The sequence below is a fragment of the Geotrypetes seraphini genome, chromosome 18, assembly GCF_902459505.1.
Source record: "Geotrypetes seraphini chromosome 18, aGeoSer1.1, whole genome shotgun sequence".
NCBI lineage: Eukaryota > Metazoa > Chordata > Amphibia > Gymnophiona > Dermophiidae > Geotrypetes > Geotrypetes seraphini.
This window is the reverse complement of record NC_047101.1, coordinates 20,754,233-20,826,321: the sequence shown is the minus strand read 5'-3', so window position 1 is coordinate 20,826,321 and position 72,089 is coordinate 20,754,233.

Sequence of the window (72,089 nt, the reverse complement as noted above, 5' to 3'; positions counted from 1 at the left end):
CCGTGGCTTAGTAAAAAGGGGATATGTTTATGTGTATTAAAAGTTTTAACCGCACTTCTGTTTGCCAACAACATGGTGTACAAAATACAAGAGTGCCTAAAAGAGTGCCCAGTAACTAGTGATATTTTGGTTAAATGTGTCTACGATACTAGGCAAATATAATCAAATGTATGAATTTATCTCGCATTCATGCCGTACTTCATTCATCCAGAATTACAACTTGCAACCAGGCACTCAAACTTCTTTCATAGTGCTGGGCTTTATGCTCCCACTCGTCATCGGATCCAGCTTTATATATACTTTAAATGGTTATAATTTAATATACTTTAATGTTTATCTTGAATAAATATGTACTAAAAGTACTTAGCTGTGCAAAAGACGCTTTTCAACGGGGGTAGAATCACCAACATGTTTCGCCTGTGTAATTCAAAGGGCTTTCTCAAGGCTACCACTCCCTACTTACACCATTCAAACCGACCATTGCGTCTAAGTATATTAAATTATAACCATTTAAAGTATTTATAAAGCTGGATCCGATGATGAGTGGGAGCGTAAAGCCCAGCACTATGAAAGAAGTTTGAGTGCCTGGTGGCCCGCTGAGGACCAGTAAGACAAGTTGTAATTCTGGATGAATGAAGTACAGCATGAATGTGAGATAAATTCTTACATTTGATTATATTAGATATTGGAGTGTTCTTCATCTAAGTAAGTTTAAGTAGTGCCAATGGTTACATACTACATACGATACTAGGCAGCCATCAGGAAAAATCCCTGAAGTGGTCAAAGCTATGTGCTTAAAATGGGAAGAATGTTTTGTTCCTACAACCATAAAAAGCAACAACTTTCAGAAGACTAGCTAAACATGATGAACTTTTCAATTGGGTCAGTACTACCAGCTCAGATCAATTACCAGGAAAACTGCTTTAGAAAATGGTCTGCATTCAGGAGATCAATAAAAGGTTGAGAGATAGCAGAATGCTATCATGTAGGTAAGAAAGAAATACATTCTCATCGTGACAGTGACTAAAAGAACTTAAAGATAGCTCTAATGAAGGTCCAATTTAGTGAAGATCTATGGAAGTCTGCTGTGGGCTCCTGAGAAGTCAGAAGTATGTATTTATACTTGTTCAATTGTTCTATTAAACGCCTGAAGGTCCACATATACTCTTAAGGCCAGGAATAGCTGCTCCGTCAACACTAAGGCAGACGCACAAAGAGAGGCACCAGTAAATTCAACAATAATCAGTCTCCTGGAGATACAAGAATTCCTGTCAACTTCTTTCGGGAGAATGAGTGGGTAGACTTGCAGTGAGAAGCTTCCAAAAGATTTTGGGAAAAACTGAAAACAAGTCAGAAGCAAACCAACTTGCCCTAAACATGCTGCAAATACACAATAAGGCACCCCCAGGTCCCTTGTACCCAACGGCTTGACAAAAAGATCACTGCTTATGCTTTGATATTTTGAAGTGGTTGCTCCTTTTCATCTCCAAAATATTATTGTTGGTTGCATTCCATCCATGGTAAACACTTGCTGTAAGTGGCCCTTTTAAGAAGAGAAATTTTGCATCATATTTCTTACTACATGAGTTGGTGATTAGGAACATAAGAGTAGGTCTTACTGAATCAGACCAATGGTCCATCTAGCCCCTTCCATCCACTGTCTACCCTTTCTCTCTCTGCCCCTTCCATCCACTGTCTGCCCTCTCTCTCTCTTCGATATGGCATCTTCCCTCTTTCTATGTCCCCTCCATAAACTGTCTATCCTGTGCCCCTCCTCTCCTTTGTACATGATTCATTTCAGCTTCACCCCCTCTCCATTTTTCTCTCTCTGTCTCCACCCAATCCCCTATGCTCTGGCATCACTCTCTTCTCCTTTCCTTCCTTCCCATTCCATCCCCACGGACTGGCATCTCTATCTCCTTTCCTTCTGTTCCCTTCCCCTTGCCCTTTCATCTATCTCCTCTCCTCTCCTTCCATCTCTCCCTCCCCTCCATGATCTGGCATCTCCTCCCCTTCCCTCCCCCATGCCCTGGCATCTCCCCCCTCCCCCTCCATGGTCTGGTATAGTCTTTCTTTCCTTTCCCATCCTCCCTCCCTCCCTCCCTCCCTTCCCCATTGTCTGGTATCTCTTTTCTCCCTTCCCTCGTCTTCCTTCTTTCTCCTTCCTTCCCTCCCTCTCCCTAATTGTGTTCATTTTTCTTCCCCTCCCCTCTCTTTTTCTCTTTGTCACACCCCCTCTGTCAGCAGCACAGCCTTCACAATTTGGCTTTTGCTGGCTTTGGGCCTTTCTCTGTCAGATGGGACCCAGCAGGCAGAGATGCTGGCAGAGCAGTAAATTGTGAATGCTGTCACTGCCAGAAGAAGATCATGATGCTGGCCCTCGGAGCACCCCTTTATGGGCTGTATCTAGGGTGGACTGCTCCTCCCCTTGTCTGCCTTTTGGCACTCCATTGGCCCTAAGTCCAATATCAGGCACTGAGGGAGTGGCATCTTGCTGCTGGCCAACATACCTGCTGGTTATCTCTGTCTGTCACTCCCCTTCCCTGCATCTAATCTTTTCACCCTATCCCACCCCCCCACCCCCACCCACCCCCGTTCGGCATTTTTTTTTTCTATCCCTCCCCTTGGTCTACCTTTAGATTTCCTGGCAGCAGCAGTGATTCATAGACCGGCCCTACCAACCCTGGCACTTATCTCCACTGCGGCCCACCTCAGTGGAATCAGGAAGTTGTCAGAGAGGGTGGGCCACAGCGGAGAGAAGGCCCTCCTACTTCCACCCATCACAGCGGAGAGAAGGCCCACCCAGTACCACCCGTCTCCGCCCCATCACACTCCAGTCCTGTCTCCAATCCCGCCCTAGCCCTGTCCTAGCCCCCTGCTGCCTGCTCTGGTCGAGCAGGAAGGCATGCGCACATGCGATGCAATAATGTCACGCGCATGCGTATGCCTGTGACGGCATCGCGTATGCCTGTGACGGCATCACGTTGCCCTCGTGCCTGACGGCGACTTTGAGGGAGGCTTTTCAAAACCCGGACAAAGTGCTGGGTTTTGAAAAGCCATCTGGAACCCCCGGACATGTCCTCAAAAGGAAGACATGTCCGGGGAAATCCGGACGTCTGGTAACCCTACCCCTTTAGGCTATGGCCTGGGAGCACTGAGCCATAGCTTTGGCTAGAGCTAGTTTACTGTCATTTTATTGCCCATAATGTGACTTGAAGCATGTATCTGGAGCCGTAGGGCAAAATAAGCTATGTTACATACACAGGCATTTAAATTAACTCAAACGGCATATGCTATAATGCAATCTTAATGAAAGAGGCTATTATCTCACTGACTCTAAAGTAAACGGTGTATATACCATATACCTCCCCTCCTCAATCATTCAAATTTTTTCCTTCAACCCTCAGCGAGGCCACCTCCCCACTCAATGTATATTCATAGTGGGCGGCTTTAACATAGAAACATAGAAACATAGAAATAGATGGCAGATAAGGGCCCACGGCCCATCTAGTCTGCCCACCTTAATGTCCCTCCCCTACCTTTGCCCTGTGAATAGATCCCATGTGCCGATCCCATTTGGCCTTAAAATCAGGCACGCTGCTGGCCTCAATCACCTGTAGTGGAAGACTATTCCAGCGATCAACCACTCTTTCAGTGAAAAAGAATTTCCTGGTGTCACCTCGTAGTTTCCCGCCCCTGATTTTCAACGGATGCCCTCTTGTTGTCGTGGGACCCTTGAAAAAGAAGATATCTTCCTCCGCCTCGATGCGGCCCGTAAGATACTTGAACGTCTCGATCATGTCCCCCCCTCTCTCTGCGCTCCTCGAGCGAGTATAGCTGTAATTTGTCAAGCCGTTTTTCGTATGGTAGATCCTTGAGTCCCGAGACCATCCGGGTGGCCATTCTTTGCACCGACTCCAGTCTCAGCACATCCTTGCGATAATGCGGCCTCCAGAATTGCACACAGTATTCCAGGTAGGGCCTCACCATGGATCTATACAATGGCATAATGACTTCCGCCTTACGACTGACGAAACCCCTTCGTATGCAGCCCATGATTTGTCTTGCCTTGGACGAAGCCTGCTCCACTTGATTGGCAGACTTCATGTCCTCACTGACGATTACCCCCAAGTCTCGTTCTGCTACCGTTTTTGCTAGGATCTCGCCATTAAGGTTATAAGACTTGCATGGATTCTGGCTGCCCAGGTGCATAACTTTGCATTTTTTGGCATTGAAGTTGAGTTGCCATGTCCTAGACCATCGCTCCAGTAGGAGTAGGTCGTGCATCATGTTGTCGGGCACTGAATCTTCGTCTGTTTTGCATTTGCCCACTACATTACTCAGTTTGGCGTTATCGGCGAATAATGTTATTTTACCTCGAAGCCCTTCTGCCAAGTCTCTTATAAAGATGTTGAATAGGATTGGGCCCAAGACTGAGCCCTGTGGTACTCCACTAATCACCTCCGTCATTTCGGAGGGGGTGCCGTTCACCACCACCCTTTGGAGCCTACCTCCAAGCCAGCTCCCAACCCATTTCGTCAATGTGTTACCTAATCCTATAGAACTCATCTTGCTCAGTAACCTGCGGTGTGGTACGCTATCGAATGCTTTGCTAAGTCCAGGTACACGATGTCCAGGGACTCCCCAATATCCAGCTTCCCCGTTACCCAGTCAAAGAGGAAGCTGGATATTGGGGAGTCATTGGATCATTTAAACTCGTCATTGGATCATTTAAACTTGTATGTCTTTAATGTTCCGTTTACTAGTTTTCTTATATCCTTATGTTCTTAAATAATTTTAACTAAATAATTTACTTAACATAGTTTTACTTAGCTTAAATATGCTTCTGGTCTCAATTCACAGAAAGGGGGAGATAACCGACATGTTTCACCCATGTATTGCCAACGGTTTTCTCAAGGCTATCACTCCCTCGTAACTATCTCTCCATTCCGAACAGACCAGATCTCTTTCCAGAAAGACACAGGCGTTACATACATTACAAAAGTGAAAGTTAAGAACTGGTCAGGGTTTTTTTTTTCTCTCATATGAATGAATGTTCACCAAGGGCTTGATCAGTGACCCATGTAATGCTATGACCCAAGCCAAATCAGAATTTAGGCCTCACGCTGATGGGCTTTCATTTCATTCATTTCTTATATGCTGCACTCCCAGTTTCAAAACTGCCCAATGTGGTTCACGATCTTGAAAAGACACTAAGCTGTTATGAATCTTGTCTGATTATTTCTTTAGATCTGATTCTATGAAAATATCGTAAGAGCCTCAGGGTACTCTATGGAGGTCTTTTCCTAAACTGTGGTACGTTTCTGCACAAACTTTAATTGTAAAAGTAAAGGAGTAAATGCACATTGCAACATGCTTAGACAAGACATATCTCTCTCCCTTACCCACCCCCACCCCTTCCCCTGTGTGTCCTGCAACTCTGCTGCATTTAGGAAAATTCTATAAGCTAGACCAGTGGTCTTCTTTAATTTATAAGCTGGGGATACTAATGAGCTGAAGAACAGCCACCAAATATCTTCCCATAGGCAGCCATGTCTCTGCTGACCAGTGTGTGTCAATGACGTCCATCTAGGGTTACCTGATGTCTAGATTTCCTTGGATATGTCCTCCTTTTCGAGGACATGTCCAGACGGCTTTTCAAAACCTGGCACTTTGTCCAGCTTTTAAAAAGCTTCCAGCAATGAGCAATGTCGGGATGGCATCTGCGCATGGATGCAACACGGCGACATCATCGCGTCACAGCAGCACATGTGCAGATGCCGTCCCAATGAGCAAACGGGTTGAGGGGGCGGGACTGAGAGCAGAAAGGGAGCAGAATGGGGCATGACTAGGGCGGAACGGGGCATGGCCAGACGGAATGGGGCGGACCTGGGGGGCGGAGCCATGGGTCCAGATTTTCGTTCTAGCCCACCTTCAAACTTCATTGGGGTTATCTTTAGGGTTACCATATGCAGTGACATAGTAAGGGGGAAGCGGTTTGCCCCGAGCTCCAGCACCTGTCCTCCTCTCTGCCCTCCCACTACCGCACGTGCAACTTCCCTTACTCCATACCTCTTTAACATAAGAACATAAGAATTGCCACTGCTGAATCAGACCAGTGGTCCACCGTGCCCAGCAGTCCGCTCCCACAGCGGCCCTTAGGACAAAGACCAGTGGCCTGAGATTAGCCTTACCTGCGTACGTTCTGGTTCAGCAGGAACTTGTCTAACTTTGTCTTGAATCCCTGGAGGGTGTTTTCTCCTATAACAGAAGAGCGTTCCAGTTTTCTACCACTCTCTGGGTGAAGAAGGAACTTCCTTACATTTGTACGGAATCTATCCCCTTAACTTTAGAGTGTGCCCTCTCGTTCTCTCTACCTTGGAGAGGGTGAACAACCTGTCTTTATTTACTAAGTCTATTCCCTTCATTATCTTGAATGTTTTGATCATGCCCCCTCTCAGTCTCCTCTTTTCAAGGGAGAAGAGGCCCATTTTCTCTAATCTCTCACTGTATGGCAACTCCTCCAGCCCCTTAACCATTTTAGTTGCTCTTCTCTGGACCCTTTTGAGTAGTACTTCATGTACGGCAACCAGTGCTGAGCACAGTATTCCAGTTGAGGGCGTACTATGACCCGGTACAGCAGCATGATAACCTTCTCTGATCTGTTCGTGATACCCTTCTTAATCATTCCTAGCATTCTGTTCACCCTTTTCGCCGCCGCACATTACACGGACAGCTTTATTGACTTGTCGACCAGTACTCCCGAGTCTCTTTCCTGGGGGGGTTTCTCTGAGTACTGCACTTGACATCCTGTATTCGTGAATAAGATTTATGTTACCGACATGCATCACCTTACACTTATCCACGTTAAACCTCATTTGCCATGTTGCAGCTCATTTCTCGAGCATGTTTATGTCACGTTGCAGGTCTTTGCAATCCTCCTGCGTCTTCACTACTCTGAGTAACTTTGTCTCATCTGCAAATTTAATCACCTCGCTCATTGTACCAATTTCCAGGTTGTTTATAAATATGTTGAAGAGCACGGGTCCAAGGACTGAACCCTGCAGCATGAGCAGCAACCCCAACCTGCTACTCGTGCCAGCATCAGGTTTCTCTGACATCACTTCCTGGACCCACGCCTAGGAAATTACATCAGAGGAAGAGCCAACGCTGATGCAAACAGCAGGTTGAAGTTGCTGTTTGCGCTGGGAATGTTAAAGAGGTACGGGGGGAGAAGGGCAGGGGTGTATGTGCACAGCAGGAGGGAGTGGGGAAAGAGCGGATGGGGTGGGGGGGCAGGGGAGGGGAAGGGGTGCCATCTGTGTGCCCCTCACCCTAACTGCACCACTGACTATATAGTTCCAGAAAAAGGAGGACGGATTGAAACATTCAGGTTTTACTTCCATTGCTTTCAAAGGAAGTAAAACACAGATGTTTCAATCCGTCCTCCTTTTTCTGGAGCCATATGGTAACCCTAAGTATCCATAATGTTGTGAACATTTCAAATGCATTCTCTTTTGTCTATTGAGATATGTCTTGTCCAAGCATGTGGCACTTTCCCCCATCTATTTTGAGCTTGGGGAGAGAGGCAGAGTAGCAACCCCCCCCCCCCCCCAGAAAGACAACGGGGTCTGGCCCAGAAGGAAAATGGAAGAAATGCTGTTTATAGATAGATGGGAATAGGGAAGAAAAAAGAGGGTGAAGATGGTACACATGGATAGATAGGAAGTAAAGACATGGAAAAGTAGATAGATTTGCGGAGAAAGCAAAAAAATGGAAGAAAGTTGAATTTTAAAAGTTAATGCCAAAGATGGATATAATCCAAACAGACCGTGGATTTTGAATTACAGTCTACTCAAGGGGGCAAAACTTTCAAAATAGAACAAAACACAGAAGCCCCCCCCCCCTCTCATCAATACTGGGCAAGTATTGAGAGGAGGGGTCTTCTGTATTTTGTTCTATAAAGATGGATATAGGGCAGAAAATGAAGGAGAGAAAAACAGCAATTGGATAAGGCAGCCATGGAAAAAGTTAAGAGCATAGACAGAAGGAAGTGAAACCAGAGACTGGTAGAAAAATCAAATCACCAGACAACAAAGGTAGGAAAAGTGATTTTATTTTTAATTTAGAGATTGAAATGTATCAGTTTTCAGAATTTACATCTGTTGTCTATATTTTGCACTGTTCAGGAAGAAATGCATTTCTTTCTATTTCTCTGGTGTTGTACTGTGTGCAAAGCTTGGCATCTTAGGGTTTCATTTGTGTATATTAGGACTTTTAGTTTGTGGTCCTGCATTTGCGTAGGATTTATCTGTGTTCTGGTAGAAATGAATTTTTTGAAGTGTTGCTGGTGTCATGGCCCCAAGTAAGAAGATATTTGTCAGCAGTTTGTCCCAGGTTTTGGAAGCTGAGGTCCGCCATATGGAGGGCCTCTGCACATGTGCGGATATTGATGTAATGACATTGCATGCATGTGTGCATGAGCATGATGTCATTGCATCAATGTCCACGCATGTGCTGAGGCCCTCTAGACATGGCCCAGAGCTCAGGAAAGGAAGCACGAGGTTTGTGTGGGGGCAGGGCTAGGGGTGGAATGGGGTGGGGGCAGATGCAGAAAAGGGCAGGGACCCGTGTCCTCTTTTTTTTTAAAAGAGGAAATCTGGTAACCCTAAGTAACTTGGGCTTGTTACCATCACATCTTCCAGCTTAGAATCTTATCTAAGGGCACACTAGCCCTTTTAGAGAACTTGGTGCCCCAACATTCTAGGGCCACCAGCCAGGAGTCTAGGTTCCTGGAATTTCCCTGAAGTAATGTCTAAAGGATATTTCTGGAGATGTCCAAGTCAAGAGGTTGGAACAGGTGGTGTGGGCAGCATCATTTTCTCAGATGGTTACTGAGTCCAAAAGACTATAAAAATGAACTCACAAGAAGGCTCGTGGTTCCTAGCTATCACTCTCTAAGGAGGGACCTCCCCCCCCCCCACCCCCCAGCTAGTGGATCCTGACAAAGACTCTCTAAGAAGGAGGCATCCTGCTGGTTCCTGATCCTGAGGCCTGCTGGCTATGCTATGCCTGAGTAGAGTTACCAGAAGTCCGGGAAACCCCAGACATGACCTCTTTTTAGAGGACTATCCGGGCTCCCAGATGGACTTTCTAAAACCTGGCATTTATCCGGCTTTTGGAAAGCCCCAAGCTCCGGCTGCATTTAGAGGGCATCTGAGCATGTGCAGATCATGTCACGAACATCTGCGCATGACCCAGGTGCTCCAGGCATGGCTGGAGCTCATCTGGAAGAAGAGAGGAGGCATTGCGGGGGTGGGGCTGGGGGGCAGAATGGGTATAGGGTCATGTGTCTGGGGTTTCCCAGAGAAAACTATGGTAACCCAATGCCTGAGCTTCTATTCTTCGAGTATGTGACAGAGGCCTGAAGAGAGTACACTTCTCCCTCGTTATTCGCGGGGGATACGAGCAGAGCCGGACAACGAATGGCAAAACCCCCCGATTATCCGGCTCTGACCCACCCCCACATCCCTGCTGCCTTCCCGGCCTTACTTGGTGGTCTAGAGCAGTGGTTCCCAACCCTGTCCTGGAGGAACACCAGGCCAATTGGGTTTTCAGGCTAGCCCTAATGAATATACATGAAGCAAATTTGCATGCCTATCACTTCCATCATATGCAAATCTCTCTCGTGCATATTCATTAGGGCTAGCCTGAAAACCCGATTGGCCTGGTGTTCCTCCAGGACAGGGTTGGGAATCACTGGTCTAGAGGGCTTTCGGGGCAGGAGCAACCTTCCTACGCTCCTGCCCTGTGCAGATCGCCATAAGGAAATGGCTGCTGTGAATTCCCGTTGTCTCTCGAGGTAAGGCCGGGAAGGCGGCAGGGAGATAAAAAATATGGGGTTTTTAATTTTCCCCCTCCCCAGAAAAAAATCACGATTATGTGAAATCGCGAGTGCGGAAACCGCGAATGTGGAGGGGGAAGTGTAGCTGGATCCAGACTTCTGCCTTTCCAGTGTACAGGCCTCTTCATGTTGCTGAAAGGCATCTCTCCCACACAGACCAAAGTTGGGCAGCGTCCCTCCGTTCCTGCATCCTGACAGAGCTCCAGCTGTCTGAGAAAGACCTTCCCTGCGTGTACAGGTCATATCAGCTTTTCTGTTTAATTGTGGGAAGTAGGCAGGATTATTAGCCAGTAGGGAAAACACGTGTTTGCTTTCCAAATAATTCAAAACAATGTTATAGCCTGTCTAAGTACTAGACCTAATTATTATTATTTGCCACTTGCAAGATAAATAAATTCTCTGCTTTTCCTAACACTGAGCCTGGTCTATTTGCTTGTCAGTAATCCTATTGGCACAGGGGGTTAGAATTGAGATTTTGGATAGAAGCTCAGGCATGAATTTGGATTTTGGAAATATATATAATAAAACCCTAGCCGCGCATGCGCACTCCCACCTGCGTGTTCCATTTTCCCTGTTCCGTGAGATGTAGGTCCGTGGGGGCAGGAGTGCGCATGCGCAGGTCCCCAACCTTACCGCACCTAACTATACTTGCCGGCAGGACTGGCCGCCAGCGCTGGACTCCCTGCTCTGCTAAAAGTAAGTTCTTCACCTTGCCACCCCCCCCCTTCCCTTCCCGCGGTCCCGACTCCAGCAGCGTCTGCATCACTCTACACACACTGCTTCGGGGCCATAGAAGGACCCGAAGCAGCGTGTGTACAGTGCTGCAGACGCTGCTGGAGTTGGGACAGTGGGAAGGGAAGGGGGGGTGGGCGGTGACAAGGGACTACAAGAGCTGACCAGACTAACCGTTGCAACGGGCTAAAATACTAGTAAGAACATAAGAGCTAAAGAATAGCCCCAACAGCACTTCCCACTGGCAACAGTGTAAGTGAAGGACTCATGCTCAGCTTAGAGCAGTGCATCGCAAACTGTGTGCTGTGGCAGATTCCAAGTGTGACGCACGCCACCAGCAAGGAGAAGACGCGTCGGCCCCAGCTGACTGCTTACAGGATGTACGTCTCACAGTGAGAAGCATGTCCTGTAGGCAGTCAGCTGGTGCCGATTACTCTCATCCTTGCCAGTGTCTCACATCCTCTCCCTGCACCTCCCCTCCTTCAGGATCCCCCACTGGCAAATGACAGGTTCAGGGTTGCGATCGGAGGGCCTCCGCGCATGCACAGATGTTGATATGATGACATCACGCATGCTCATGATGTCATCGCGCTGATGTCTGCACCTTCCGCCTGCAGAACCGGGTTTAGCATTGCTGTCATGCCGCAAAGTTTGCGGGACACTGGCTTAGAGGGAACAGCGTTTTGTAATGTTGACTCTCAAATGGAAGTTAAAGGTAGTTAAGTACCAAAATGGGGGGAAACCAGCAGTTAGGACAGGGGTGTCAAGAGTCCCTCCTCGAGGGCCGTAATCCAGTCAGATTTTCAGGATTCCCCCAATGAATATGCATGAGATCTATTTGCATGCACTGCTTTCATCGTATGCTAATAGATCTCATGCATATTCATTGGGGAAATCCTGACAACCCGACTGGATTGCGGCCCTCGAGGAAGGACTTTGACACACCTGAGTTAGGAGAAGAATAGCTGGGGTGGAGCTGTACAATCAGTTGCAAGGGGTGGGCACCATGCAGTGACGTCACGAGGCTGAGAGGCGCCTGGGGTGGAGGCACCCCTCCCCAACCCTCATCTCCTCCCCTGATCCCCCCCTCCCCCGTACCTCTAGTTATTCACTGCCATGAGTAACAACATCAACGTGTGCTCCTCGCGACTCTGGTGACTCTCCCTCTGACATCACTTCCTATGCGCGCCACCTGGGAGCGGTCACGAGGAAAACACTGAAATTGTTGCTCGTGGAGGTGAACACCTAGAGGTACCGGGGATGGGAAGGGGCGACGGGAGTAGTGGGAAGAAGTGGAGGGAGAGGAGGAGGGGTGCTGGCGCTTCCTCCAACATGGCGCCCGGGGCAGACTGTCCCCATGGCCCCCCCGCCCCCGCTTTACTATGCCACTGGCACCATGGGGTTGTAGGGCATGATAGCCAGTCTGAATGCACCTCCTATTTCAAGGATGGCCCTGTATCTAATTCTGGGCATCCTTTCTTTTTTTTTTTTTTTTGACAAAAAAACACTGATGACAGACATAAGCCCATGTTTTCTGTAGGAAATTGGTCCAAAATGTTAATATAAAGCACATTCAATTGAATACCACTATCCACAATGCCCTAGAATTTTAAAGCCATTATAAAAATTCTAATATTAGTCTTATAAGTCATGTTAACCCAGTTATGTCTCTTAGAAGAATATTGTTCTTGTAGATCATCATAGATTTTTTTATAGAGTGAGACTGACCCATTAACCGGCCACTTGGCGTGTGTTCTATCTAATTTTAACACTGGCATTTTTTTTTGATGCTTCAACAATAAACTAGCTGGGTATCAATAAAAAACGTTCATATTTAGACAAAATTATAATCTTTGCCCAGTCCTCAAAACTGTGCTTTTTTTCCTAATAATATCCGAAGCACATAAAGTCTGAAGCATTCTGTTTATATACTTCAGACCATGAAATATACATTAATTAAAAATCTGAAGAACAGAAGCTAAAGAGTACGTCACAGTCTTAAAAATGTAATTGTAATCTTTGTTCTTTCTTTTAGCTTGGCATTTCTGGCAGCTGTGAAGTCACTAATAATGTGTCAAAAAGCCAAACTTTTCTAGCAGTTGATCAGTCATTCAAAAAACGACACCAGGCTCAATTTTCATTACTGTTAACAATCTTTTTGGAAAAACAAGTAGCACGAAATATGGAAAGGAAAAGAACTCAGAATTAATAAGCTCCTTCAATGTATCAGAAAGCCCTACCTACGTATATGTGCAAATCGATAGCATGCAGCTGATTTGCATACACAACTTAGAGGGGATATGATAGAGACCTGTAAGATCACGAAGGGCATAGAGAAAGTGGAGAGGGACAGATTCTTCAAACTTTCGACAACTACAAGAACGAGAGGGTATTCTGAAAAATTAAAAGAGGACAGATTCAGAACAATGCTAGGAAGTTCTTCTTCACCCAACGGGTGGTGGACACCTGGAACGCGCTTCCAGAGGAAGTGATAGGACAGGGTACGGTATTGGAGTTCAAGAAGGGATTGGACAATTTTCTGAAGGAAAAGGGGATAGAAGGGTATAGATAGAGGGCTACTATACAGGGCCTGGACCTGATGGGCCGCCGCGTGAGCAGACTGCTGGGCATGATGGACCTCAGGTCTGACCCAGCAGAGGCATGGCTTATGTTCTTATGTTTTTAATTGTTTAACATGTCCAATGAGCACTGATAATTGGCAATTACCACCTCATAACTGATGCTGATCAGCACCAATTAGAAGTTACATGGACAACTAGGTAGGCACATTCTATAAAATGGTGCACACCAGTTCTAATGTGTGAATCTCAAAAGGGGGTGTTGGGGAAGAGCGTTGGCAGATTGTGGGTAGGGATACCAGACACCTGGAAAAACCCGGACATGTCCTCTTTTTAGAGGACTGTCCAGGCTCCCGGATGGATTTTCCAAAATCCAGCGTTTGTCCGGGTTTTGGAAAGCCCCTACAAGATCTAGCCACATCTGGAGGGCCTCTGAGCACGCACGAATGATGCCACGCACATCCGCGCATGCTCCAGGCCCTCCGGACAGGGCCAGAGCTCGTCACAAAGAGAGGAGGCTTTCTGGGGGTGTGGCTGGAGGGTGGAATGGGGGCAGGGCAGAGCTGGAGGGCAGAACGGGGCAGGGTCATAAATCCAGGGTTTTCTTTTTTTAAATATGGTAACCCTAATCATGGGCATTCCTAAAAGTTAAGCAAACTAATATAGAATATGCCTGTTCCATGAGCAACTTAGGCATGGGTATTTAGGCCTGGCTTTTCTTGGCCTAATTGGGAGTGCTTGTATATGTGAAATGTATGGTGAAGCGATATGTATGGCCACTAAGCGTGATTTTATACATGTGTGTGTCTTTTATAGAATTGCACTAAGGTCTGAATTCTCTAAACGGTGCTGTTTTTTTAAGGCCCAAGCTCAGTAAAATAGGCTGTTGAGGAAACGTTTTTAACTGACTTTCAAGGTGCCTATTGACACCTAAAAAATCAGGGTTAGGCTTCAATGCTAAGAAATGTAAGGTCATGCACCTCGGAAGCGGAAATCCACGCAGGACGTACTTCTTGAACGGAGAAACTTTAACTAGGACTTCAGCAGAACGAGATTTAGGAGGAATCATCAGTGCAGACATGAAAACTGCCAATCAAGTGGAGAAGGCTTCATCTAAGGCAAGGCAGATATTGGGTTGTATCAATAGAAGTTTCGTCAGCTGAAAGCCTGAAGTCATAATGCCGTTGTACAGGGCCATGGTGAGACCTCATCTGGAGTACTGTGTGCAATTCTGTAGGCCACATTACAGTAAAGATGTGCGTAGAATTGAATCGGTTCAACGGACGGCCACCAGGATGATCTCGAGGCTCAAGGGTCTCTCGTACGAAGTGAGCAGCTCTACACTCTTGAGGAACGTAGGGAGAGGGGAGACATGATCGAAACATTTAAGTACCTCACGGGACGTGTCGAAGTGGAAGATGATATTTTCTTTCTCAAGGGACCCTCGGCCACAAGAGGGCACCCGCTCAAACTCAGGGGCGGAAAATTTCATGGCGACACCAGAAAGTATTTCTTCACAGAGAGAGTGGTTGATCATTGGAACAAGCTTCCAATGCAGGTGATCGAGGCAGACAGCGTGCCAGACTTTAAGAATAAATGGGATCCCCATGTGGGATCCCTACGAGGGTCAAGATAAGGAAATTGGGTCATTAGGGCATAGACAGGGGGTGGGTAAGCAGAGTGGGCAGACTTGATGGGCTGTAGCCTTTTTCTGCCGTCATCTTCTATGTTTCTATGTTTCTAATTATAATAATACTAATAACTTTATTTTGTGTACCGCCATACACAGAGAGTTCTAGCAATTAATTAAGATTACAAACGATGAGATCATTGGAATTAACATTTTAGGAATGTAGAGGTCATTGAAGTTGATAGGAATATACAAGAATGTACAGGAATTTACAAGAATGTACAATAGGAAGGTAATATTTTATTTTCAGGAATATACCGGTCATTGAAGTTAATAGGTTTGGAGGGTAAGATAAGAGAGAAGGAGGTGGTTCACCTGTATTGATGGGAGTTGAAGAGGTGTGAGGGTGTGTTAAGGGTTCTATCCGTGGAATAAGTGAGTTTTGAGTTTTTTTCTGAAGTCAAGGTAGGTGGGGGCGTCTAGTACAATTTGGGCTAACCATGAGTTTAGTTTAGCTGCCTGGAAGGAGAAGATTTTGTCAAGGAACTTTTTGAGACGACATAATTTTAGGGAGGGGAAGGCGAACAGATGAATTAGGCTGCCTAATGCTACTGTGGGCGTGGCTGTTCTAATCATGTCAATTTTGTTTGCATTTTGTTTGCATCCAGCTTCTTTGACTGGGTAATGGGGAAGCTGGATATTGGGGAGTCCCTGGACATCATGTACCTGGACTTTAGCAAAGCATTCGATAGCGTACCACACCGCAGGTTACTGAGCAAGATGAGTTCTATAGAATTAGGTAACACATTGACGAAATGGGTTGGGAGCTGGCTTGGAGGTAGGCTCCAAAGGGTGGTGGTGAACGGCACCCCCTCCGAAATGACGGAGGTGATTAGTGGAGTACCACAGGGCTCAGTCTTGGGCCCAATCCTATTCAACATCTTTATAAGAGACTTGGCAGAAGGGCTTCGAGGTAAAATAACATTATTTGCTGATGACGCCAAACTGAGTAATGTAGTGGGCAAATGCACAACAGACGAAGATTCAGTGCCCGACAACATGATGCACGACCTACTCCTACTGGAGCGATGGTCTAGGACATGGCAACTCAACTTCAATGCCAAAAAATGCAAAGTTATGCACCTGGGCAGCCAGAATCCATGCAAGTCTTATACCCTTAATGGCGAGATCCTAGCAAAAACGGTAGCAGAACGAGACTTGGGGGTAATCGTCAGTGAGGACATGAAGTCTGCCAATCAAGTGGAGCAGGCTTCGTCCAAGGCAAGACAAATCATGGGCTGCATACGAAGGGGTTTCGTCAGTCGTAAGGTGGAAGTCATTATGCCATTGTATAGATCCATGGTGAGGCCCCACATGGAATACTGTGTGCAATTCTGGAGGCCGCATTATCGCAAGGATGTGCTGAGACTGGAGTCGGTGCAAAGAATGGCCACCCGGATGGTCTCGGGACTCAAGGATCTACCATACGAAAAACGGCTTGACAAATTACAGCTATACTCGCTCGAGGAGCGCAGAGAGAGGGGAGACATGATCGAGACGTTCAAGTATCTTACGGGCCGCATCGAGGCGGAGGAAGATATCTTCTTTTTCAAGGGTCCCACGACAACAAGAGGGCATCCGTTGAAAATCAGGGGCGGGAAACTACGAGGTGACGCCAGGAAATTCTTTTTCACTGAAAGAGTGGTTGATCGCTGGAATAGTCTTCCACTACAGGTGATTGAGGCCAGCAGCGTGCCTGATTTTAAGACCAAATGGGATCGGCACATGGGATCTATTCACAGGGCAAAGGTAGGGGAGGGACATTAAGGTGGGCAGACTAGATGGGCCGTGGGCCCTTATCTGCCATCTATTTCTATGTTTCTATGTACTGTATATAGAATCAGGTCCTTACTATCTCCTATTTGCAGCGGTACTTTCTACAAGTTATGGTACTTTTTGGTGTGGTAATTGCATGGGAATATGCTTGAAGTGCCTCCTCGAATACATTGCATAGGCTTTGTACTTATGGCACAGTAATTTTTGCATCTAATCCTCTTAAGTGCAAAACTTTACTGGAGTTTAGTACAAGAGTCCCTTAATGTTAACTCTAGAATTCTTCAATCATGAAACAAATCTTTCACTTGTGCAGACCAGCTTTTGATAACAGGCGTCGTATATACTGATTGAGATTTTTAAGTCTGTCCCCATACGCCTTCTGATGAAGACCACTGACCATTTTAGTAGCCTTCGGCTCAATGTGCAGCGGCGGCGAAGAAAGGAAACAGGATGTTGGGCATGATTAAGAAGGGGATCACGAGTAGATCGGAAGAGGTCATAATGCCACTTTACAGAGCAATGGTCAGACCGCACTTGGAATACTGTGTCCAACACTGGTCTCCATACCTTAAGAAGGATATAACTCTGCTGGAGAGGGTGCAGAGGCGAGCCACGAAACTAGTCAAAGGTATGGAGAATTTGAGCTACAAAGAACGTCTCAGAAAACTGGGACTGTTCACCCTCGAGAAGAGAAGACTGCGAGGGGATTTGATAGAGACTTTTAAAATATTAAAAGGATTTGATAAAATAGACCAGGAAGCAGCATTGCTAACATTTTCGGAAGTGACACAGACACGGGGTCACAGCCTGAAACTGAGTGGCAGCAGGTTCAGGACAAATGTCAGGAAGTTCTGTTTCTCACAGCGAGTGGTTGGCGCTTGGAATGCTCTCCCAGAAGAGGTTGTGGCGGAGACTACTGTTCTGGGTTTCAAACGCAAGTTGAATGCACACCTTCTTGTAAATCATATTGAGGGATACGGGAAATCCGGGTCTCCAAAAAGGAGAACCTAAATGGGCCACCACGTGCGCGGATCGCCGGACAAGATGGACCTCGGTCTGATCCGGTGAAGGCGTTTCTTATGTTCTTATGTTCCTTTGGACCGGCTCCATCTTGTTTATATCTCACCCAATTCCCACTCCTCATTCATGCACAAAAGTTCTTCACCGCTTAAGTGGATTTTTGCAGCCCGCATTCATGACCTTGAATTTCTTAGCATTAAATCATAGCTGCCAAATTTCAGACCATTCCTCAAGCTTCACTAGGGCGTCCTTTTACTAAGGAACGCTAGTGCATCTTAGCACATGCTAAAAATTAGCAAGCGCTAAATGCTAACACGTGCTAACGTGTCCATTATATCCTATGGATGCATTAGCACACGTTAGCATGTAGCGCACGCTATGACATCACTAGCATGCCTTAGTAAAAGGAGCCCTAGGTCTTTCCTCATGCCATCCACACTATCAAGGGTGTGTACTCTGTTGCATTAAAGCAGAATATAAATACCATGAATTTGCTTGAAAGAATTTCTACAGAATCAAAACCACTTAGTAAGTTCAAAACAGGCCTTTTTTCCCCCCGTTCTTCATTGTAGAAAAAATAATAATTCTTTATTGAATGAAGGTCTCATAGGGTTTACTTGAATTTCAATAAGCCAGAATAAAATAGTCCAATCTAAGCTTTTGAGATATCATTTAGAGATGCCTGTCTTGGGCATTGGGAAGATACTTCAACATTAGTTGAACATCTTTGCTTCCACTCTGTGCCACAACAGTTGGGCTGATTTTAGACATGACACATTATTCCCCTTGCACTGCTGTTCTCATGCTGGAGCCAGTAATTAAAATGAAAAAGGGTATGGAGCAAATTCTTTTTCGTGACAATTTAAGCATTTATCTTGCCTTGCTCAGATGATGTTCTTCCACTCTATAACAACTCGGCTTCTGCCACGGTTTCAGTAAATGATGACAAAGTGTCAGGACTGTCAAAAGTCACTCTTTCTTTTCTTTTCTCCTTTCTCTGTGTTTTGATTTGACTCTGTTATCCTTGGTTCTGAGTTGAGAAGTGCGGATTATTTACTAGGGGTATGCATTCAGTTCTTAAAGGTGCCTAAAATATTAAAGAATGTGTACATCATTTATAACTGCACATAAGAATAGCCATACTGGGTCCATCTATTTATTTATTTATTTATTTACTCATTCATTCAATTTTCTATATCATTCTCTCAGAAAAGCTCAGAGCAGTTTACATGGATTTATTCTGGTATTCAAGTTTTTCCACAGTGGCCAATCCAGGTCACAGCACCAGGCAGAATCCAAAATAGTAGCAACATTCCATGCTACCGATCCTAGGGCAAGCAGTGGCTTCCTCCAGTGTCTGTCTCAATAATAGAATAAAACACTTTTTCTCCAGGAACTTGTTCAAACCTTTTTTAAACCCATCTACATTAACCACTGTTACCACATCCTCCAGCAATGCATTCCAGAGCGTAAGTTTTATATACCACCTATCAAGATTATCTAAGTGGTTTTACAATCAGATACTCAAGTATTTTCCCTATCTGTCCCGGTCGGCTCACAATCTATCTAACGTTAAAAAATATTAGTTTTACCCTGATTCTTTTTTTTTTTTTTTAATCTTTATTGATTTTCATATATCAACAGTGCAATACAGAAATATATAAACATATAATAAATCAAGAAAAGCACATTCATCTTACAGACATACATGAGCATTTAAACCCACCCACCCACCCACCCATCCAATAACTAGCCACAACCATTGGCAACGCATTCCAGAGCTTAACTATTCCCTGTAACTTTATCCAGTGTCCCCCTAGTCTTTGTAATTTCTGATAGAGTAAAAAAATCGATTCACTTGTACCTGTTCTACACCACTCAGGATTTTGTAGGCCTCAATCCTATCTCCCCTCAGCCATCCCTTTTCCATAACCTCTTTAGTTTTTCCTCATACAAGAAGAGTTCCTTCCCCTTTATCATCTTGGTTGCTCTTCTTTGAACTTTCCTAATTCCGCTATATCTTTTTTGAGATATGGGAGCCAGATTCCAACCACCTGATATTCAAAGCTATTTAAACAGCTAGGAGAGGCTCCTGGCCATTCAGATGGCTTGCCTGAGACTATCCAGTGATATTCAGTGGACATGCTTCAGAAAAACTTTGAAGACGTATCTGTTTAAGAAATTCTTAACTGATAAATAAGGGATTGTAATAGTTGTACTTCCTAATTATTGTTTTCTCCTCCCCTTTTGGTTAACTTTGTGAACCGGATCGAGTCCCTTTTGGGAATGACCCGGTATATAAAACTAAGGATTGGATTGGAATAGCCCTGCTAAATGACTGGGTTAGGGTGGGCAGGGGATGAGGCAAAGGTAGAGAGCTTAACTAGTTAGTGGCAATTTTCAGGCTGCTAACTGGCTAAGCAACCATAGTGATGTTAACCAGACCCCAATCTGAATATTAGCCAGTGCCTGGTTAACCTCTGGGTGACTCTTGAGACCCATATATTCAGTGCCAGGAGCTACTTATGTCACATTATTGAATATCTGAGGTCAGTTCAGCCTGCAGATGTGACTGGCTGAGACCCCACCCCTTTACTTTTTTGAGCTGGACATTGATGACAACATGGATTTAGTTAAGGGAGATAATACTTCACCAATCCACTGCATTTCTTTGAAGTGGTGAATGAACACGTGGATAAAGGTGAGCCGGTTGATATTATGTATATGGATTTTCAAAAGGAATTTGACATAGTATCTCATGAAAGACTCCTGAGGAAATTAAGAGAGTCATGGGATAGGAGATAATGTCCTATTATGGATTAAGAACTAGTTGAAAGAAAGGAACATAAGTTGCCTCTGCTGGGTCAGACCAGGGGTCCATCGCGCCCAGCAGTCCGCTCCGCCGGCGGCCCATCAGGTCCATGACCTGTAAGTGATCCTTTGTCTAAAACCCTCTCATCCCCATTTTTCTTCTATCTATACCCTTTCATGGTCCTATCTCTACCTCTATCTATATCCCTCAATCCCCGTATCCTTCAGGAACCTGTCCAATCCCTCTTTGAATCCCCTTAATGTACTCTGTCCTATCACATCCTCCGGAAGCACATTCCAGGTGTCCACCACCCTCTGAGTGAAGAAAAATTTCCTAGCATTGGTTCTAAACCTGTCCCCTTTCAGTTTCTCTGAGTGCCCCCTTGTTCTTGTAGTTCCCAATAGACTGAAGAATCTGTCCCTTTCCACCTTCTCTATGCCCTTCATGATCTTGTAAGTCTCTATCATGTCTCCTCTGAGTCTTTGCTTCTCCAGGGTGAAGAGCCCCAGCCTTTCTTGCCTCTCTGCGTATGAAAATGTTTTCCATACCTTTTATCATTCTTGTCGCTCTTCTCTGAACCCTCTCAAGCAAACAGAGAGTAGGTTTAAATGGCCAATATTCTCAGTGGAGAAGAGTAAATTGTGTGGTTCCCCAGGCGTCTGTACTGGGACCACTGTTTATAACATATTTATTGATGATCTAGAAATTGGAATAACTAGTGAGCTAGTTAAATTTGCTGATGACACAAAGTTGTTCAAAGTTGTTAAATCACAAGAGGATTGTGTAAAACTGCAAGACTGGGAGACTGGGCACCAAAATGGCAGATGATGTTTAATGTGAGCAAGTGCAAAATGATGCATGGGAAAGTATATCTATGAGATGGAGGGTTCCATGTTAGGAGTCACTGTCTAGGAAAAGGATCTAGGTGTCATCGTTGAGGATAAGTTGAAACCCTCAGCTCAATGTGAAGTGGCAAAAAAAGTAAATAGAATGTTAGGAATTATCAGGAAAGGAAAACAAAGAAGAAAATGTTATAATACCCTTATATCGCTCTATGTGGTATGCCCGCGCCTCAAATGCTGTGTGCAATTCTGGTCATTGTATCTCAAAAAAGATAGCAGAATTAGAAAAGGCACAGAGAAAGGTAACGAAAATGGTAAAAGGAATGGTACGACTTCCCTATGAAGAGAGGCTAAATCAGCTTGGGTCTTCAGCTTGGAGAAGAAATGGCTCAGGGGTGATATGATAGAGGTCTATAAAATACTAAATGGAGTGGAAAGGGTAGATGTGAATCACTTGTTCACTGCTTCCAAAAATACTAGGACTAGGGGGTATGCAATGAAGCTACTTAACCCCTTTTCTACGAAACCGCGCTAGCAGATTCTAGCATGGGGAGCTGCGCTGAATGCCCACGCTGCTCCTGATGCTCAAAGGAACTCAATGAGCATCAGGAGCAGCGCAGCTCTCTGCATTAAAACCGCTAGTGCGGTTTCGTAGAAGAGGGGGGTAAGTAGTAGATTTAAAAGAAACCAATGTGTAATGAAATTCTGGAATTCATTGCTGGAGAATGGTGAAATCAGCTTATCAGGGTTTTAAAAAAGTTTGGATAATTTCCTAAAAGAGAATTCCATAGGTCATTTACTACTAATGATCTAGCTAGGTACTTGGGACCTGGGTTGGCCACTGTTGGGAACAGGATGCTGGGCTTGATGGACCTTCGATCTGTCCCAGTATAACAATTTTTATATTCTTTTTAAGGTGAGGTTTGGAACTTTTCTGGAACAACCTCAGCTTTTGTGGAGCCAGTTGGGTTCCAATTTTCTCTCTTGCAGAAAAGAGTGCTTCTTAAAGAGCAAGTGAACAAGCAAAGCTTTTAGAACGAATGGCCAGTCCCAAATCTGCAGTTTTATCAATAGCTTCCTTTAAGGTGATACTGACTGTTAATCAGTGCCCCAAGGCAAGAAAGAGGAAGAGAAATAACAATTCAGTTCTGATTGGCCGTCATTCTGTCATTTTACACAGAGAGATCATACTGAGCACATTTATTTCTGCTGAGGTGTTAATTCAGTCATAGAAGAAAAATGAATAGGAGGTGTATAAGGATGGGGAGAGAAATGAATGTGTCAATTCTGAAATAATTTAAATGACCAGATAATTCATTTAGATATCATTTACATAGATGGTGCTCCTATCTGTAGAGTTAGGAATTTCTATGAAATATTCCACATGCTTCTCTCCTTTCTCCTCTTTCCCTGCCCTCCATAGTCCTCCCTACCCTCTTCTAACCCCTTTCTTTGTAATGTCACCTAGAGCTTGTATAGGTATGTGCGACACACAAATGGAATAAATAAATAAATAAGTTCTCATGCCTAACCGGTTTGTAGTTTACTTACCTCTTGATATACCACAAATTATAAACATTACATCTAGGTGGATTACAACTCTCCCCCTCCCAAAAAAAAAAAACAACAACAAAAAACCCTTCATTAATATTTAGGTTAAATAAAGTAAAATATAACATGATAAATTAACAATTAAAAAATCAATTATGAGGGATCACAGGACTTTAGACATAAGGGATAAACATCAAGGTAAGCCTAATATACAATATTTTCATTGTAACAAAGAATAGGGAGGCTGGAAGGGGGAGGATAAGAAGACAAGGGATATATTTTGTCAGTTCTTAGTCATGAGTAAGCCTGGTTAATGACAGAAGTTTTGAGTACCTTCTTGAAATTTGAGAAAGAGGGTTCCAAATACAGGGTGAGGGTAAGGATGTGCTAAATGGAAGGGGCTACCAGTTTGTATATCTGTTACACTAGTATTTTAAAAAGAAAAATAGAAGCATAACTTCCTTTATAGAATACCGTATTTTCGCTCCATAAGACGCACTTTTTTTCCACCCAAAAGTGGGTGGAAATCTCAGTGCGTCATATGAGTGAAGGTGCAAAATTTAAATCCCCTGCATAGCTGCAACCCCCTCCCCCCGCACACCAGCCACACCACCTTGTTAAACACCGCCTGCCACCCCATACAATTGCAAAACACTTCCCTGTGCCGCACCACTTTTCAGCACCGCTTGCCACCCCCACCCCTGTACAATTAGAAAACCTCCCGTACCGCACTACCTTTCAGCACTGCTCGCTGTGCCCCCCCGTCCAATTACAAAACACCTCCTACCCTGCAGCCACAGTACTTTTTTTTTTTTTTAAACAACCCCCCCACCCCTACCGCCACTGCTCTCGTCATCACCATACCTTTTTCCAAGCCTGGTGGTCCAGCATACGGCTCTGTATTATTTCCTGGCAGCAGGCGCACGAGTCAAGAGTGCGGCGGTCAGGGCTAAGCTTTACACACTCCCGCTTGTGCCCATGCCGCTTTCTAAATGGCTGTCAGCAGTTCTCACGGGACTCGGGTGTCTCGATTGCAGGCAGCGGTAGGTGTCCTACCGCTGTATGGCAGCCAATTGGGATTTACGTTTTTTTAAAAAAGTGTCTAACGCAAGACGCTTACATTGTAGGCCTCTGTAGCACATCTATGGAGATTCATTCACATGCTTAAGCATGGCCAAGGTGAGGTATGGGGATGGATTTGCCCGGAAGTTGCCTTGGGTAGACTTAAGCATTGGTATGCGTCTCCGTAGATTTGAGACAGATGCCTTAAGTGTAGGCCTTCAAAATGCTGGCCTACATTTAAGGCATCTATATGGGAGTTTAGACATAATTCTGAATAGGACGCCAATGCATGACTAACATGTGATCGCCGGCCACTTCTTAGGTGGCCACCAAAATTGGCATCCTATACAGACTCAGGCCCTAAATGCATAAAATAATTAAATATGAGCAAACAAGTATGCACCCCTTCTCTATAAATCCATAGCACAGCCAGTTCTTGAACAATGCGGGAAGTATCTGGGCACCCATCAAAAAAAACCCCAAACAGCCCCCACATAATAATAATAACTTTATTTTTGTATACCGCAATACCACAAACAGTTCAGAGCGGTTCACAATGCAAGAGACTGTACATATACAGCAAAGATACAGAGAATTAATTGTCAAGTATAATGGTAATCAGTTTCAATTACAGGAGAGTACCGAGAGGGAAAGGAAGTACACTGGATTGAAGGGAAGTGGAAAAAATACAGAAAAGCATGACAATAATGATAAAGGTGATAGGATGACTCCTTTATGAAGAAAGGCTAAACAGACAGAGCTCTTCAGTTTGGAGAAGAGATGATTGAAAACAGATAAGAAAGAGGTTTAGATTAGAGAATGACACAGGGACAAATTTTTCCGTCCCATCAGGAACTCATTTTCTCATCCTGTCCCCGTGAGTTCTTTTCCTGTCCCTGCCCCAATCCTGCAAGCTCTGTCCTCATCTGCACAAGCCTCAAACACTTTCAAATCTTAAGTGTTCAAGGCTTGTGCGGTTAAGGTAGAGCTTACAGGAATGGACCAGGGACAGCAACAAAACTCATGGGGACAGGATGGGGAAAAATTTTCCCCTGTGTCATTCTCTAGTTTAGTGAGTAGAATGTATCAAGTACTGTAGATAAGAAAGGTACGGGAAGGTAGATATGATGTCAAACTGTACCAGGACTAACGTGCATTCCATGAAACCTAATAGGTAGCAGATTTAAAACAAATTGCTTATTGAAAAAAACATCCCAACATTTTCTCCAGTTAAATTGTAGAATTAGTTGCCAGAAGATGTAGTTAAAACACTTAAAATAGCTGGATTTGAAAGAGGTATGGGAGTGTGTGGCAGAGTGGTTAAAGCTACAGCCTCAGCACCCTGAGGTTGTGGGTTCAAACTAGAGAATGACACGGTGGCGGTTTACCCGCGGCCACCGCATTTTAGCCGCGGGTCACCGCCGAAAACAGGGAAGAAAACTAGCAGTCGCTGCGGCGACGGGGACAAGGCCATTCACCGCCCGCGGGGCGGTGAATGGGTCTTGTCCCCGCAGTGAGGCATGAAGGATCGCGCGGTCCCCGCAGCTCACACCCGCCTGCCCAATCGATTCTAGTGTTTAGCCAGCTCTCTCCCTTCCCCTCACCTTAGTTTGTAGATTTTCTTTTTCGGCGACCCGCACACTATCAGAGAGCCGCGCACCCGCTGCTGCTCAGTTTCGATCTTCTGCTCTGACGCAACCGGAAACAGGAAGTTGCAGCAGAGCAGAAGATTGAACACTGAGCAGCCGCGCGTGTGCGGCTCTTTGGGAAAGCGTGCAGGTCGCTGAAAAAGAAAGCCTGCAAATTAAGGTGAGGAGAAGGGAGAGAGCTGGCTAAACACTAGGATCGATTGGGCAGGCGGGTGGGGGCTGCAAGGACCGTGCGATCGCTAGTGTTCCCGGCTCAGACTGTAAGGAGGGAGTGAAAGGGAAAAGGATTCTGGGCCAAGGTGATGAAAACGGAAAGAAAAACCCACAGCAGGAAAGAAAGGGAAGGACAGGCAGGTGAGCCAGATGCTAGAAGCAGGGGGGGGGGGGGAAGAAAGAGGGAAAAAAGCTAGATGGGGTTGAAAAGAAGAGACACACTGGTATGGAAGAGGAAGATAGGGGAAATCTGGACACAGGAAGGTAACAGAAAGAGGGGAAATTATGTGCATTGGGGCATAGGGACAGAGACAAAAAGGGGACATGCCATGTGGATGGAATATGGACACAGGGGGGGGCAATGGCAGATACATAGGGGAGATATTAGAAAAGTATATAAAATCGTACCCGTTTGAGGCTTTTATGTATGCAGCAGTGACGGTGACGGGGCGGTGAAGAGGATGGTGAGACGGGGACGGGGCGGTGACGGGGATGGTGAGACGGGGACGGGGCGGTGACGGGGACCAATTTTTTCACCGTGTCATTCTCTAGTTCAAACCCATGCTTCTCCTTCTGACCCTGGGCAAGTTTCTTAATCCTTCCCCCTTGCCCCAGGTACATTAGATAGATTGTGAGCTCACCAGGACAGACCGGGAAAAATGTTTGAGTACCTGAATAAATTTGTGTAAACCGTTCGGAGCTCCCCTGGGAAAACATTATTGAAAATAAATAAATAAAAATTGCCACAGGAGAAATCCACAGATCATAATTAGTCAAGTAGACTTCAGAGAGCCACTGGGGTCTGTGAAGGTTCATCCTACTGACCAGGAGCAGATACTCTGTTGATGGATCTTGGGTCTGACCAAACATGGCGTATCTTATCTCTTTTAACATTTTTCCTTGTACAAGAGTTTGACAAACGTTTCTTAATTTGCCTTGGTGCAGCCTCCAATTCTCTTATGAGCTTCTTATAAATGACCAGAAAAGAAAATTGCTGTGAAGCACGAAAAAGGAATTACTTCAATTTTAGGAGTCTGCAAACTGGTAAGAGTCAGCGTGTGAAAACGAGACCTTTGGGAGGCCAATGGAATGTGTGTTTATTCTAAGAATTTCAGGTCATGTTTTCTTACCTTAATGGCTGAAAATGAAATGTGTTTATTTTCACATTCTCCAGAGAAAAATGGCTTGAATCTTTGGTTCTGTGATATCACCATGTAGTCCATTTGCTAACTACCTGATGTAACAAGTAGAAAGGACAGAATTTAAATTGTTACTTATTTTCAATGAAATGTAGCAAAGTGCTGAAAGGTAATTTATAGCTATTAAAGTACATGAACAGATGTGTCTACTAAGCTGTACAGAATATAAAAACGTGTTTACCTTAATTTTGTCTCACCCTTTAAACCAAATAAAAATTCAAGGATACGTGATCTCCACTCATCGGGCAAGCTCGTAGATATTGCCTGCCATGAAGTTAAGGGAGGGAAAAAGGGAGGAAAGGTGGGGGTGGAGAGGAACAGATGCTGAAGGGAACTGGGGAAGGGAGAGAGGAAGGAGGGAAGGTGGGGTAGAGACGAACAGATGTTGAAGGGAATTGGGGAAGGTGGGGTGGAGAGGAACAGACGCTGAAGGGAAATGGGGAAGAGAGAGTGGGGAGAAGACGCTGAAGGAAAATGGGGATGAGAGAGATCCCAGACTATGAGGGGAGCGGAGTGAAGAAAATGGGTGCCAGATCAATTGTCTGTCTTTCTGTGTCTGACCTGTCCCTGTGTCTTTCTTCTTTTCTTTCTGTCTCCCTTCCTCCCGCTGGTGGTAGAATATATGTCTGTCTTTCTTTCTGTTTATCTCCCTACCCCTGTCTTTTTCTTTCTGTCTCTCTTCCTCCCGCTGTCTTTCTTTCAAGTTTCAAGTTTATTAGGATTTTATATACCGCCTATCAAGGTTATCTAAGCGGTTTTTACAATCAGGTACTCAAGCATTTTTCCCTCTCTGTCCCGGCGGGCTCACAATCTATCTAACGTACCTGGGGCTAACGTACTTTCTGTCTCTCTCCCTCCCTGGGCCCCTTTGTCTGTCTGTCTTTCTGTCTCTCTCCCTGCCCCTGTCCCTGTGTCTTTCTTCCTATCTCCTTCCCTACTTCCCTGTCCAGCAGCCGCAGTATTCCCTCTCCCTCCATTTACCGCGAGAGGAGCCTGCACGGACCTAACAGCCCAAGCCCCCAGCAGTGTAACTTCCCGGTGGCTCCTCTCACGATCTCCGCCTTCTCCGACACAGGAGCGGCTTGTGAGAGGAGCCGCTGCAGCGTCTTTGAAATTAAAAAAGAAACTTCGGTCCAGCTCTGTGCTCGGCCGCCGCGGCCTGCAGCCACCACGGCCGACAGCCGCCACAGCTGACATCCGCCTTGAAGAGAGAAAAAGAGAGAGAGATTCGCGCACATGCGCACTCCTACCTGCGGTGCCCTACAGCGCATAGAAAATGGAACACTCGGTGGGAGTGCGCATGCGCGGCTTAGGCTTTTATTATATTAGATAAAATAAGTTCAGTATAAAACTATTTGATGATTGTGTGCATGGGATTAGATGGTTTGTGGGGACGGGGACTGAGCTCATGGGGACGAGCTCACAGGGGCGGAGGCAAGGACAAAGTTTTTCCCTGTGTCATTCTCTAGGTATAGTTATCTGACAGCAGTGAGTGGGAATTAAGAGTTGAAAGCAGTTTAAAAAAAGTGAGCCTTTAGCTTGGATTTGAACACTGCCAGGGATGGAGCACGATGTATTGATTCAGGCAGCCTATTCGACATACGGTGTCTGGAGTTGGCAGTGGAAGAGAAGGGTGTTCCTCTCCACCCCACCTTCCTTCCCTCTCCCCCTTCCCCAGTTCCTTTCAGTCTCTGTTCCTCCCCATCCCACCTTCCCCAGTTCCCTTCAGCATCTGTTCCTCTCCACCCTACCTTTCCTCCCTTTTTCCCTCCATTCCCCTTATCTTCATGGCGGGCAATTTCTAAATTTTCTTTCTACGAGCAGCCAAGCCTTGATCCCTTCCAAGGACTGCAGTTCAGGAGCCAGGGAGATTTTCACAAGTTAAGCAAAGGTTAGTAACCTGTGGAGATATCATCACTGCTGGCCCATATTTCAGTTGAACCACAGATCAGAGAACTTACATGATGGGGGATCATCCTTACCTTCGTAGCGGGCAATTTCTAAATTTTCTTTTTTCGAGCAGCCGAGCCTTGAAGTAGCGTGTGGCTGTCCTAAGAGTCTCCTCTGACACAACTTGCGATTTCCAGTTGCGTCAGAGGAGACCTTTACAGCAGCCACACGTGACTTCAAGGCTTGGCTGCTCGTAGAAAGAAAATGTAGAAATTGCCTGCCACGATGGTAAGGGGAAGGGAGGGAGAAAATGAGATGCCCTGATGGACTGTGGCAGCGATGATCATTAGTAAGGAGGGAGGGAGCACAATCGGTGACCGCGCGTGTTCCTCCCTTAACTACAGGGAGTTTTTCTCTTACATAACACTTTTTTCCCCACCGTTTTGGTGGGTTACCCGTGGCTAGCTGTGGGTAACAGCCAACGTGTCATTCTCTACTTATACCAATTGTATCGTAATGTCCTGTCTAAATTAGATTGTAAGCTCTTCTGAGCAGGGACAGTCTATGTTAAAATGTACAGCACTGTGTACGCCTTTTCAGCACTATAGAAATAAGAAGTAGTAGCAGCAATATTTTATCAGGCACTAAGGACTAAATTCTAAAAATGTCTCTGAACAGGAATTGTCTGACTGAATTGTCAGGACTGAATTCTATATATTACGCCAAAAAATTGCCTGTTATTCTATAAACTGCATAGGAAAAAACTGCGGAGAGGATGTAGGTGATGCAGGCTTTTATTTCATTAAAACACAATGTGAAGGTGTACATCCATAAGTTTTCCACATCAGTTTTTGGGTAAGGACCCAACACGGTCTGTGTTTTGAAAAAATATCTTCCTCAGTAGTCCAGAGGAATCTAAGGGCTCCTTTTACAAAGCCACGTTAGTGGTTTAACGTGCATAATAGCGTGCGCTAAACTGCCAGCCACACTAGACGCCAATGCCAGCGTTGAGCTGGCGTTAGTTCTAGCCACGTAGCGTGGGTTTAACGCGCGCTAAAAAGCTGCGTACGCAAAAACTGCTAATGCGGCTTCGTAAAAGGAGCCCTAAGTTTGAATGTGAAAGCCAAAAGTGGATTCAATAAAAGGGGGATGATGCTTGATTGTGTCAAAATTAATGGATCTTCATGAACAGCTGTCCAGTGAAAGCCTTGTCCACAACTTTGCACTTAGGCATGACTACACCAACCAAATGCGGGAGAAAATACTATAAATGGCACTTTATCTGTAGGCACCTACATTAATAAAACTCAATTTCAAAATTAGAGTTCATGGCTTAATGAGCTTTAGCAAGCTCATAATGACAAAAAAGATTACGTTAATTGGGTAGTAGGCACTTACACTTGGGCATCTAACACCATGTAGGTGTAGTTAGAAGGAGATCGGGGCATTTTAGCCGCTGCTAGACATTGTTAGGCACCTCAATGTAGGTCTACATTAGAGGCACCAATAATGTAGACGTCTACAATGTAGGCGTGATTCTGATAGTGATGCCTAATGATTGACATGTCTACAGTAGGCGCTTACAAATGTAGGCTTCATTAACAGAATCTGTCCTATGGTGCACAACCTCATGCCTAAAGTTAGACGCGGATGCCCCTTATTCTATGATTACAAGCATAACCTTGAGGAATGCCCATGACCTCCCATTTCCATGTTCCCTTTTTGGCGCTTTATGTAAATTTTAGGAGCAGATCCCATGGCTAAATTTGCACATGTAAATTTAAATTAAAACCAATTAGCACTAACAATTGCTTGTTAAGAAGCTAATTTTCAGCACTAATTGGCTTGTTAGTCAATTATGTTGCATGTGCAAGTTTGGGTGCATGTCCAAAGTTGTGCATGTGACACAAAGAGCCATTTATAGAATTCAGGTGTTAGTGTACAGGGCTGAGTGCATCTAGTAGTGCCGTAGAAATGAGGATTAATAGTGGTGGTAGTAGTAGGAACAAATCACAATCGTCCAACTACAGACAGAAACTCTGTAGGGCGTCTCATACATTATTAGGCAGTAACATAGTTTTTTGTGTTTTTTTTATTTTTTTATTTTTTTTAAGTTCAATCATCTTTATTAGCATTTTATAACAGACAACAGTCAGGCATAAATGACATCTGTTAAAGACAATAGCATTGATATACACATGAGTTGTCATTCATGCCCCAATACAGAACAGGAGAAAAAAACAATACGAATAAGAACAACATAGTAGATGACAGCAAATAAAGACCCGAATGATCCATCCAGTCTGCCCAACCTGATTCAATTTAAATTTTTTCTTCTTAGCTATTTCTGGGCAAGAATCCAAAGCTCTACCCGGTACTGTGCTTGGGTTCCAACTGCTGAAATCTCTGTCAAAACCTACTCCAGCCCATCTAACCCTCCCAGCCATTGAAGCCCTCTCTAGCCCATCCTCCCCCAAGTGGCCATATACAGACACAGACCGTGCAAGTCTGCCCAGTACTGGTCTTAGTTCTTCACTATTTATGATTATTTTCTGATTCTAGATCCTCTGTGTTCATCCCACGCTTCTTTGAACTCAGTCACCGTTTTCCTCTCCACCTCCAGGCATTCCAGGCATCCACCACCCTCTCTGTAAAGTTGAATTTCCTAACATTGCTCTTGAATCTACCACCCCTCAACCTCAAATTATGTCCTCTGGTTTTACTATTTTCCTTTCTCTGGAAAAGATTGTGTTCTACATTAATACACTTCAAGTATTTGAACATCTGAATCATATCTCCCCTGTCCCTCCTTTCCTCTAGGCTAGGTATACATATTCAGGGCTTCCAGTCTCTCCTCATACGTCTTCTGGCGCAAGCCGCCTATCATTTTCGTCGCCTTCCTCTGGACCGCTTCAAGTCTTCTTATGTCCTTCGCCAGATACGGTCTTCAAAATTGAACACAATACTCCAATTGGGGCCTCACCAATGACCGGTACAGGAGCATCAACACCTTCTTCCTTCTACTGGCTACGCCTCTCTTTATACAGCCCAGTATCCTTCTGGCAGCAGCCACTGCCTTGTCACACTGGTTTTTTCGCCTTTAGATCTTCAGACACTATCACCCCAAGGTCCCTCTCCCTGTCTGTGCATATCAGCTTCTCACCTCCCAGCATATATGGTTCCTTCCGATTATTAATCCCCAAGTACTTTCATGATTCCCAAGCCTGTAGATAAGACTTGATTCTTGATAAAGGGAGCTAGCCAACTATGAAAAACTCATTGTGAACTGTAAAAAATAATAAAAATAATAATGATGGTTTTATTTGCTCTCTCAACTGAAAGACCAAAGCCCTGCATGTAGATCAGTGCGCCAAAGTGTGGACCTTCAACACTGGGACATCTTTTGGCATGAATACACTAGAAATTGACTCTGCCATGCAAATGTTTGGTGGAAAGAAAATTGCCCAGAGAGAAAAAAAATGAAAAGAGTCATTTGCAGGCTAGACAGAAGGAACCAACTCCCTCTTAAGGAGTGAGAGCTGGTATTGCTAAGAAGCCCACATTAGAGCTAAGAAATCAAGCGAGACATGGCAGAGTCAAGGCAGCTATTCTCTCTGAGGCATAGATGTCTGCAAAAATTCCTAAAGGACTGTGTTTTAAATAGCTGCCAGAAGGTGGTTGTTTTAAGGTCTGCTTTGTTGGCAAAACATTCAGCCTTTTCTATACATAGATGCTAAATTCTATGAATATGCCTCTACTGTAAAAAAATTCTATTACACCGCAGAACAACATAATCATATTCTTGCTAACTAGGCATGTAATATTCTCTGGGTTGCTATAAAGAAGATGCTGATATTTACACAATAAATATACACATAAATGACCTGAATATGAAAATATACACATGCACGTATGTGTGTAATTATTCAGCTATGCACTATTTAAATACATGCATATCTTTGATAGAAACATAGAAAAATGACGGCAGATAAGGGCCTTAGCCCATCAAGTCTGCCCACTTCACAGACCCACCCCCCTGAGTCTGCTCTCCTGGAGATCTCTCTCCTAATGACCCATCCTTAACTCCACCCTCTTAGGGATCCCACATGGGCTTCCCATTTACCCTTAAAATCTGGCACGCTGTTGGCCTCGATTACCTGTATTGGAAGCTTGTTCCAATGATCAACCACTCTTTCGGTGAAGAAATACTTTCTGGTGTCCCCATGAAATTTCCCGCCCCTGAGTTTAAGCGGATGCCCTCTTGTGGCTGAGGGTCCCTGGAGAAGGAAAATATCTTCTTCCACCTTTGATAGCATGCCCTTTGCAGGTGGACATTCACATGGATGGAGTTCAGTGAGGCACACACATTTAAAATTATTATTTTTTATTATTCTACTGCCTCCTATACCTTCTTGCATGCTTTTTGGACTTGTCCAGTGGTCCGTTTTTTTTGGGGCTGCCATAGTCAGATATTTGACTCGGTTACTACGATGTAGGATTCTTTTTGTCGGCAGAGGGTTTGCCGCTGGATAGATACGAGGCTTTCCACCTAGCTAACACAGGACACCGCCTTTTGTTGCGTAAATGCGCCTTAGTGGGCAAAAAAAGTTATTTTGACAGTTTGGTTGAGTAGTGATGCCCCCCTCTTTCTGGGCATGAAGAAACTGGCTTCATGCCTTGATGTTAGTGGAACTTAAATATGCTAAATTCTTTTTTAAAACATAAGAACCATTTTCTTCAGATTTGGGAGGTCTATATTTTTTCCCTTTCTCCTAAAGCTCGCAGTGCTTTCATGAACTCCCTTGCCCCTTGAGGGGTGGGGGGGAAAGTGGAGAGCACTGGAATGTCGGGTCTGGGAAGGGGGGTGGTTGGGAGGGGTGGGATCAGGGGGGACGGGACTTGAGAGTTATATTTCACTAGCTGGGTAGCACTTAAGAGTTGGGTCTCGGCGTTTTGTTAAGTTCCTGTTGTAGGTCTTTGTTCTCAAGGACCCAGCATCTGATATTGTTCCTTGTAACTGGTTCATTTTGAGTTGGTCTTGTCGAGATTGACTGATTGTTTCATCACGATGGTTTGGGGGAGGACAGGGATTTAGGGTTGAAGTTCTGAACTGGATGTACATGCTATGCTGTTTTGACATTACACTGGTTGAAGTCTGTTCTTTTGCATTTGTCAGATATGTCTTTGTTTACCAATCAAACTGTTTTGTACACTCTTCTTGAAGGCCATGCACTTAGAAAACGGTGTGCACGCCTTTCAACATTGCCCCTGAAACCAAAACAATGCACACCTTCTTGCAAATCACATTGAGGGATACGGGTAAACAAGGTCTTCATCGGGGAACACCTGGCGTGGCCTCCACGTGTGCAGGTCACCAGACTAGATGGACCAAAGGTCTGATTCAGTGAAGGCGTTTCTTATGTTCTTATGTTCTAAGTGTCGAGCTGCCCATTCTATTCCTATGAGCAACTCGTCATTGAGCTCGCACATCTTGATAAGAGGGGGAATAAAATAACAAAGATTTTGGGCTGCACATCTCTCGTATACATGCAGGAAAGAATAACTAAGCGTTTTAGTGTGCTAAATATTAGCACACTCTAACCACGTATTAAACGCTAACGCATGCATGTTAGTCTATGGATGCGTTAACGGTTAGCGCGCACGTATATTTGCTCTAAAACGCATAGCGCACCGTAGTAAAACAGGGGGGTTGATATCAAAGACACATAGGACCAGATTCTACAAACGGTGTAATGTGATTGACATGTTAATCACACAATGATGCCATTTGTAGAATCACAGCTACCTGAAACATGGGCACTAGAAATGCAGTCAGGGTTTTTGAGGCCTACATTTCTGGCGCCTGTGTTGCCTAAAGACGCCTAAGTATGTTTCCGGCATTAGCCATGCCTACTTCAACCTCAGACATCCTCAGGCACTGCCATAAATGCAATCTAGGCACCAGTTTTGTATAGGGTTGCCAGATTTTATTCTAGTAAAATCTGGACCACCCTAGACCTGCCCCCAGGCCCGCCCCGTTCCATGCATTCCACCCCTAATCCCAAATTAGCCCCCCCCAGCCCCGCTCCCCACTGCCTATTCATCGGGCAGAAGGAATAGGCATGCACGGATTCCACGCGATAACAGCACACATGCGTGGCATCCACGTATGCATGGATTTCCTCCTGCCCGATGTGATTTAGGGGAGGCTTTTCAAAACCCAGGCAAAGTGCCAGGTTTTGAAAAGCCGTCTAGTCTCCCAGATATGTCCTCAAAAGGATGTCCTCAATCCAGACATGTCCTCAATCTGGACATCTGGTAACCCTAGTTTTGTAGGCACCTCTAGGCACCTACATTTTTTATTTTAAATTATTTTAATAATTTAAAATAATTTTTTAAATGGCTTTGCCGCTTAAGTTAGGTGCCAGTAGGGTGTCTACTTGCACTGTTTATAGAATATGGGCTAAAATCCTTACCACTGCCGTGCAGTGTCAGGTTAAATCTTGCATGCTGACTTAGAGGTCATATATTGAAAAGGAGATTTCAGTAATAAACTATTAAGTAACTCAATCACAGCTGAAATGAAAGGGAAACAGTAATCGTGGAAACAGCCATTGTAAATGAGTACTGACAAATCTAAATCAGCATTCAATCTGTGAGAGGTCAGAGAGGCTAATCTGTGAAATCGAGCATATGCCATCTTCCTGAAACGACATCCATATTGCTTCCTTGGAGCCATGGGTACATCACTCGCATACCACTTGGGCTGGGTTGTTCAACACTACTCCAGCAACATTCACTCTTCTTTCAGTAGTTGCCCCTCAAACCTGGAATTCTCTCCCCCAATATATTAGAGACGAAAAAGATATTAGCCGTTTCAAAACTAATTTAAAAACCCTTCTGTTTAAAGATGCGTTTACCTCCTATATGGAATAATTGGAGTGCAGCAGTCTTTTATTAAAAAAAAAAAAAAAAAATTAAAAAAAAAAAAAACCCTACCCCTCCTAATGTTTTCTCCTTTCGTGTTTCTATCTTTTTAAAATGATTAATATTGTAACCTGAATCCCTCTTTCCTTCCATCCAGTTGAGTCTGTTGGTCTGTAGGTCGAACCCCCTTTTTGGATTTATTATTATTGTATTTTAACATATGTTCAAATTTGGATTTTATAGTAATTCGCTTAATATTTTATTTGTTATTATTATTTTGTATTTTATCGTACATTCAAATTTGGATTTTATTGTACATCGCTTAGTATTTTATGTATAAGCGATTCATCAAATTTCGAATAAACTTGAAACTTTCCCTAAAGTAACTACAATGCTCCATGATCCTTGTTTTCAAGATGTATTTATTTAAAATATGTATTAATTAATTTTTAAAAAATTATATACCGTATAAGGCCTATACGGTTTACATAAAAACATACATGAGATTGGACTTTACATACATGTTCAATAAAGGCGAATTTCCTAAATACATCCATAATTAATTAAAGCAATAAAACAAAACAGTAAACAATCACAGACATTAAAAATAATTGCCCCCTTGCTCCATCAAATTCTCAGAATCAGATGGAATCTTCTCTAAGGAGAGAACAGGCCTCAGGTTCAATGAAATGCCTCAATTTAAAAAAAAAAAAAAAAGTGTTTTCAGCAGTTTTCTAAACCTCAGAACATCAGCACAGAATCTTAAATTCCCTGGCTCTGTCACTGGAAAGGCAGATTTTACTGTCTCGTTTATCTATCCTATATATATTATAGATATAGATATATTACTACTAGGGATCACCGGTGCCACAATGTAACATGAGCAATAGAAACGGTACGTGCACGTTTCAATCATTCTAAACGTTTATATATATAGGATATATTATATCATTTATAGGATATATATCATTTATTGCATATATAGGATATATACTGTCTCATTTATTTATCCTATATATATATAGGATAGATAAATGAGAATATATATAGGATAGATAAATGAGAATATATCCTATATATGCAATAAATGATATATATCCTATATATATAATAAACGATATATATCCTATATATAGATAGATAGACAGATAGATAAACGAGACAGTAGTAGTTTAGAATGATTGAAACATGTGCACATACCGTTTCTATTGCTCATGCTACATTGTGGCACCAGTGATCCCTAGTAGTAATATATCATATCTCCCACAAGCCATCTTTTCTACAAGCTGAAGAGCCCTAGTTTCTTTAGCTTTTCCTCATATTGAAGACATCCCATCCCCTTTCATTTTCATCACTCTTCTCTATATCTTACTTGATTCCATTATATCTTTTTTGAGATGCTGTGACCAAAATTACACAAAACATTTGAGATGCAATTGCCGCACGAAGCAATACAAAAACATTATAATACTCTTAATTTTATTCTCCATTCCTTTTCCAATAATTCCCAATTGTTGCTGGGGATATGGTAAAATCAGTGTACCTGGTTTTTAAAAAAGTTTGGACAAATTCCTGGAGGAAAAGTCCATAAACCTAATAAGGTAGACCTGGAGGAAGTCATTGCTTATCCCTGAGGGTAAGCTACATTGAATCTTGCTACTTTTTGAGGTCCTGTCAGATACTTGGGACCTGGATTGGCTACAGTTGGAAATAGGGTACTGGGCTACGTGGAACTTTGGTCTGACCCAGTGTGGCAATTCTTATGACGATAGGTTTATCTGTGATGTCAGATGCATTAATGTATCATTATTAGGAGCTGCTGAAAAGTTCTCAGCCCAGCTAACAAAGTTGGGGACGTCTCCATTGAGGGCCTGGATTCTCAAACTGGTGCAGATTTTCTAGATGCCAGTGGACACCCATACCTCCATTTAAGACACCGTCCAAACAACATTTTTTAACTGAGATTTGAGATGCACACTGGTGCCTAGATAATTGGCACTGGAATTGCACCTATGCAGGAGCTTTAGGCCGCTGAACACCAAAGTAGGCGTGGCCAACACTGGACGTGGCGTTAGGCAGCATAAAGACTGTTCTGATTTATATTTTCACTTTTTTTTCCAGTTTATGTTTTATTGTTAATTTCATTCATTGATTTGCCCCTTGTTTTGTTTTACTTTTAACATTTAAATTTCTCCAAAATTCTATTGCTCAACGGTTCCTCCTTTCTGCAGCTATTCCTATCTCTCTTCTTTTCTACCTTTCAAAGTCCTTAGATCAATGTAGTCTTGTTAGAATGTTTATTTTCTTATTTTTTTTTCCTTTTCTATTTCTTACTTTTATTACTCAATTAATTGTTATTTTTCCAGGTACTTCAGTTAGATTGTGAGCCTTCGGGACAGTAAGGGAATTTCTAAGTACCTATTCTTTCTTTCTTTATCTTATTTTTATTGTATCCTTTAATTTATATTTCTCTGTAAACCTATATTACTTATAATTTTAATACACACTATTGTCTGTTTTCTGTAAACTGCTTAGAATCCTAACGGAGTTTAGCGGTATATAAGAAATAAATTACATTACATTACATTAAAGCGCCTACATATGCATGAGTCATGCAAAAATAGATACAGGAAATGTAGGCTTACATTTCTGGCGCCTATCTTTCACATCAATGCAATTCTGAAACCAGTGCCAATGCGTGAATGACACGCAATTGGCGGCCACTTTTAAGGTGGTCGTCGATATCGGTGCCAGATCCAGAATCTAGGCCTATGTCCAGTGATGATCCACTTTTTTCATTCCATCAGAAAAATACAGAACAAAAAGAATGGAAAATTGCTGCGCCTCCTTTTACTAAGCCGCGCTAGCATTTTTTAGGGCGCGCTACAATGCCGCACGCGCGCTAGATGCTAACGCCTCCATTGAGCTGGCGTTAGTTTCTCCACGTAGCACGGGGGTTAGCACGCGCTAAAAGCACTACCGCAGCTTATTAAAAGGAGCCCTAAGTGTATATCCCTCGACGGAGACTGTGCCAGCTTTGTTGGTTAGGCTGAGAACTTTTCAGCGGCCCCTCGTATCTTTAAGACTGCATCACAAATGATGTTTTACGGACATGGTCTTGTCCTTCCCTTTCAAATGCGTCTAGCCCAGCAAGAATGACACCACGATAGTTGACGTGAGTTACGAGTGGAGATTGGTTGCTGAAGAAGCTCCCGGAGATGTGAAACAGGGAAGCTCCGTCGACTGTTAATCTTCACCTGAAGCTAAGTACTCGTTCTATCGCTTTAATTATTTCTAAGTGTGATAAAAGAAATGGGACAGATCAAATTTTTTTTTAGTTATATTAACAAAAAATGTGGTTCCATTGATAACACTCTATCAAGGTGTTTTTTTTTGTAGACTAATGATTGTTCACAGGGGTAACTGAACCAGTGTAAGCTAACATTCAGAACTTGTGAGCCCTTGAAGTCCTTTTCTCTCCACAGTTAAGACTCTCAGGGTTGTACTATATATACACTAAACATTTTGGAAACTAATCTTTCTGATAACTCAATATATGCCTTTACTGGCCTAACTTAATTGTTGTAAACCGAGTCAAACTTTCCTGGACTGAAGTCTCGGTATACAAAACTAAGTATTAGATTAGATTAGAAAACGAGAAAAGTGGAATAGAAAAAGTGAAGATAACGTCAACGAATTCTAGAGAATGGCACGGTGACAAAATTCATCCCCGTCCCCGCGGGAAACCATCTTCATGTCATTCTTTAAGGAGAGAGGAAAGAATCAGAGTATAATTGGGCACAACCACTGACCCGCAAGCTTTGCTTTGAAGAATGCTGGTGTAGAAGGACTGAGGTTGAAACAGACACTACAGAATGACAGTCTCTGGTATCCAGAGCAGATATTGTGATGTCATAATGCCTCATTCCACCAGTGCCTAAGAGCCAATCACATCAGTGATGTCACAATGGCTTCATTATCCTTGGCTCCCATAAGAATCAGAGTATGAATGGCCACAACCACTGACCCGCAAGCTTTGCTTTGAAGAATGCTGGTGTAGAAGGACTGAGGTTGAAACAGACACTACAGAATGACAGTCTCTGGTATCCAGAGCAGATATTGTGATGTCATAATGCCTCATTCCACCAGTGCCTAAGAGCCAATCACATCAGTGATGTCACAATGGCTTCATTATCCTTGGCTCCCATAAGAATCAGAGTATGAATGGCCACAACCACTGACCCGCAAGCTTTGCTTTGAAGAATGCTGGTGTAGAAGGACTGAGGTTGAAACAGACACTACAGAATGACAGTCTCTGGTATCCAGAGCAGATATTGTGATGTCATAATGCCTCATTCCACCAGTGCCTAAGAGCCAATCACATCGGTGATGTCACAATGGCGTCATTATCCTTGGCTCCCATAAGAATCAGAGTATGAATGGCCACAACCACTGACCCCTAAGCTTTGCTTTGAAGAATGCTGGTGTAGAAGGACCGAGGTTGAAACAGACGCTAGAAAATGACATGGGATTATTTCCCGCGGTTATCCGCGGGGACGGGAACAGTGATGAATTTTGTCACCGTGTCATTCTCTAACGAATTCCTCCAAGATTTGTTTTGGCTTGTCCTTCCCTTCACATCCCAAATGAACTGCTGGTCATTGAGCAGCAATGGAATGCCCTTTTGCTGGGAACAGAATGTGATCACAGTACAGAAATGATAGGGTTAAATGTATTTCCTAATGTTATTATATTGCATTCTGAACATGTATTGTCGATCCTGGTATCAGTTTGATAAATGACCATGTTACCAACCATGAAATTTGACTTCATGAATAATGTAACTAGTGCAAAACCTCTGTAGTAGCTTCAATACGGAAAAAATATGATATTGTATTTAGGATCTGTGCATGTGTTGTTCCACTATGAGGTTCGCTTTCTTAAGTTTGGGCTGTGTTTCATGAATTATGAGACTTCTTTTATATTCAGCTTTGTATTCAGTGAAATTCAAGCTTTTTCTCTCCTTTGTGATAAAATGAGTATGAGCTTAGAAAATGGGAACATTTTACATTTCTAGTTCTCCTTTAATGGCATTGTAAAAAGTCAAAAGATGTGTCTCACTTGGAGACATTTTAAAAAATGTGTGTACCTTATATAGCAAAAAAGACTCCTCCCATCTCTTATCCCTTCACCTTTTCTCCAAAATGTGAGTAAAATTGGATTTCATTTGAAATCTGAAATAGTTTATAAAACCATTTCCAAATCATCAATAAAATAGCTTATGGACTTTTCCTCCGGGAACTTGTCCAAACCTTTTTTTTTTTTTTTTTTTTTAACCAGCTACATTAACTGCTCTTACCACATCCTCTTGCAACGTGTTCCAGAGCTTAACTATTCTCTGAGTGAAAAAAACATTTCCTCCTATTGGTTTTAAAAGTATTACTTTATAACTTCATCGATTGTCCCCCCTAGTCTTTGTAATTTTTGATGCAGTAAAAAATCGATCCACTTGTACCCGTTCTACACCACTCAGGATTTTGTAGACTCCAATCATATCTCCTCTCAGCTGCCTCTTTTCCAAGCAGAAGAACCCTAATCTCTTTAGCCTTTCTTCATACAAGAGGAGTTCCATCCCCTTCATCATCTTGGTCGTTCTTCTCTGAACCTTTTCTAGTGCCACTATATCTTTTTTTGAGGTAAGGAGACCAGAACTGAATGCAATACTCAAGGTGAGGTTGCATCATGGAGTGACACAGAGGCATTATAACATTCTTAGGGCTCCTTTTACAAAGGTGCGCTAGCGTTTTTAGCACTAGTGTTTTTAGGCAGTAGCGGCTAGCGCATGCAGCATTTTAGCGCACGCTATTCTGTGCATTAAGGCCCTAACGCACCTTTGTAAAAGGAGCCCTTAGTCTTGTTTACCATCCCTTTTCTAATAATTCTTAGCATCTTGTTTGCTTTCTTGGCCGCCGACGCAAATTGGGCAGAAGGTTTCAGCGTATTGTCCACAATGGCACCCAGATCTTTTTCTTGAGCGCTGACCTATGTGGGATCCCTGCGAGGGCCGAGATAAGGGATTGGGCCACTAGGGCACAGACTTAAGGAGATGGGACAGTGGAGTGGGCAGACTTGATGGGCTATAGCCCTTTTCTGCCGTCATCTTTCTATGTTTCTATGACCCCCAAGGTGGACCCTAGTATCCGGTGACTATGGTTTGGATTATTCTTCCCAATGTGCATCACTTTGCATTTGTCCACATTAAAATTTCATCTGCCATTTGGACGCCCAATCTTTCAATTTCTTAAGGCCTTCCTTTCTTGAAATGAATAATGCATAGAAGTGCTATTGCATATGGCGGAATAGTTATTTGCTACCATTTCATTTCTCACTCTTATTTGTTCTCTTCTGCACTACAAAAGAGACTACATTGTGCGGATGAACATAGTAACAGCAGGCCCTGTGCTAGGTATGAATCTGCTCTGACTATTTTATCTATGCCTTGTTCAGTGTGCATTGGTCTCCCTTTTAATAAATCATCCCATTACCAAATGTGGTAACTAAATCTATTCCCCCCCCCCAAAAAAAAAAATGCTATCATTTGATTAATAAGTATTAAAATGGGGAATGACATTGTAATAAAATGATGCAGATCCCAGTGTCTTTAGGGAAATTCTGCTTAGCTCTCACTGCAGTTGGAATAATGAGGTCTATTGTGCAGCCATGGAGTAAATGTGTTTAGTAGCAGGTAGAATGATTAAAGAACTTTAGCCACCTGTAAGACAGAAAAGGAAAATATTTCCTTCACTTCTGCATCAGGCAACGTTGAAAACAATTTATGCAATAAACAGTGTTGTGAGCTTGTACACTGATTTCTTGAAATAGTGGGTGCAATTGCATTATATTTTGAAAATATTATTGGTGTCTAAATTTTGGGGCTGCACAAGGTACATTGGTTGGCCAGGCATCTCAAGGTCCATTCAAAGGTTCTCTGTTTAGGAGGAGGCACCTGGATGATGAGTAGGACAGCAGCAATATGGGTGCGCTCTATGCCTATGAAGTTAACAAAAGAACATAAGAATAACCTTACTGGGTTAGACCAATGGTCCATCTAGCCCAGTATCCCATCTTCATGGTGGCCAGTCTAGGTCATAAGTACCTGTCAAAAATCCAAATAGTAGCAACATTCTATGCTACCAATCCAAGGCATGCAGTGAAAAAAATAATCTGATGAGATCAAGCCAGCATGGTTTCTGTAAAGGCCGATCATGCCAGTCGAATCTATTGCATTTCTTTGAGGGGATAAGTAAACAATTGGACCAAGGTGACCCCATTGACATTGTATATCTAGATTTCCAAAAAGCCTTCGACAAGGTGCCCCATGAACGCCTACTGAAGAAACTGTGGAGTCACGGGGTGGAAGGGGACGTGCACAGATGGATCAAAAATTGGCTGGCAGACAGGAAGCAGAGGGTAGGAGTAAAGGGGCACTACTCTGACTGGATAGGGGTCACAAGTGGTGTTCCGCAAGGGTCAGTGCTGGGACCACTGCTGTTCAATATTTTTATTAATGATCTAGAAACGGGGACGAAGTGCGAAGTTATCAAGTTCGCGGATGACACAAAACTCTCCAGCAGGGTCAGAACTGTTGAGGAATGCAAAGAACTGCAGAGCGACCTGAACAAACTGAGTGAGTGGGCAAAAAAATGGAAGATGAGCTTCAATGTGGAGAAATGTAAGATCTTGCACATAGGGAAGGGGAACTCCATGTACAGCTATACGATGGGAGGGAGGGTACTCGGGGAAGGCAGCCAAGAAAAAGATCTGGGGGTATTGGTGGATAACACACTGAAGCCGGCAGCGCAATGTGCAGCGGCCTCAAAAAAAGCAAGCAGAATGTTGGGCATTATCAAAAAAGGTATCATTACCAGAATGAAGGAAGTTATCCTGCCACTGTATCGAGCAATGGTGCGCCCACATCTGGAATACTGCGTCCAATACTGGTCGCCATACCTCAAGAAGGATATGGCAATACTCGAGAGGGTCCAGAGGAGAGCAACGAGGATGATAAAGGGTATGGAGAACCTTTCATATGCCGAACGGTTAGACAGGCTGGGGCTCTTTACCCTGGAAAAGCGGAGACTGAGAGGGGACATGATACAGACTTATAAAATCATGAAGGGCATAGAGAATGTGGAGAGGGGCAGATTCTTTAGACTAGCAGGGACAACTAAAACAAGAGGTCATTCAGAAAAACTGAGAGAAGACAGATTCATAACGAATGCAAGGAAGTTCTTCTTCACTCAGCGGGTGGTAGACACCTGGAATGCGCTTCCCGGAGAGGTGATAAGACAGAGTACAATTCTGGGGTTCAAAAAAGGACTGGATGACTTCCTGAAATGAAGGGGATAACAGGGTACGGATAGAGGTTTACCTTACAGGACATTGAGCGAATAGGGTATGGACATTTTAGGTTAGGTAGGGAACACTTTCAGGTCATGGACCTGGAGGGCCACCGCGGGAGCGGACTGCCGGGCATGATGGACCCCTGGTATGACCCGGCAGAGGCAATGCTTATGTTCTTATGTTCCCCCATGTCTTTCTCGAAGGCAGATTATGAACTTCTCTTCCAGGAACTTGTCCAAACGTTTTTTTTAAAAAAACACTCATCACATTCTCTGGCTATGTGTTCCAGAACTTAACTATTCAGAATGGAAAAATATTTCCTCTTCGAATGTCCCCTAGTCTTTATAAATTTTGATAGAGTAAAGAATCGATCCACTTATACCTGTTCTACACCACTCAGGATTTTGTAGACTTCAATCATATCTCCCTTCAGCCGTCTGTTTTCCAAGTTGAGGAGCTTTAACCTCTGTAGTCATTCCTCATATGAGAGGAGTTCCATCCCCTTTATCATCTTGATCGCTCTTCTTTGAACCTTTTCTAGTTCTGCTATATCTTTTTTCGAGATAAAGTGACCAGAATTTAATGCAATACTCAAGATGAGATCGCAACATGGAGTGATACAGAGGCATTATAACATTTTAAATCATGAGGAACTTTGACAAAAGATTTCTGAAAATCCTTTATCCACATGTTTATTCACACTTTCAAAGAAGTCAAGCCTAGAGTGAAGAACTGGAGCCCAATCCTTACCAATGTATTCAATACATACATTGGATGCTTTTTGCATCACCAAATCTTCTCAGGTCAGAACCACAATCTTTGTTGTGTGTATTATGTACTCTTTTATTGCATCACCTTATTTTCATCTGTGAAGAATTATTTAATTACATGTTTACATCAAGAACTTCATTTCCACAGTACTATTCTGTTTTGGTTTTCCCTTGATATTCTGTGGAATTTGTTAGTGTTTTCATTGTTCTTCCATAAAGATTGAAGCAAAGAACTCATTCAGTCTCTCCGTTATGGCCTTATCCTACCTGAGTGCCCCTTTATCTCCTTGATCATCCAACAGTCCCACAGATTCCCTCAAAGGTTTTCTGCTTCTGATATGCCTAAAAGAATTGTTACTATAAGTGTTTGCTTTTTTAGTAAGTTTATTTTTAGTTTTCCTTAGTGCTTTGCATCTAACTTGTCAGTGCTTATGTCTCTTCTTATTTTCTTCATTTGGTTTCTTTTTCTGTTCTTTAAAAGATTTTTTTGGGGGGCTCTAATAGCCTCTTTCACTTCACCTTTTAACCATGCCGGCACTCGTTTCCTCTTTTTTTTCCACTTTTGTTAATATGTGGACTACATCTGGTCAGGGCTTCCATGATGGTTCTGGTGTGAGAACTATTCATGGGGGCAACATTATAAACGCTAGAGAAAGGTTTGAACCTACCCATAGGCAGCAGAATGCTTTTTTGTTTGGCGGGGCCTGAAAGCTCCACTCCAGATCTTGCCTAATCTCCACCCCATACCCTGCCTAATCTCTTCCCCAGATCCCACCCCATAATAGTACTAATTGTAATACCATTGTTTTGATTCATTTCCAGAATTCCCTCTTCCTTTCTCCACTCTTATAACCTACCTTACTCTTATTGCCTGACATCGTTCTGTCCATTTCCTTCCATCTTCTAGCATCTTCCCTTCCTACTTCTCTTCCCTCCTGCCCTCTCCCATGGGCCCATCTCTCCTCCTCTCTATCCCCACCCCTCAAGGTCCAACATTACTCTCTTTCTTTTTTGTTTTTCTTTCCTCAATGCTGAACAGTGGGATAGAAAGAGGAATAAGATCATCTTCCTCCCTTCCACCCCAGACCAAAAATTTCTCTCTATCTCTTCCCTCTATCCTTTCCTTTCCAAGTCCAGCTTCTCTTTTTCTTCCAGACCGCCCTCCCTCCCCACTACTCTCAGCTCCACCATCTCTCCCTTTCTCTTCCCAACTGCCCTCCCATCCCATATATCTCCATCCACCCCACCACCCAGTTGCTACTATTTCTCCTTTTCTCATCTACCCTCCCATCCAGTATCTTTCCCCCCTCCCTCTACATCCTTCTCTCCCTTTCTTTTCCATCCTTCCATTCCATTGTCCACCATCTATTTTTCTCTCCTCTGTTTCCAGGTCCATTATTTCTTCCCTTCAACTCTTGTGACCAAGCAAAGCTCCGTGCCTACTTTGGTCCTCTTTAAAAACCAAATGAAACCCAATGCTGGGATGAGAAAAGCACACCCAAAGCCAGCTCACATTCCCAGTCTGATTTGGCTGCCTATCTTGATAAGTCCATCCCAGAGCATGAACCCTGGCAGGATGACATGAGTGATAGGTTAAAAATATGCCTGGACAGAAAACAGCTGTATACAAACCTTAGTCCATGGAGGGCAGCCCAAGAGAGCCAAGTCCCAGACCAGGTACATGTAGGTTTGGGTGGAGTTCACATACTCATAAGCAGGGAACTTTCATTCCACAGAGAGGCAGAGGAGAAAGACTTCCTGGAGAGTGAACTCGGGTGCTGGCAAGATAATGATCAGGAAATGGTAGAGACTGAAGACCCTCTACAGCCCACTCAGGTAGAAGCTCTAAACCTGGAAGAGCCCATGGAGATTGCATACCAGCTTGCTGCAGGAAAGGGGGAAATGGAGTCCATGGAAGTGAGTTGAATTGGGACAGCTAATTGATTTGCCTTGACAAGGATCCTACCTAGTCTTAGTGCAGGGGGTTGTCGATATAGCAGCAACTCTGATATGTTGCCTGTGGCATCCCTAGCACTGTTACTTTGGCACGGTGTGCCCAAGCAGAAACATGGCAGAAGCCTCTGAATCCCCTTTTTGGCTAAAACCTCCCTGATGGCTCGCTCCACCATGACCCGTCCAATAATCCTTGTCCTGATCACACACTATTTACATATTTCAATACAAGCAATTTGCTTCCATGAATGTGGGGCAGAACAGTCCCACACACAAAAGAAGTTATATCCAAGTGCAATTGGGCTTTATCATAATAGTCATTAAGATAGATGCTGTCAAGTTGAAGAAATTTTTTCACTTGCTCATTTACAATCGAGGTTGGGCTCCTATCATTTATTTCAAATTCATTAATTGTTCAGAGGAGACATACAGATAATTAAATTTGATAAAGAAATTTAAGAAGAGTATTAAACGAAGGGTTTGTTTTGATCAATGAAATATTAATTCCACAATAAGCCAACTGATTATTAACGTTAAGGTAGTCTGTTGGTTGGACTACTGAGATCCTTTTTCCTTCATCTGTATTTGGGGGATAGTACTTGCGCTTAGACATAATTTTTGTTTTTTGTGGATCTGTATTTATTCTGGTTTGTCCACATTTCTAAGTTTTTTGGCAGAACAGTCCAACAACTTCCTGTAAGTTCCATCAGGCCTATGTGTCAAATCCCTGGAAATGAATTTGGATTATGGTAGGATTAAGTTCCTACCCCCTTCTGGTGTTGGGTTCAAAATGGCATTAGCAGTCCATAGCAGTCCATGGTAATAAGCTCTTTTCATGCATTTGCTTGCTTTGCATTTCATTACTGTGTTTCCCACAGTACCCTTATGTTAACCTAGGTTACAGTCATATCTCATACATTATTGCTTTTTATCATGCTTTTAAGGAACAAATAATGCATGTTAGAGCCATAATTCACCTTAATAATTACCCTCCTAAATCTCGTCTATTCCCACAAACCATCCTTTCTTTTTGTTCCCAGAGTATCTTACTGTTCCACCTTTAACTCTTAGTGAAAACTCTTTTTACAAATTCCTTGTCAATTGTTTTGCAAGGGTCTGCAGCTTAAGCAATTTAAAAATGCAAATGATCGTTTAAGTACAATGAAATCCAGACTACTTCTCAATATACTTTATAAAGGATAATTAAAGTCATGACAACAGAGGCAGCTATGACAGTCAGAAATCGGTCCTTGGAAGGGTTGGTATTGTGATGAATTTAAAGTCTGGAATGTCCTTGAACCAATGAGAGAGTAAGGTGTGCTCTGCTTTCCAAACCCATTTTTTTTTTTAAATTTAGAGGACAATTCTAAAATGATTTTAAAGGACTTAAAATTGTCCAGTTGGCTTAATGTTCAAAAGAACCCTTAACCCCTCCCCAACGCCCCACCCCAAAAACCCAATGAAATTCACCTCACTAAGGGGTCCTTTTACTAAGGTGCGTTAGCAGTTTTAGCGCGTGCTAAATGCTAATGCGTCCATTATGTCTTATGGATGCATTAGCGTTTCGCGCGTAATATTTACCGCACACTAAAACGGCTAGCGCGTCTTAGTAAAAGGACCTCTAAGTGAATCATACAATTGAAAACAGTGAATTTATCTATAACAGAGCCTCACCAATTATTTCACCTTCAAAAATAAAGAGACCTCGGCCACTCAACCCTTCCTGTTCCAAATTCAAGAACTTCAAAAACTGAGTTTATCGGGGCTAGCATCGATCAAAGCTGAAAAGCCTCCACAATATAATTACTGTTTTAATGTTTGCTTCATATTACTTCAAAAAGAATGATAATAAATTTGTGTGATAAAACAGCAGGAATTGTCTGTTTTTGAAACATTGTGAAGTAAAAACTACAATACAATAATAGTTATATTGTAGGCAATGGCATACCAAGAGGGGGGCGGGGGGAGGTCCGCCCCAGGTGCATGCCCCAAGGGGGTGCACAGCTGGCCATCCTCCCTATTCTGACGCTGCTGCTTTCCTTAGCCAGCAGCAGCGGCAGTAAACAGGGGTGTCCACGGGTGCTCACTCCAGCGGTTATTCAGCTTCTGGTCAGCTCCCCTGCTCAAAGCCGCGGGCGTAAGCTCCTCCCACGATCTGTGGCTGCATCAGAAGCATTCCCTCTGATGTCACGACATCAGAGAGAAGGCTTTTGACACAACCGCGGATCGCATGAGGTGTAGATGCCCGCTACTTTGAGCAGGGGAACTGGGCAGGGAAGAGAATTGTTGTTGCTGCACAAAGAAGTGGGGGAGGGGGTGTAGAAATGTTGCTGCTGAACAAGGAAGAGGGGGTGTAGAAATGTTTCATAGGCAAGGGGGGGGTGTTGAAATGCTGCACAGGCAGGGGGGGAAAGAAATGCTGTACAGGCAAGGGGGGAGAAATACTGCTGCTTCACAGGGAAGAGGTAGAAATGCTGTGCAGGCAAGGGGGGAGATAAATGCTGCTGCTGTACAAGGAAGGGGGAGGGGTAGAAATGCTGCACAGGCAAGGGGGGGAGAAATGCTGCACAGGCAAGGAGGGGAGGAATGCTGCTGCTGCTGCACAGGGAAGGGGGGAGATAAATGCTGCTGCTGCAGAACCCAATTGGGAAGAGAGAAGGAAGACAAGGGAGAGGAACCAGAGACGCCAAGTCCATGGGAGGGAGTGGAAGGAAAAAAGGAAAGGAGATACCAGACCATGGAGGGGGAAGAAGAGATGCTATGGCATGGGGGAGGGAAGGGAAGGAGATAGAGATACCAGACCATGGTGTGAAGTGGGAAGGAAGGAAGGAAAGGAGAAAAGAAAGAGAGAGATGCCAAAAAGCAAAGGGGAGGGGGTGGAGACAGAAAAATGGAAAGGGGGTGAAGCTAAAATGAATCATATGCAAAGGAGAGAAGGGACACAGGATATACAGTTTATTGAAGGGACATAGAAAGAGGGAAGATGCCATATGGAAGAGAGAGAGAGTGGACAGTAGATGGAAGGGGCAGAGAGAGTATGAGCAGTAGATGGAAGGGGTAGAGAGAGAGGGCAGAAGCTGAGTGGAAGGGGCAAAGAGAGGGCAGATGTTGCATGGAAGGGAGAGAGGACAAATGCTGTATAGAAAGAAGAGAGCAAAGAGAAGATGATTAAAGCAGAAACAACAAAAGGTAGAAAGATTTTTTTTGTTGCTATACTTAAAATCAAGTAGTATTGTAACTGTATTGATAAAAGTTTATAAATAGGAAATGGAAGTAAGGCAATTTTTTGGACTAAACCCCTTTCCTCAGGTCAGGACAGGATACCAAAACAGCAGTATACTGTACTGTTCTGAAGAAAGATTTGGCTTTTGAAAGCTAATTGAAAAATGGATTAGTCCAATAAAATGGTATTTTCTTATTTCTCATTATTTGTTTTATTTTTATTTGTTAATTTGTAAAGTGGTGATTGTTATGTGTCAGTTTTTTCAAATTTACATCTACTGTCTTTATATTTTGCACAGTATTAGGGGAAATGTGTCACTGTTTTTGTGGTGTTGCATTGTATGCAGAGTCTGGTTTCTTGGCGGTTCAATTTAACTTTTGTCTACATATTTCTATTTTTAGTTTGTGATTATTTCATATTGGGCGAGGGTGTATCTCTGTTCTGTGTGTATGAAAAGAACATTGTTTTCAGTTGGCATTGACTGCAGGATCAATTGACTGTGCGGGATCTGGCTTGTTTAGTTTTACAGTGTATGTGTTGGTGTTCTAGTGCTCACTGCAGTGTTTAAGATGCTGCCTTTTCCTAGGTACACTCTTGTACGATATGTGGATTGTTACTAAAAATCATATTTTTCATATAGATGGGGGAGTTGTGTCAAAAAATGATGGGCCCCGGGTTTCACATATACTAGGTACCCACTGGTAACCCAGATGTGATGAAAACCAATGTATGATAGAGTAAACACTTTCAACACTGAATGTGAAGATATCCAAAAATGTAAGACAGGAACAGCATAGACCTAACTCAATCCAAAAAATGAAGGAAACAGTCTCAGAAAGGGCCCTCCCACAGAAGCAAGAGGCGGTTTGGCGTCCTGTTCTGAAAGAAACCTGATTGGTCGGGATACACCCCGAGGCAGCATGAATTTGTGAAACGCTGGCCTTCATTGGTGTACCGATTAGTGAAGATAAGTGGAATATTTCCTCTATTATTTAATTTTTGTTGGCACATTACAGAATAGCATAAGACTTTATCATACAATGAAGGTTTTTTGCCAGTGAGGTGAACGCTCGACCACCTCTTTGAGCCGTTTTGGTGAGGTGGAAGTTAGAGAATGACACGGGGAAAAAATCTGTCCCCGTCACCGCCCCGTCACCGGCCCACCATCCTCTGCACCGCCCCGTCACCGCCGTTTCCTTCACCGCCCCGTCACCGTCACTGCCATCCCTTTCACCGCCCCGTCACCGCCACTGCCATCCCATTCACCGCCCCGTCACCGTCCCCGCTGCATCCATTTTCCGTTTTCATCCCCTTGGCCCAGAATCCTTTTCCCTTTCACTCCCTCCTTACAGTTTGAGCCGGGAACACGGGTGATCGCACGGTCCTCGCAGCCCCCACCCGCCTGCCCAATCGATCGTAGTGATTAGCCAGCTCTCTCCCTTCTCCTCACCTTAATTTGCAGGCTTTCTTTTTCAGCGACCTGCACGCTTTCCCAAAGAGCCGCACACGCGCGGCTGCTCAGTGTTCAATCTTCTGCTCTGCTGCAACTTTCTGTTTCCGGTTGCGTCAGAGCAGAAGATCGAAACTGAGCAGCGGCGGGTGCGTGGCTCTCTGATAGCGTGTGGGTCGCCGAAAAAGAAAATCTACAAACTAAGGTGAGGAGAAGGGAGAGAGCTGGCTAAACACTAGAATCGATTGGGCAGGCGGGTGTGAGCTGCGGGGACCGCGCGATCCTTCATGCCTCACTGCGGGGACAAGACCCATTCACCGCCCGCGGGCGGTGAATGGCCTTGTCCCCATCGCCGCAGCGACTGCTAGTTTTCTTCCCCGTTTTCGGCGGGTGACCCGTGGCTAAAATGCGGTGGCCGCGGGTAAACCGCCACCGTGTCATTCTCTAGTGGAAGTGCCCTTTCTGAGGCTTTTTCCTTTATTTTTTGGATTGAGTTAGTTCTATGCTGTTCCTGTCTTACATTTTTGGATATCTTCACATTCAGTGTTGAAAGTGTTTACTCTAACATATACTAGATTGTGGGGCTTTTTGATCTAGGACCAATGATAGCACCGATAAACTGAGTTTTTGGAGTATCTGAATTTGGAATAGCAAGCTTGGGGCATCTGAGGTTTTTCCTCCCCATTTTCTGAAGGTGAAATAAAGGTGAGGCTGTGTTACAGCTAAATTCACCATTTTCAAATGTTAACGTCCAACAAGCCCTTGTCAAGGTAGCAGTTACTGTGCTGCTGACTGGAGCCAGTCATCACTTTTCAATATCATTGTTCAGAAGGAAATATACTATATTTGTGCCTTCTGGGTGCAAGTATAAGTTTTGATGTTAGAAAGAAAGGAATAGCTGTATATTCCAGTTCTAAAGTCTTCACTTTTCACATACTGGCCACATAAGTGGATGTAACCATTTCTAAAATTGCCTTCTTTATCTGTGATCATATTTCAGTAGTTCAGTAAAACTTAATTATATCCAAAGTGATTCTAACACTGTTTGAACTAATTTAAATGTTCTTGTAGTTACCCAGGTGCATACTCCTGATAACTAATAAGTACATGTTACTCGTTATTTTTCCCCATGTCAGGGTAATTTTGCTAATATTCTTTCAGCCTGTCTGGGTCGCTGCCAAAGTCAGTGGTAGTCAAGTAAATTCTTGGGGTCTTGGATATCTGGGCAAGTCTCACTAGTTTGGGTAGCTGTTTTACAAGGGGGTGCTGAAAAGTTCTCAGTCCAACCAACCAACTTCCTAAATTCTGAGCTATTTTGCCACTGTAGCTGAAAAGAGCGTTATCGTATTTCGTTAAGTGCCAATTTGCAGAAATGAAATTCTCTGTTTTGACATTGTTTCAGATACCTGAGCTTTGGTACAGGTGTTACAATACATGAGCTTCTTGATAGTGCATGCATGCATTAATTCACACATGAGTGATGGTGCGCATACACGTGCACTATCAGGAAAGAGTATGCTTTCTTTCTTACAAAGTACAATCTTTTCAAATAGTGTACTCCATTATCAGCAAAGGAAAAGAACACAAAATATGTTTTATTCTGCATATCTTCACTTGTTGACAACATACAATGACATGGGATATGTCATTGAGATTTCCCATGTCATTGCAAATGACAGTCCATTTTTAATCTTTATGTCCTCTTCTGTTGCTCAAGTTACATGAATATTTATTGTGAATACTTTAAAACTTGACTGGCTCAAATCCCCCCAGGACAGGTTTGGGAATCACTGCTCTAGAATTTCTAGATGTCACGACTCAATAACAGAACGTACAATGGCAAAATGGAAACAAGAACTGAGAGATTTTGAAAATACAGTGACCCTACTAACACGTGCTGAAAACTCAAAGTTTATTGGGAACAAAGCAAAATGGAAACCAAAGAATAGCACTACAGAAGAATGAAGAGAATAAAAAAAAAAAAGAGGCAAGTTGATATACTGTGCATTGCATTATCATTTGCACTGTTGCATTAAATTATTGGATAGTTTTCACAGGAAACAGATCTGGATTGGATTTTCAAAATCACCATTTCATAGACTATTATAGTGATGCTTAATTTGCATCCAGTCGCCTGAGCATGGCTGATTTGTTCCAGTTGAGGCTCCAGAGACTAATTTAATGCAATTACTTAGAAATGAGAATGAGGCTGAAACATAAATACAATTGAATTGGGGTATTTTAATCAGAATCCTTTTGATCCCAAGAAGCCGAGGGTTTGGTTTTTAAAAAATTTAAAAAATATGACTTATACCTTTGAAATCTGGGAAAACGAACTGGGAGTTTTCTCTAGTGAGTCAGTTTGCATCTCTTTGGAAGAGCAATGTGTTTATTCTTGTGCACTATGGAATTGTCCAGAATGATGTGCACTAAAAAAGTGTCCTCCAACTCTTCTGGTATGAAGATCTTTATTCCTCCAATGTCACATGATAAATTCAACGCTCAATAACTCAATGACTCGACATGTACATGTTTCGGCCAGCGGCCTTTTAGAATTTTGGTGTTATCTATGTGAGTGGCAGCTTTCTTTGAATATCATCGTTCGTGATACTTAAGACTCCCGAGGCAGGCCCGTTGCCCCAAACATGTACATGTCGAGTCATTGAGTTATTGAGCGTTGAATTTATCATGTGACATTGGAGGAATAAAGATCTTCATATTACCAGATGAGTTGGAGGACACTTTTTTAGTGCACATCATTCTGGACAATTCCATTTTGTTTCTTTGTATTTGTGTTTGTGGTTTTGTTTTCCCTGGTTTGTTCTTTCTATTCTTGTGCACTTACACAGACAAATGTACAACATTGATGAGGAATGTCTTGGTTCAGGGTCAGAGATGAAGTTAGGGTTTCTGGCACTCTACTGTACGCTCCACTCCCCCCCCCCCAAAAAAAAAAAAAAAGCTCTACCATATATGTGTGGTACATGAAGGAAATTTGGAGCAAGTTTTGCAGCCTCCAGTCTTGCAAGACTTGCACTGCAGTTCCTTCTTGCACCATACGAGTTCAAGCTAAGGAGCTGAGCCAAGCAACGCCGATAGCACAGTGCAACAGAGAGAATACAGCAAATATGTTTGTTTGTTAGTAGTTTTGCTATACCACCTTTCTAAAAACAGGTCAAAGAGGTTTATACCAGTGTTTCTCAACAGTCTTGGAGTACCCCTTTGCCAGTCAGGTTTTCAGGATATCCACAATGAATATGCATGGAAGAAATTTTGCATACACTGCCTCCATTATATGCAAATTTTTTTCATGCACATTTATTGTGGATATCCTGAAAACCGGGGGAAAGGAAGGGCTGGAGGACCTGACTGGCGGTGCATCCCCCCAAGCCGTGCACCCGGGGCAGACTTCCCCCCCCCTGGCCAGGAGTGAGTTGAGAAACACTGGTTTATACAATACTTGTGGAAGCTTCTGGCAACTTCCAAACATTGTTGCCCCCCTTCCATGCTTACTATATTTACTGTGTTGAGTTAGTCCTCTTCATGGTAGCATAGTAGATCACACCCCCAACAAAGGAAGTGCACAGGCCTACGGAACTGGGACCAGATGTTCTTTATTGTATAAAGTAATAGTCAGCAGATCCCACTGTGATGACAGCAGGTTGGATTGTAATTCTCCAGCATCACCTGACTTATTGCAGAAAACCCCTTGGAAGTAGAAGGGCAGCTCCAGGACTTCACTTTCCTCTTCCCAATTGATAGTGGAATGACTGTGGTTCAGAGCAAGTGGATTTGTCTGATGATGGAGAACTACAGCCCAGCCTGCTGTCATCACAGTGGGATCTGCTGAGTTATCGGTAGACCATCGAAAAGCCTTGGGAAGAAAAGATTACTTTATACTGAGATTACTTTATATTGGGACGTTTTCCAGAAAAATATTATGTAACAGACAATTTTAAAGACCCTTGATGCAGGCCATGTGCCGAAAAACTGACAGTGCCGGGTCTTAGCAAAATAAAGAAGTCATGTCCCAGTTCTGCAGGCCTGTGCACTTCTTTTTTTTGTGTGTGTGCTATTGCTTTTTTGTGCATTTGTACAGTAGATCCCTTTCTTTTTGTTAGCATAGTAGATGACAACAAAAAAGACCAATCAATCCTTCCAAGTCTTCCCAGTTATTCCAGTCCATACTGCTAAGGATATATCCCTGCTGCCACTTCTAACATTTATCTCCATGCTGCTGATACACATGTCGTTGAGTCAATATCAACCCATGGTGATCCTATGGATAGTTATCCTGAGATATGTTTGGTCTTTATCCAGGTGGTCTTTATCCAGGCTGCTGTTATTGTATCAATCCATTGCTGGATTTTCTCTTTATCGCTGACCTTCCACTTGCTAAATATGATGTCTCTCTTTTGTATGATGTGTACTAGCTTCTAGTTTAATTATGTCAATGTAGCCAATGCCATGAACTCTAATAAAGGGTTTCTAAGTAATAGAAATATGATAGCAAATAAAGGCTAAATGGCCCAACTAGTCTGCCCATCCACAGTAACCATTATCTCTTTCTCTCTCCAAGAGATCCCATGTGCCTATCCCAAGCCCTCTTGAATTCAGACACAGTCTCTTTCTCCACCACTTCTTCCAGGAGACTGTTCCGCGCAACTACTACCCTTTCGGTACAAAATTTAAATTACTCCGGAGCCTATCACCACTTAATTTCATCCTACGTCCTCTCATTGCAGAGTTTCCTTTCAAATGAAAGAGACTCAACTCACACGCATTTACGCCACGTAGGTATTTAAACATCTCTATCGTGTCTCCCTTCTCCTGCCTTTCCTCCAAAGTATACAGATTGAGATCTTTAAGTTTGTCCCCATACGCCTTATCACGAAGACCACACACCATTTTAGTAGCCTTCCTCTGGACCGATTCCATCCTTTTTATATCTTTATGAAGGTGTGGCTTCCAGAATTGTACACAATATTCAAAATGAGGTCTCACTAGAGTCTTATACAAGGGCATCAATACCTCCTTTTCCTACTGGCCATACCTCTCCCTATGCAACCTAGCATTCTTCTTGCTTTCGTAATAGTTTCAGGAATGGCCACCACACCATGGAATTCCACACAAGAGTCAGGAATGGATTCAAATGGGCTCCTAATACTTGAGCATCCTTACAGTGCCAGTGTTATTGTGCTCACAGCCCTCTGCTCAAGTCACTTCATCGTCTCCTTATCCATTTCCACGTACAGTTCAACCTACTCTTACTGACACCACACAGTTCATGAAAGAAATAAAGACAATACTCTTCACAGAACACTTTAGCAAATAAAGAAACATTTAGGGGGAATAGAAACATGGAGGAAACAGCAGGCTACTACCCACTTGGAACACGAAAGGGTGAACTCACAAAGAATACAAAGAAAGATGAATACAGATTCCCCTCCTGATTCGCGGTTTCCCCACTCGCAAATTCGGCTTTTCGTAATTTTTTTGTGCTGGATTTTTTTGACCCCAGACCTTGCCTCCCTCCTATGTCCCTGACCTTACCTGGTGGTCCACCTTTTTATCCTGAATTATTAACAAGTGAATCACTGATCTCTCAAACAGGATCATGGCCAACCTGGTCATTCAATAATAAGTGCTATTTGCTTCCCTGTGGAGGACCTGAGTTTAGTCCCTAGGCCAGGCTTATATAGATATATTGAAAATGATGATACAGTCTGCCCATCTATAGCAGCTACAAGTCTCTACTATCCTTTATTTTCCCATAGTGATCATCTGTGCTTTTCCATGCTTTCTTGAATTCAGATACAGTTCTCCTTTCAAACACCTCCAGTAGTATGACTATTCCATGCATCAAATATTTCCATAAATCACTTCTATCCCCTTTTAACTTCATCTTATGTCCCCTCATTCCAGAGCTTCCTTTCAATTGAAAGAGACTTGCCCCCTGTACATTTATGCCAGAGATATTTATTTGACTTTATAATCTCTCCCCCACCCCCTTTCCCCATCTTTTTCCAATGTTATATATACAGTGGTGCCTTGCATAACGGACGCCTCGCACAGCGAACGCTGCGCACAACGAACTTCAGGTCTTGCTTCCCACAACGAACTTCGTTTCACACAACGAAGTCGCCCGAGCTGCATCCTTCCGCGCAGGCACTGCGCTTAACTGCCCTCTCTCCGCCTGGCTCCCTGTGTAGTGGCGGACCGTCGGCTCGCAGGGGCCCGGCGCCTACTGCTGATGCGTTGGGGGGGTGGAGCTACTCTCGCCGCTTCCCCGATGCTAGAAAAAAAAAAAAACATTGTTGTACAGAAACCAACTGACCTTATTAAATTGACTTTTCTTTCATGCATCTGGCAATTTGTTAAGCTTTGCTCTTGCGTTCTTTTGTATCCGATGCATGCTTACACTTCTGCATTAAAGCTGCCCTGTACTTGAGATACTATATGGTTACAAGGGAGTCAAGTCTGTCTCTCTGTTTTGGGCTCCAGGAGCCAAACAGCAGCTAAACATGATGTTTTCTCAAACATACACTGGGGTGTCAGGGTAGCCTTTGAGATGCTACACAAAAGAAATGCAAAGGAATGACTGTTTTTTTCCAATGGGAGACAATAGAAAGGGCAGCAAGTCAGTGCACCAAATGTAAATTAAAGGATGTAAATGAACAGTTAAGTCCCAGTTTTTGCCGCTGAGACTCTGCCCTCTCTCACTGTAAAATTAGACTCTACTTAGTCTGTCTTTAAATTTAAAAAATGTGTGTTGTTTTAAAAAACAATTATGTTTTTAGATGTATCTAAACATAATAACAAAAAATTTATCTTTTTTTATGTCATCTTAGCATATTTTATGCTGCAGAACGAATTATTTTTTTAACATGTATTGTTATGGGAAAACGCGTTTCACATAACGAACTTTTCGCATAACAAACTTGCTCCTGGAACGAATTAAGTTCGTTGTGTGAGGCACCACTGTATTGAGATGTTTAATTCTACATATGCTCTAAGACAAAGAACACTGACCACTTTAATGGCTGCCTTCAGGACTGCCTCCATCCTGTTTTCAGTACTCCATCCTGTTTCCGTTTTAGGAACCCCCGCGAATATCGAAAAACCGCAAATACGGTTTTTCGCCTGGGGAGGCAGGAGAGGGCAGCTGGAGAGGCAGGATAGGACACGCAGCTCCTGATTGGTGAAGCCCGACTTTAGCACAGGAAGTCCCGGTCGGAGAATACCGTGAATGACTGAGACCGCGAACCACGAATGACCGGGGGAACACTGTATATCATCTTTTATAATATGTGGTCTCCAGAATTATACACAGTGCACTAAATGAGGTCTCGCTAGAGATTTATAGATAGATATTATTATCACCTCCTTGTTCCTGCTGGCCATTCCTCTCCCTATGCATTCAGGCATTCTTCTGGCTTTTGCCATCACTTTTTCTACCTGTTTTCCAACCTTAAGGCCATCAGGAATAATCATCCCTAAGTCCTGCTCCTCTTTTATACACAGGAGTATTTCACTCCTACACTGTAGTGTTTCTATAACTGCAGAGATGATAAGAATTGCTGTTGTAATGACTGAGCTAATCAGATGGAAGAAGGTAAAAAATAAGAAGGAAATGTTTGTATAGCTGCAAAAACTTTCAAATGAGGGATCATGGCACCATAGCCCAGAAGACATTGATTCCAATTGCTTTCGAAGCCCAAGGGACCAGGAGGAAACTAACCTCCCTTTTACAAAACCGTACCATGGTTTTCATTACCAGCTGCAGCGGTAACAACTCCAACGCTCATAGGAATTCTATGAACGTTGGAGCTGTTATTGTTGCGGCAGGCACTAAAAACCACACTACGGTTTTGTAAAAGAGGGTGGGGGGGGGAGGTAAGAAAGTAAGCAACAAATGCCCCCTCCCCACACACCAGAAAAGCTGTATCAGCCCATCTCTAGTTATATGTTCAGCATTGTTCTGTAGTGTTTTAATGGTGACTTATGCTACAGCATCATAAATGTTTCATAATCATCTCATGAATTATTCACTATAAATTTAATAACCTGAATCATTATGGAAGTTTGAAAATGGTGGCATGGGACCTTACAGCATAAAATTGCATTCCCCCCCCTTCTTTTTTTGTCAACACAAGATTATGTTTTCACTTGGTTTAGTTATATGAAACACATTAAGCTAATAATCGGAATACAAATAAAAAAAGGAAAAATGCTTTACAATGCTTAAAAAAAAATTTAATTTGAAAGCAATAGAGGGGATATTTTAGATTTGGCTGTCAGAAACTGAAAAGTTATTGCAACTTGACGTGATTTGCATTTGGCAACATGTAATCATCTGTAATACAGTTCAAATCTTTCACCATCTCACTTATCTCTTCCTGTCTTTTCTCTGTGGCTTTTCTATCTCACTTGTTTTTCTTTCTCTCTTTTACCCCCTTCCTGTCTTTGGGGTTGATGTAAAAAGCTAGGTAGGCAGAAGTCCATGGTTAATGAAGGATCTACATGCAATGCAGAAGAGGGTTCAGCATAGAGAATGACATGGTGACAAAATTCATCATCGTTTCCGTCCCTGTGGATAACCGCGGGAAACCATCTCCATGTCATTCTTTAAGGAGAGAGGGAAGAATCAGAGTATGAATGGGCTCAGCTACTGATCCTCATTGAAGAATGGTGGTGTAGAAGGACTGAGGTTGAGATAGACACTAAAGAATGACAGTCTCTGATATCTAGAGCAGATATTGTGATGTCATAATGCCTCATTCCACCAATGCCTAAGAGCCAATCACATCAGTGATGTCACAATGGCTTCATTATCCTAAACTTGGCTCAAGAATCAGAGTATGAATGAGCTCAGCTACTGACCCTCAAGCCTTGCATTGAAGAATGGTGGTGTAGAAGGACTAAGGTTGAGATAGACACTAAAGAATGACAGTCTCTGGTATCTAGAGCAGATACTGTGATGTCATAATGCCTCATTCCACTAATGCCTAAGAGCCAATCACATCAGTGATGTCACAATGGCTTCATTATCCTAAACTTGGCTCAAATAAGAATCAGAGTATGAATGGGCTCAGCCACTGACCCTCAAGCCTTGCATTGAAGAATGCTGGTATAGAAGGACTGAGGATGAGATAGACATTAAAGAATGACACAGGATTGTTTCCAGCGGTTATCTGCAGGGACAGGGAACGGTGATCAATTTTGTCACCTTGTCATTCTCTAGTTCAGCACTCAAATAACTCATGTGGTGACATCAGCATACAATATATTAAAATGCATAGTAAAGAGGCAATTAGCTAAACGAGTATGACCATTCCAGGTGTAAGGATTGATTCTGGTCTTACAATGAAGTTGCAAGTAATTAAGACAGTACAAGCATGTTTTGTACAAATGCATTTGTTACATCGATTAAAACCCATGCCTTATGATTTTCGTACAGTAGTTTAGGCTATGGTTTTGTCGAGACTTGATTACTGCAATGCCCTGTACCTTGGAATAAGAAAAGCAAGGTGCAGGGTACTGCAAGTAGCTCAAAATGCAGTGGCGAGATTGATATTTGGATTGTTGAAATATGACCATATTTTGCCCCGTCTTCAACAACTGCACTGATTACCAGTTGTTTGCAGAATACAATATAAAGCGGTAATGATCTGTCACCAATTCTTGTATGGAATCATAGCAGAATTGTTTAAAAATAATATTCTTAGTTATTTACCAAGCAGATCATTACGTTCTGAGAATTTAGCTTTACTGAAAACGAATGTGAACCCGAGGTTGGTGGAGACTTGGTCAAATGACTTCTGTTGTGCAGGAGTTAAAATACGGAACTCCCTTGTGGGCCAAATATGAAATTGTCATGAAAGGGGCCTGTTTAGAAAATTGCTAAAGACACAATTATTTGTAGACGCTTTTTTCTAGTCAGTAATTTTCTCTGGTTTAGCTGAAGAATTATTCATGATCACTTTAGTCAAGCTTTTGCTGCTATTTTGCAGATATGATTTTACGATTGTTTGTTTGTTTATTATGTTCTTTTAGAATTTATGTATGTAATTTATGTAAACCGCTTAGATCTAACCGGTATAGAAATTTTTAAAATAAATAAGTAATCCACACCAACTGCACTGGTGCTCATAGTGTGAAAAATCTAATGTTGATCAGAGGCAGTATAGAAAGATTAGAAAGAGATCCCTCATCCTAAACCCCCTGCCCCCAAATAGCTTTCTGAATGGCTCTGGTAGTCTAGTGGCTCCTTTCTTCCACCTCTGATCCAATCCCTCCAATGACAACACCCAAAATCCCTGGTAGGCTTGTGGCACCTTCCTTCCAACCCCAATCTAGTCCCCCCCTGTCCCAACTCCCAATAATAATCCCTGTTGGTCTGGCAGCCTCCTCCATCCTCTCCTTCAATCCCTTGTCCTCAGACTTTAATTAAGCTAAATCCTTGGTGTCTAGCAGTAGCATAGTAAGGGAGTGCGGGGGCAATCTGCCCCAAGCGAGGTCTTCCAAAGGGCATGGCACCCCTCCTCCTTTCCGCCCCCCCCCCCCCACACTTCTCCTTGTCTCACGCGTGCACCTTTGCTTCTCTTGTACCTTTTTTACTTCCCTAGTGCCAAGTTATTGCCTGCGTCAGCATTGGCGCTTTCTCTGATGTCACTTCTGGGACCAGCACCTAGGAAGTGATGTCAAAGGGCGAGCCAACACCGATGTGGGCATGCACCGGAGAAGTTAAAAAGGGAAAGGGAAGGGGTGTGGGGAAGAGGGCAGGAGAGGGATGCCACTGGGGTCTAGTGGCATCCCACCCCAACCCCTCAACCAAGCTCCCTGAGACTTAAAAGAGGCAGGAGTGACACCTTCATGCTATTCACTCCAGCACCATTATCTTGTATGATGCATCCTGTGATGCACAAAGCAGAACCAGTTTGCCAAATAAAGGGATTTTTCACTTCTCGGTGGGCAGAGACTACCAAATAAGGGCAAAATTTACTTATTTGGGAAACTGAACCCACCCAATGGATTTATTCAAGATGGTGGCAACCAGAGTCTGGAGTAAGTGGGCATCACTTCTGCCTCTTTTGAGATACATTTTAGGAGGGACTGGAAGGGGCCTATGCCAGGTAGCAGTGTAGTGGGAGGGTAACTTAGACATGAAGGTTTAGCATTTTTAAGGTGGGGGAAGGGGAGTTGGGTCAGGGGTGAAGGGGACAACAAGATGCCAGGGAATTCTATTTTAAGAGGAAGGAGGGATCAGGTTAGGCAGGGGAGGATTTTTGGTTTTAATTTTGGGGATAGGGAGTCAGGTTGGGTCTGGGAGGGTCAGGGGACACTAGACTGCCAGCGCTTTTAGGGCATTTTCAGAATGAGTAATGGTTTAGCGCTATGGTATGCACTGTTTTTTAGTGAGTGTGCACACATTTTAATTTGGCAGTAATTTGCATGCTCTTTGATTACTGCATCGCCGTGGTATAATTTGAGCTAATTTAATAGTAGCAGCTAAATGCGTAGTCATCATCTCACAGCTCTCATGTGTGGCTTTCTGCAACGGCCCCTCTGTGTTTTCTTTGCCCAAACGGGAGCCGGCTACAATGATTCTCATTGCTCTGAGATGGCCAAGACAGCCCTGCTTTCCTCTTCTATTTTAACTCGGTGCCATGGATCCCATCCCTCTACAGATCTATCCAACTCTTATTACACAGAACAAAAGAGTTCCTACTCCATCCCAGTCTACATCCGCTGGCTCTAACAACCTGGTACCTCTTTCCCAGCAAATAAATTGGAGAGTGTTGCACAGTGGTTAAAGCTATAGCCTCAGCACCCTGAGGTTATGGGCTCAAATCCATGCTACTCCTTGTCACTTAATCCTCTCATTGCCCCAGGTACATTAGATAAGATTATGAGCCCAGCGGGACAGAGAGAGAAAAATGCTTGAGTGCCTGAAAAAATTTGTGTAAACTGTTCTGAGCTCCCTGGGGAGAACAATATAGAAAATTGAATAAATAAATTACTTGCAAGCTTCTGCTTATACAGAAGTTGAAAGCACAAACTTAGATTTTGGTTTCCAGAAAAGTTGATTTGGGGGTTTAAAAGGGTTAGGTTTAATCAGTATTGATAATTCTTCGAATGTCTGACACTTTAGGTCTTGCAGTCATGTCTGAAAATTGCCTGCAAATGATGGAGTCGCGTATGCCTAATGAAATAAATGCTTTCAGTTGTCACTAGTGAGGCTACACTTAGCTTGATTAATTAGAAATGCAAACAATTAAATGGAGGGGAACTAGGCAAAATAGTTATATATGCATTCTAAGGAAGAATGATAATAGGGGAGGGGAGTGATTAGGAGTATGTGTATAGATAAGGAAAGTCAGGAGAGTTGCTCTGTGTACCCCAGGGGTGTACATGCATTTTTACAGTAGACAACACATCTTGCACACAATGGCATAGTAAGAGGGAGGGGTCAGAGTGCCGTCTTGGCAAGGACACTGGTACCTCTTCTCTTCCCTCAGGGGGAGGTCTTTAAAAAACACTCCCCACTTACCTTTCCAAGTCTTCACAGGCAGTGAGTAGGATCTCCAATCCTCCGCTTGCACCAGCCTCAGCCTTCCCTCTGACATCACTTCCTGTTCATGGGACTAGGAAATGACATCAGAGGGAAGGCTCAGTCAGAGTGAGCAGCGGGTAGGAGATCCTGCTCGCTGCTAGCGAAGACTTGAAGAGGTCCTGGGGAGGGGAGTGCTTGGGCATCTGGTGCGGTGATGCCGGGTACTTCCTTATTGGTGGTGGAGCAGCAATGCAGGACACCTTTGTCCCAAGCACAAACTTCCCTTACCATGCCATTGCTTGACTGGTAAGTCTTGGCAATGGAGAGGATGAAGGACTACCAATTTCAGCAATTACAAGACAAGACTGAATCCTGAGAATTGCTGAGGGAACAGCTGATACATCTGTCTTCTTCACCCTTCCCTCTCACAGTACTACGATTGCATACCTAAAAGTGCTTTGAATTTCTCATCCGAGCTTCTCTATGACTCCAGGAGAATTTATTGGGAGCAGCAAGGGAGGTGTGGATGGAGAAGAATCAATATTCCGAAGGCTGGGCTGAGTCCGAGTCGAAATCCCTTCCATTTATCACAGTCATGGCAAAAGTCGTGTCAAGTTAACAGGATCCAGGGCAGTCAGAGCATGAGTGAGAGCTTGGCTGGCACAGCAGACTCCGTGAGAGCAGGGATGCATGGACATAGTTAATGCGCTGCAGGATTACCAGTAGAATTGTAGTTATTTTAAATTAGTGCTTCTCAGCCCAGTCCCTAGGGTACACTCTGCCAGTCAGAGTTTTCAGGATGCCCACGATGAATATGCATGAGAGAGATCTACATGCACTTCTTTCTTGGTATGCAAATCCATCTTGTGTATCTTTTTGAGATGCAATGACCAGACTTGTTCATGCTATTTGAATTGCGGTCACACCATAGTGTGCAATAAAGGCTTTATAATATTCTCAGCTCTCCATTGTTTTCCTAATTCCTAACAAGATAATGTATATCTTTTGAACATAAAGCACATCCGGGAGTATACCAGGTCCCTGAGATATGTAGAAAGGCTAGCCTGTATATAGCACCTTGTGTAGGAGAACTAAACCGCGATAGCGGTTATTAGCGCAGGGAGCCACGCTGAATGATCCATGCTGTTCCTGACAATCATAGGAACTCTGAGCATCGGGAGTAGCATGGAGCATTCAGTGTGACTCCCTGTGCTAATAACCACTATCACAGTTTAGTAAAAGGTGGGGGGAGGGGGGGTGTAAGATTTTAAACTTTATAGGAGCGCATGGGAAGCCATTGTACCTCACTCAAAAAAGGAGGAACATAGTCAGACAAGTGAGCTCCGGTACAAACTCATCTATGAATGCTCAGTGAATGCAAATTTCTAAACATCTATGCAAATATACTGTAATCTGATGTGTTTTATAATTGGTGGTCTCTATAATAAAATATTAATTTAGTTTGAATTTTTGGTCTTCAAAAATTACTTGTTGTTACTGAAAGTTTTATTGCGCTCTTGATATTGTTAGCATTCAGTTTCTCTTGCATCCTAATAGCACTATCTATACTAATTAAAACCACATGGGTATGTATGTAGATTTGCATTCATTATTAACCCCTGGAAAATTACCCATGGAGTTTGCAGCTGCTTTCTCTTGTAAGTCATTTTTTTTTTGGTCTAAAACAAAATGCATAGCTTTGATTATACAAAACAGAGTGCACTGTTCTATTCACAGTCTGTCTTTGGAAATGCGTCTTAGCAATGCAGGAAAAATTGTAGATGGAGCAATTATGAAATCCTCAAAATGCATTTCTTGCCTTATATATTAATAACTGCTTCCGGAAAGGATTTCAAAGTCGCCACGTCTTGCTTTTATTTGCTTAATCATAATATCAGCCTTTCAGTACTATCCTGTCATCAGTGGTATAGTAAGTGGTGGGGCATCTCTGCCCCCCAGTCCTTCCACACACCCCCACTACCACACGTGCGCCCCTTCCCCGTATCGCTTTAATGTTGCCCTGCGTGAGCAGCAACCCCAAGCTGCTGCTCGCACCAGTGTCGGCTCTTCCTCTGATGTCACTTCCTTTAGGACATGGATTTTCTTTTAATTAATTTGATTTATATTTGTCCTACTCTTTAAATCTTGGATCCAATATATGGAGGACTAGTGTGTGATCAGCTAGATCATTATTACCTTATTTATCTATTTTTATTTTCAACTGAATTATGATTGTGGTATATCTTAATTTTGGAAACTTAGTTCAGTATGTTGTTTGATCTCACTTTACCGTACAAGATGTATATGCTTGGTAATATTGTAAAATTCTATAAATAAAAAAAAAAAATAATAAAAAAAAAATACTAAAATAAAATAAAATAAATGAGCCAATGAGGAAGCAGAGCGGCGAATAAGCTCCATAAGTTTTAAGTACGAGTTGTACTTTGGAGTGCCGCTTCTGAAGGCTCTAAAACCATAAGATTGCCTTTTCCATTTGAAATGCGATGGACTGTAATAGATGAAAAGCATGACTGAATTTGAAAAGCTGCTTTATAAGTAAGAAATTGGTTTGATGGAGTGGTGTCATATTACATTCTAGAAGATACAGCACCTAACTCCCGCGATGTGTATCTGTAAAGCAGCATAGATACAGGTATGTCAGGGGCATTCTGAAAAGTTGTACGTGGAATTACAGAATACATCCGAACTGAAACACCAACATTTACACCAGGTTGTAGTAGGCATAAGTCAAATGCCCAAAATTTAGGTGCGAGATTCATACTTAGCACTGAATACTTTTGGCATCTAAATTTAGGCACCATTGATTGAATTCCCTCCAAGGGCATAGCACCTTTTAGTGAAAGGGCAACTTTTAGGGGAACTAATCAAAGGGCACTACAATGTTAGTGTGCACTGATTGTGTTAGCGAGCACTAAACGCTAAAGACACCCATAGGAATATAATGGGCATTAGGAGCTAGATTCACTAAATAGCACTCAAATGTAGTGGCATAATAAGGGGGGGGGGGCAAGGGGGTGCTCTGCCCAGGGTGCCATGTTGGTGGGGGTGCCCCTCCTCTTCTCTGTCCCCTGCCTCTTCCCATTCCTCCCCTCCATGCGTGTGCCCCTCTTCCCTTCCCCAATACCTCTAGTTGGAGTTGTTTGCGGCGATCAACAACATGCTCTTCATGACCCCGTCGGCTATCCCACTCATGTCACTTCTGGGTGATGCGCATAGGAAGTGATGTCAGAGGGAGAGCCAACGGGGTCACGAGGAGCAAGTTGTTGACCGCCATGAGCAACAATTTATCTGTGAGGACCTTCCCAGTGCTCACTCTTTTGTGCGAGGACTCTTCTTGTTACTCGCACAACTCCACCAGACTCTCTGCCGGTCGTCAGGCTTACCAGGGGTTAGGTTGAAGCCAGAATTCCTCCCCTTGAGGGTTGCCCGGTTCCTGAAGGAGCTTCTGTTTTTTTCAGCTCACTGCTCTGGAATTGTCCTTTTCAGCACCTTACTTCACTCAGGGTGAATGGACAGCTCCCAGCAGCCTTTCCAAGATCTCTTTGAAAATGAGCTCTACACACCACTGCTCAAGCTTCCTCTGCTGGCCTGTGACAGGAACTTCATCCTGTCACATGCCTGTAACGTAGGCCAGGGTTTTAAAGGTCTACATTATGGGTGCCTAAGTCCTTTAGAGAATCACACCTGGCGGCACTTAAGTTCTTCTCTGCCCCTAAACACATCTATCACCCAATTCATTTTTATTTTTTTCAATTATGAGCTTGTTAAAGCTCATAAATGAAGCCAATTTACAAATTAAATTAGGTGCCTATCTTTAGGTAACTTTTATAGAATTCCCCCCCCAAGTATACCCAAATTCAACTTAGGCCAAATGGCCCAGTCTGCCCATCTGCAGTGCCAGTACAGAAAGAGGCATAAACATAAATTAAAAATGGAAAAATAGGTACGAGATCAAAACAAGTCTTTAAAATCAGTAGCTCCAGGTTCATACTGGAAGAACTCTACTTTGGAGCATTCATTATTTTCGGTTAGACAAACGTCATTCTACAGCACAACAGTGACATCTTGTGGCGATGGCCAGTGATTAACAACCTCACAGAACGCACAACTCTTCTAATGGGTCCATATTCAAAGGATTCTTAAAAGCATTCTTTTAAACATTATGCATAGCTGTGTAATTAGTGGTACTGAATATACCTTCCCCCACCCCTTCTATGAAGCCACGTTAGGTAGCATTCAGCGCGGCTGCCTGTGCTAATAATCGCTATCGCGGTTTAGTAAAAGGAGGTCGAGGGGTAAGTTAAGGAAATATTGAGAATTTCAGTGCTACGTTTTTTTTTAAAAAAAGAGGCTGACTAATTAAAATATATATATATAATAAATGATGATAGCTACTATTGTTTCTATAGCGCTACCAGATGCATGCAGAATAATAAGAAAATAGTCCCTGCTCGGAAGAGCTTACAATCTAAACAGGCAAGACAGACAAACAAGATGTCATGGATACAGTTAAGGGGAATGGTTAATCATCTGGCTGGGTTGGAGGGCAGAGGGGAGTACAGGAGACTCAAGCCATTGTGACATCATTGAGGAGGTTGGCTCTTATTGGTGGAATGAGGCATTATGACATCACAATCTCAGCTCTGCTTCCCAAAGACTGAAACTCTTCACACTACTACTACTATGAATGATTTCTATAGTGCTACCAGACGCACACAGCACTGCACAGAGTCACAAAGAGTAAGAAAACAGTCCCTGCTCCAAAGAGCTTACAATCTAAATAGACAATAGGATGTCACGGATACAGGTAAGGGGAATGGTTAATCTGCTGGCTGGGTTGGAGGGCAGAGAGGAGTACAGGAGAATCAAGCCATTGTGACATCACTGAGGAGGTTGGCTCTTATTGATGGAATGAGGCATTTTGACATCACAAGCTCAGCTCTGCTTCCCAAAGACTGAAACTCTTCACACTACTACTACTACTATGAATTATTTCTAGTGCGCTACCAGATGCGTGCAGCACTATACAGAGTCACAAAGAAGACTGTCCCTACTTAAAGAGCTTACAATCTAAACAGGCAAGACAGACAAACAAGATGTCATGGATACAGTTAAGGGGAATGGTTAATCAGCAGGCTGGTTTGGAGGGCAGAGGAGTAGGGTTGAAAGCTACATCAAAAAGTTGGGTTTTCGGTCTGCTTTTAAACAAGGGAAGGGACTTGACGGACAAACTCGGGTAATTTATTCCAGGCATAGAGAGCAGCTAGATGAAAGGAACAAAGTCTGGAATTAGCAGTGGAGAAGAAGGGTAATGTTAAGAGTGACCTATCTGAGGAACGGAGTTCTCTGGGAGGTGTATAAGGAGAGAGAAGCAAGGAGAGATAGTGAGGGGCAGCAGAATGAACACAATTGTAGATCAGCAATAAGATCTTGAACTGTATGCGATGGCAGATAGGGAGCCAGTGAAGTGACTTAAGGAGAGGGGTGACATGAGCGTAGCGAGGTTGGTAGAAGATGAGTCGTGCAGCACAATTTTGCACAGATTGCAAGAGGGAGAGGCGACACTGCGGGATACCAGTTAGGAGTAGATTGCAGTAATCTATGCTTGAGGTTATGAGAGCTTCAACAAGGGTCTGGGTAGTGTGCTCAGAGAGGAAGGGGTGAATTTTGGTGATATTGAAGAGATAGAAGCGACAGGTCTTAGCAGCTAAAGGACCTATGAAGATATGACACACACAGCTTAACGCTATGGAAATTAATTGAGAGTTGAGTGGTGTCACTGAGGTCTTATGAAAGGATTCTAATATTATTACTTTGTTATACAGACTCAGAGATTAGATTTAAGTTTCTGAATGAACTTCTCTGAGTATATTTGAATATAGGCTTATTGTCATTGTTGAAAATACATTTTTCTAAAACTCCCTGCATATGTTTTCAGTCACCTGCAAGAACACAGAAATTAGCTCTTGAACAATTTATTGAAATGATTTCCCTTACCATTTAGAAATGTGGTTGCAAAAATCCTGCCACTGGGCAAATATTTAGCCTTCGGGCAGGGTTTACGATCTTGACCTAGAAAAGCATAAAGAGAACTGTTATTAGTTTACATCCTTGCATCGCCAGCTCTTGGCAAGCCCGTTCCCTGTGATGAAAAGTGTGCTGTAGAAAGGCTCCTTCATTTAAGATACACAAAATCTGTCTGTAATTAATATGTAGCTCAACACAGAGGAGCAATAATGAGATGGAAATAGAAATTAGAGAAGATATGGAGGGTTAAAGTTGCTAGGGAAACAGATATACTTACTGGATCAAGAAAAATCAAACAAATCATTATTATGAGATCTGGAGCTGAGTGACAAATTGCCATTATCATAGCCAATGATTTTTATAATGGGAGAAGGTAAATTGATTCAAAGGAGGTAAAAAAAAAAAGACATGAGATATGGCAGAAGTGCTTATACCATGAACAAATTAAAAAAGGTTCTTTACTGTAGCTAAGTATGAGGAATTCAGCCTATGAAATGGAGAAAAATAATCTAATCTGGGATTTTATTTATTTATTCAATTTTCTATACTGTTCTCCCAGGGGAACTCAGAATGGTTTATTCAGGTACTCAAGCATTTTTCCTTGTCTGTTCTGGTGGGTTCACAATCTATCCATTGTACCTGGGGCAATAGGGGTTAAGTGACTTGCCCAGGATCACAAGGAACAGTGTGGGTTTGAACCCATAACCTCAGAGTGCTGAGGCTATAGCTTTAACCACTGTGCCACTCTTGAAATCAAAATATATCCCCTCTTTTACAAAGGTGTGCTATGCTTTTTAGCGCGTGATAAATATTATCGCGTGCTAAACACATGCTAAACCCTAACACAGGGGTAGGGAACTCCGGTCCTCTAGAGCCGTATTCCAGTTGGGTTTTCAGGATTTCCCCAATGAATATGCATTGAAAGCAGTGATGCAAATAGATCTCATGCATATTCATTGGGGAAATCCTGAAAACCCGACTGGATTGCAGCCCTCGAGGAGGGAATTTAACACCCCTGGTCTAGAGGGAAACTTATTTTTACCCTGAGATGGCTGTGATCTCCTAAGGTATCATCTCACATTGCAGAAAGCCTAAAAGAAAGCTCCTGTGGCTAAGTAGTTAAAGGCAAGTCTTCTACCTTCTACAGGTCATGGGTTCAAATCCCTATTGTGGTTAGGTACCCCAGAACATATTCCTGTTTTTTTGTGACAATCTGCCATCTAGGTGCATATTGATGATGTCACAATGATGTCAAGATTGCACATCAGACATGTCCACTTGCTCTGAACCACAGCTATTGGGAGTACGGTTTCTCTTCTTATTTTCTTAAACTTTGGGAATGAGGTTTAGTATGCAATAAATTTGTTGTGTGCTTTGCTTGAGTAATGCATTATTAAATGTATTTTAACCTTAATATCAAACTGGAGTACTCTTTACACCAAAAAACTGAAGGTTTAAATTGCAATATATATTTTTTCATGTGCTTTAAGGAAAACAGAGGCCAAAGGAGTTTTTTGGAAAACAGCAGAGGAACTGGACAAGTGTTGAAGGTACATGTTTGATATGTATCCTAGAGAAATGACTGCTTGTGAAGCAAGAGGATATAAGCTTGGCTTTTAAATTAACAGGTGGTTTAATGGCTAAGTGTGTGGCGCAGTGGTCAGAGCTACAGCCTTAGCACCCTGAGGCTGTGGGTTTAAATCTCTCCCTGTTCCTTGTGACCCCCAGGTATCCTAATAAGAGTTTGAGCCCACCAGGACAGAAGGGAAATATGATAAAGTAGCCAAATATAAATACCACTTAGGATATTAGTGGTATATAAATAATTAAAAGATAAATA